General features: G+C 41.0%; 2 protein-coding genes across 2 annotated transcripts; both read right to left on the bottom strand.

The window, feature by feature from the left end:
* Positions 1-2,286: 2,286 nt before the first annotated feature.
* LOC141592884 (putative sesquiterpene synthase) lies at positions 2,287-40,963 on the bottom strand. The gene is made up of 7 exons (XM_074413766.1): positions 40,831-40,963; positions 39,842-40,112; positions 11,016-11,385; positions 10,360-10,572; positions 9,700-9,838; positions 8,641-8,895; positions 2,287-2,870 (listed from the first exon to the last, which is right to left on the bottom strand). The coding sequence occupies exons 1-7, from the start codon at positions 40,927-40,929 to the stop codon at positions 2,571-2,573; spliced, it is 1,647 nt and encodes a 548-aa protein (XP_074269867.1). The 5' UTR covers positions 40,930-40,963; the 3' UTR covers positions 2,287-2,570.
* Positions 40,964-52,224: 11,261 nt separating this feature from the next.
* On the bottom strand, positions 52,225-55,583 carry LOC141590675 (uncharacterized). The gene is made up of 4 exons (XM_074411244.1): positions 54,371-55,583; positions 54,156-54,274; positions 53,876-54,013; positions 52,225-53,535 (listed from the first exon to the last, which is right to left on the bottom strand). The coding sequence occupies exons 1-4, from the start codon at positions 55,581-55,583 to the stop codon at positions 52,225-52,227; spliced, it is 2,781 nt and encodes a 926-aa protein (XP_074267345.1).
* Between the last annotated feature and the right edge of the window lie 16,506 nt (positions 55,584-72,089).

Here is a 72,089-nt window from a genome sequence, read left to right on the forward strand (position 1 = left end):
TCTACTGGTCCTCCTTCAGCTGCAAATTTTGCTGGTAATGTTCATTCTACTTCTTTTAATGTTTTTCTAAATACATGGATTCTTGATATTGGTGCTAGTGATCACATGTGTTCTAATAAGGCTTTATTTTCTGATATTAGACACCTAGAGAAACCTTATAGCATATCTTTACCTAATGGCCAAATAGTATATATCAACACCATAGGTTCAGTACCTGTTGCCCCTGGTTTCTCATTGCAGAATGTGTTATATGTGCCTTTTTTTCAGATCAATCTTCTGTCCATTAGCAAACTAAATAAGCAACTTAATAGCACTGTTAGTTTTACCCTTGACCCGTGTTATTTGCAGGACTCTTCCAAGAGGCTCTTGGTCCTTGGTAAAAACTATAATGATCTTTATCTGCTGCAACCTAATATTCATCTTACTGAGACACATAGCAATTCTCATTCTGCTGAGATCACTAATACTGCTTCTGAGCAGGCCTCTAATAAATATAGTTTTAATTCTGCAATTTCATCTGTTTCTAGTGATGTTTGGCATCATAGGTTAGGACATCTTCCTTTGTACAAAATAAAGCAACTGCAAATTTGTAAAGTGAATGACAATCAGTGTGATTTTGCTTCTTGTTCTATATGTGCCAAAGTAAGGCAGCATAAATTGTCTTTTCAGTTGAGTGAATCTATTTCTTTTGCACCATTTGAATTAATTCACATAGACCCGTGGGGTCCTTACCATACTCAAACTTACAATGGTTACAAGTATTTTCTCACCATTGTTGATGATTTTAGTAGGTGTACTTGGACTCATCTCTTGTCTCGTAAAAATAATGCTTTTGTCTTTATCAAAACTTTTATTGCAATGGTTGATACACAGTTACGCAAGAAGATCAAAATTATAAGGTCTGATAATGCTTTTGAATTAGGTACAACTCACATTTTGTCTCAATTTCTCCTTGACAATGGTATTGTACATCAAACTACTTGCTTTCATACTCCTCAACAAAATGGAGTAGTAGAGAGAAAACATAAACACCTGTTGGAAACAACAGGGGCTTTAGAGTTCCAATCAAACTTGCCTACCAAATATTGGGGTGAATATATTCTAACTGCCACTTACATAATCAATAGGTTACCAACTAGAATTTTGCAAGGCTTGTCTCCTTTTCAAGTCTTATTTGGTAAAGCTCCCACCTTAAATCACATAAGAAGTTTTGGTTGTCTTGTATATGCTTCAACAACCAAACCTTATAGGGATAAATTTGCACCAAGAGCCGTTTCTTGCATATTTCTAGGTTATCCTTATGGTAAAAAGGCATATAAACTGCTAAACATGGAGACTAAATCCATCATTTATTCTCGAGATGTTATCTTTCATGAACATATTTTTCCTTATGTTGAGCATTCTGAGGCTAGTTATATTCCTGTACTCGTTACTAATTATGCTGCTAGTCCAAATTTCTACATACCAACGACAACCCCAAACACTGATAATTCTGTTCAGGAAAATCACCCCTCTTTATCTTCTTTCGACTTTAATTTCATGAATATATATAAGGGCTTTGCCTCCAATACTTGTACGAAGCCCAAAAAATGAACAAAGAAAAGGCATCATTGACAAGTCAACAAGCCCATATCACTAGCCCATGAGAAATTCATTTTTATTTTGTCCTCTTTAACCCACCTTGACTCACTTCTTTCACTTGAATTTTGATCTATATGGTACCTTTAAATGTTTTTTTTTTTTGGTTCAAATGAGTGCACTATGTCGTAGTTAAGAATCGAATCTCCAATTTTACTATTGAAATGAGAGAGCTTTTACCATTTACACAAATTCTTGTTTGTGACGGCACATATCCGTCACTCTTGAGTGACGGATATCATTTTAGCTCACAAAGTACCCACTTTTTCTCTCTCTGCAACACTATTCATGTGGTCCCCTTTCTCCACTAACCCATTTTGTTACCATTTTATCTCACAAAATATCCGCCACAAATGGTAACCCGTCACAAGGGAGACCAATTGTACCATTTAAGTTAACTATTGTTCTTTTGGTCGGTGCCTTTAAATGCAAGACATCAAAAAGTGGTACCACATTTCCGAAAAGTAATGTGAAATAACATTATTTAAAACTAATCGACTATCATGCTAGTAAATCCTAAACTAAGTTAAATATTCTAAATCCAGTTATTAATTCAATCAAATAAGAGATAAAATGCGAGTCAAAACTCGGTAAAATATATTGCTATCACCCTCCACCACTGAAAATTATATCATCACCGTTTCCTTCGTCACGAAAGATAAATTCTCCATTGGAATGTTTGATTGACCTCTACTAGTTTTTTCGATTCACATACAACACAATACCAATTAGAAAGAAGATAAAAATAGTTTTAACACTTATAATACAACATAATTACCTTAAGATCCAATAACAAACAGTGGGAAAATAAATCACACAACATAAATAAAAAACTCGAGTAATAATATAAGGTACACTAGAAAAAAATTGCGAAAATCTCAACCAATAGGGAGGATGAGGGCCCCGCTAACCCCCTCTAGCTCCACCACTGATTACATAGGGACAGGATCAATAAGGACGGAAGCAATCTTTTGTTGTATGGTTTTGTTAACAAGAGTGTATCCTTCGGTTCTTCCTTTGTACATAACATCAGGAACACGAGTCTGGTTCAGAATTATATCCAATAATGGTTTTGGTATCGCATATGGTTTAAGCATTCCTTCATTTACGTCCTTCCATGCATCCTTTACTTTCTCTTCTAATTCTTCATAAACTTGAACTTCATTTGATATACCATGTTGCTTCATGTAACATTCGACAGCAGATGCAACATGTTCTCTGTCTTGCTCATACTACAATTTATTTTGTGGATCGAATAGTAAGAAATGGTATTATATATTAATGATCAAGAATATCAAATACATACGGATTATCTATCGTCTAATTAATTTTGCATTTTTGGTATATAACACTTACAAATAATGTAACTAAGTGTCCATATATAATTTGCTCTCTATATATTTGAAAGACTCCATTAAGTGTGAACGCCATTGATGAGTAAGGTTGAAGTTTGTTGAAGTTTGTTATGGAATATTCTAGAGATTAGAAGGAGAAAATATGAGAGAGAAAGCGAGGTAAATAAAGTTCAGTTATATTGAAATGAATGAATCAATAATTTACAAGAGTCATACTTATTTATACTGATACAATAATAGAATGAATCTAGCCAGGTTTCTTAACCAGGTACATGGCGTATTCCAACATCCCCCCTCAAGTTGGAGGGTGAGTTGAACACACCCAACTTGTTGAGTAAGCCATGATGTGAACCACCACTGAGGGACTTGGTGAGGAGATCAGCTGGTTGCTCAAGAGTAGGCACATAGGATAGTGAGATTAGACCATTCAACAAGCATTCCCGTACAAAATGACAATCGATATCAATGTGTTTAGTACGCTCATGGAATACCGGATTCTTGGCAATGTGGATAGCAGCTTGACTATCACATTTGACAGGAACGGGTGTAATATTAGGAACATCAAATTCTGCCAATAAGCGCGTCAACCAGGCCAACTCAGCTGTAACCCTGCGCAAAGACCTATATTCTGCTTCAGCAGAAGAAAGAGAAATGGTCTGTTGCTTTTTTGATTTCCAAGAAATAAGACTACCACCAAGAAGGATGACGTAACCACTAACTGATCTCCTGGATTGTGGGCAGGCAGCCCAGTCTGCATCACAAAAAGCCTGAAGACTAAAATCTGCAGAGTCATTCAATAGTATGCCCTGTGATGGAGCACCAGAGAGGTACCTTAGCAGATGAATAGCAGCATCCCAATAAGCATCAGTGGGTGTAGATAGGAACTGACTTAGGTGTTGTATAGCAAAGCAAATGTCTGGTCGTGTATGTGTCATAAAGTTCAGCTTGCCTACCAGCCTCCTATAAGGAGTGGGGTCAGAAAGAGCCACTCCTGAATCAGATGATAATTTGATTGAAGACTGCAAAGGTGTTGTCACAGGTGTGGTAGTAAAACATGCAAACTCAGCGAACAACTCTCTCAAATATTTTTGTTGGACAATTGCCATGCCACCAGATACACGAGTAAACTCCAGGCCTAGAAAATAATGCAGTGATCACAGGTCCTTAATTTTAAAGGTCTGATGCAGAAAAGATTTCAGACACTCTATTTCTTCAGAGTTATCCCCAGTAATCAGTATATCATCCACATAGATGGCAACATAAACTCTTGAGCAGCCTAAGGTCTTGTAAAATAGTGAATAATCATTCAGGGATTGAAGATAACCTCTTGACTTTAGGGCAGAACTAAGCTTAGCATACCACTGTCTTGAAGCTTGTTTTAATCCATAAAGAGATTTCTGAAGCTTACAGACTAGCATGGAATCTTGAATATGCAAGCCAGGTGGGGGCTTCATGTAAACATCTTCATCCAAATCCCCGTGTAGGAAAGCATTATTAACATCAAGTTGAGATAGAATCCACCCTTTTTTAAGTGCTACAACCACTAGACTTCTAATGGTAGTCATTTTCACAACAGGAGAGAAGGTCTCTGTGTAATCTATCCCTTCTTTCTGAGTAAAACCTTTCACAACCAACCTGGCCTTATAGCGTTCTATAGACCCATCAGCTTTATGTTTCACCTTGAACACCCATTTGCAGCTGATTGACTTCTTTCCAGGTGGGAGGGGCACAAGAGTCCAAGTATCATTGGCCTCAAGTGCAGAAAACTCTGCTGATATTGCTTGCTGCCACTCAGGGAACTTCACTGCCTGTTCATAAGACTGTTGATCCTGCACATGGAGCAAGGCATGTGTGCTAGGGGTAGGGGACTGACTAATAGTGCAGCAGACAGAGTCAATAGAAGTGGGAGAAAGAGGGACACACAAAGATGTAAGGGTATGAGCACAAGCAAAATTAGAATGACAGTTAGTTGTAGACTTGGAAAGGGGACAGTGAAAATCTTTGAAATGGGAAGGAAAAGAAGTGGCTCTGGTGGAATGTCTAAGAGGAGCAGGGATGGAAGTAGTTGTAGAATTAGGCATATGAGAGGTCAAGTCATTATTGTTGTTGGGAATAGAAGTGTTGGTAACAGGAGTAGTAGTGTGGTTAATATGGGAAGGAGAAGGTAAAATGTCAGGGATATTATGTGAGGGATCAGGTATGGGAATGAAGTGAGAGTAGGTATCTGGTACATAAGGGAAGATGGTTTCATGGAAGACAACATCTCTTGAGGTAAAGATGGATTTAGTTTCTAGATTTAGCAATTTGTAAGCTTTCTTGCCAAATGGATAGCCTAAGAACAAAGAGGGAGTTGCTCTAGGATCAAGTTTCCCTCTTTTTGGCTTGGGAGTAGTAGCATAACACAAGCAGCCAAAAGCTCTCATGTGGGCAAGGTCTGGTTGTTTGTGAAAAAGAAGTTCATAAGGGGATCTGTTTTGTAGTATTTTTGTGGGAGTTCTATTGATTATGTAAGTAGCTGTGAGGATGCAATCACCCCAATATTTCTTGGGAAGGTTAGACTGGAAAATTAAGGCTCTTGCAGTTTCTAGTAAGTGTTTATGTTTACTTTCTACCACCCCATTTTGTTGTGGTGTGTGAAAGCAAGAAGTTTGATGAATGATACCATGAGATGAAAAGAAGTCTTTGGTGATGTGGCTAGAACCTAATTCCAGGGCATTATCAGACCTTATAATCTGGACAGTGTGATTAAATTGAGTTTTGGCAAAGGCTATGAAGTTTTTAATGTAATCAAAAGCACTACTCTTGCAAGACAACAGATAAACCCATGTAGTTCTAGTGTAGTCATCTACAATTGTGAGAAAGTATTTGTGGCCACTGTAAGTTTGAATGGGATAAGGGCCCCAGAGGTCTACATGAAGCAATTGAAAAGCATTGTGGGATTGAATGTGACTATCAGGAAAAGAAAAACGATGTTGTCTTGCTTTAGCACAGATAATACAAGACAAAATTTGATTCTTATTATTGTCAGAAAACTTGCAAAATTCATACTTTTGAAGCTTATACAGAGGTAAGTGACCTAGTCTAGAATGCCAAACATCAGCAGAATTAGACATTACAGCATTTGACATTACATTATTTAAGGTATTAGACGTAGGTATAGCGGTTTGTCCAGGACTTTGATGAAGAAGATATAAGCCCTTGTGCACATTACCAAGGACCATAGGCATCTTCATAGAAGAGCCCTGCAGAAAGCAAGTTGATGGTGAAAAATTAACAGTAGTATTTAATTGTTTAGATAGTTTAGATATGGAAAGAAGATTGAACTTAAAAGAAGGCACATAAAGTACATCCTTAAGAGTCAAATCAGAGGTTATGGGAACAGTGCCTATGGAATTAACAAAGGTGGTTTGACCAGTAGGTAAGGAAATGGAAAAGGGTTGGGGAATGGCTTTAAGGAAAGAAAACTGATTGATATTAGCACACATGTGATCACTTGCACCACTATCCAGAATCCAAGTTTCATGACAAGTAGAAAGACCAGAGTAAGAAGTATTACCAGCAAAGTTGGCTGTAGCATTGGAATCAGGCTGAGGATGAGCAGTAGCCGGTGTAATATTCATCATATTCTTCAGCTGCTGCATCATTATAGGTGAGACATCTCCAGCATTAAGGCTTGAATTAGAACCTGAGGCACCAACAGATTCTTGCTGCTGAGGTTGGAAACCGTGTTGACCAGAAGCCCAGTTACAAAAGTATCCTGAAGTATCATCATTCGGAACAGCATTAGCAAATTTTTTTCTGTTGTTGAATTCCAGTTTCTTGCAGTAACGAATTGTGTGGCCAGGCTTCTTGCAGTACTTGCAGAACTTGACAAGAAGTTCATCATCGTCCTTAGGTTGCTGGTGATTGTTTGTAGATGATGGATGGCTCTGCGAAGGTTGCTGCTTGTTATAAAACTGTTGTGGAGGAGGTTTGTTATAGTAGTGTTGAGGTTGTTTGTTGTATTGAGTACTTGGCCCTTTGTACTGAGAATTCTGAAAATTCTTGGCATAAAAAGCTGCGAATTCAGCATGAGTCTGAGCTTCATGTTGAATTTCTCTTTGTCTTTCCTCCTGCAACAGATTGTTGTAAACTGTAGCAAGAGAAGGAAGAGGAGTCTGAAGCAAGATCGTTCCCCTGACAGTAGTATAAGACGAATTCAGACCCATCAGGAACTGAACAGTACGCTGATCTTGCTGAAATTTATCACGCTTAGCAGCAGCACCACAGGAGCAGGTACAGGTACATCCATGATTCAATCCCATAGCATCTATTTCGTCCCAAATCAGCTTCATTTTCGTGAAATACGATGAAATACTGTCATTTCCTTGTCCATAATTTACTAATTTCTTCTGTATCCCATAAAGTTGCGCTCCATTACTCTGACCAAACCGATTCTCTAATTCTTTCCAGGCTGCTTGAGCAGTACTTGAATACAGTACAGATTGAGCAATCTCAGGGGACAAAGAGTTCAGAATCCAGGAGAAAACGATGTCGTTGCATTGCTTCCAGATGTTGTAATTAGCATGTGAAATAGCAGGTTTAGCAATCGTACCGTCGACAAGACCTAATTTGTTCTTTGCGGATAAAGCGATCTCCATTCCTCGTTTCCAGCCATTAAAACCAGTTCCGTCGAACAAATTTGTTACGATCTTCGTCGCGTTAGTATCATTAGTGGTAACTTGCAGCGGATTGTTAACAACTGTGTTTGAGTCTGTTGTATTAATCGTCATTATAAAAGAATTGAAGGAATTGTAGTTTTTGAAGAAATTTTGTGAATTTTTATGGATTTTTGAGGTAAAATTGTGAAAAACCCTAGAAATTGGGGGAAATTAAAAATCGAAAATCGAAAATCGAAAAGAGAAATTTGTGATAAGAAAACTCGCAGAATCAAACACGAAGTATGCAGAGACAGGATTAACCTGCTCTGATACCATGAAAGACTCCATTAAGTGTGAACGCCATTGATGAGTAAGGTTGAAGTTTGTTGAAGTTTGTTATGGAATATTCTAGAGATTAGAAGGAGAAAATATGAGAGAGAAAGCGAGGTAAATAAAGTTCAGTTATATTGAAATGAATGAATCAATAATTTACAAGAGTCATACTTATTTATACTGATACAATAATAGAATGAATCTAGCCAGGTTTCTTAACCAGGTACATGGCGTATTCCAACAATATTTGAGTTTATATTAGTGTGCCAGTGTCTCACATTAATAATTTAAAAACATTATTCTAAACTTTACGTAGGCACCCACATTAGTTATTTTTGGTTAAATCTTTGTAAGATTAACATTGCATTTATTAGATGAACAATATGTAAACATACCCGGCCAGATGATACTGAAATTCGATATTACCAGGTATTAGGGGTGGTACTATTTTATTTTCCTTAAATCTATATAAGATGCAGTGGGGGGGCTAGCAGGGGCCCTTGTCCCCCTGGCGCATGAGAATTTCGAATTTTTTAGTTAAAATTTTCGAAATTATTTTAGGTATATCTTATATCATTACCAATTCACCCCTCTAAAAATCTTCGTCTCCCTAAGTTTGAATTCTGGCTCTGATCTGCCACTGATAAGATGATGAGCAGTATGTAAACATTTACCTTATGTCCTCCAATGTCATTCATGAGCCTAAGGATAATGTCAGAAGATCTTATAATCTTGGGCATAGGGATTTGAGACACCCATTCAAAACTCTCTTGGGTTGCAATCTCACCCAGGCCAAGATATGCTGCAACAATTCCTGCAGTCTGAGCAATGGAGATGAGAGCAACTTCAATGTACTCATCATATGTAGGAATATACTTTGTTGCACACCATTTTGCTTCATCAAACCATGCTTGACAGTTTATCTTCATCTGACATGATTAAACCCTAAAGAATTAGCATACATATTATAAATACTTTCTCTGTCTCGGACTCTCGGTCAATACTTTACTCTTCTTTTATATTAAGGTAACGAGAGAGGAATGAGTTTATAATTATTAAAAAAAATTAGGGATATTCTACATGGTACCCCCTTAATTTTTCGACTTTCTATACGGTCTCTCTTCACTTTTTAAAACATATATGGTACCTCTAATTGTTGTCATTATCACTAAGTGTACCCAGTACCCCTAAACTTTATTTTTCGTCAATTAAACTCAGTTTTAGACGTTAAGTGATTACTTGGAATCTTGGATGCGTAACCAAGCTTGTCATTTATCATCTCATGATATAAAGACTATATTAGGCTCAATATCCTTCTTTGGACGTCATAATTTGGTAGGGGATCAATAAATTTTCCGTCAAAATTTTTTTAGCTCATATATATCAATAAATATTAGGATCAAGATGGATATTGAACCTAATAGAGTCCTTATGTCATGGGATAATAAATGACAAGCTTGGTTACGCGTCCAAGTCATCATTTAACGCCTAAAATTGAGTTTAATTGACGAAAAATAAAGTTTAGGGGTACACTTAGTGATAATGACAACAATTAAGGATATCATGTATGTTTTAAAAAGTGTATGGATACCATGTAGAAAGTATCCCGAAAAATTAAAAGTAACTTTAAACGTGAATGAAATGTAATGGTCTTCACCAACATCAATATGACGCACTTACTTTATCTTCTCCATATAATCTTAAATACAAACAATGATTTGAGGGACAAAAACCTGGACTTTCCAATAGTGTGAGCAAAATGATCTTCCTTGATTTGCCAAAATTTGTTCAACTTCATCAAATGTCTCAAGAAGTGCTTTATAACAATCGTTATAAAATTTGGGCAGTTGATTCACATAGCTATAATCCCACCTATAGATTTTAAAAAAGAATAATAATATTATTACACATTGGGTTAGTTGTCTGATAATTTAGAGCGTGAATATTCTACAATTGAATAAATAAACTGTATTAAAAATTATAAAATAGTAAAAAATTAAATAAAAATGGTACACTAATAAAATGGTCACTAATAATTAATTTCAAATAAAATAATTAAAATGTAACAATATGATTAAAATAAATGAAATAATTTTTCATATGACCAATGTGAGATCATAATCCTACACTCAATAATAGTCAATACTAGCTAGTGTATTTAGTAACAATTTTTTTTAGATATATCAGGTGTACCATGTTATCGTACATTCTAACCAATGAGAGCTTTCCTTTTTTATGCTCATTCGATTCTATTTAGCTATTTATATGAAAAATGCTTTCAAATTCAGTATTCTCATTGATTTGATGTACGATTATGTATTTACGTGATAACCCCATAATGCATGGAACTCCTAGTGATGATGGTACGTAAGGATGTGAGGAATAATACAAACCCATGAACAGCTTGGATGAGGAGTTGCCTATCTTGAATATTTCCATATGAATCATTAATATCATCAAGAGTTTGGACAACCATGAACAATCTTGTGAATATTTTTCTAGCAACTGAATATTGAGGTTCATAATAACATCCCAATGTCCAAAAGAAGCATTCTATTGATCTGTCTCTTGCATATGGCAGCTTTGCATGTAGCCCTTTCCACCACCTAATTTGCATATAAACAAAAATATAATTTAGTCCCTTCATATATAATACAGAGTAAATACTTTTGTAGGATAGCGATGAGGCGCCACCAAGTGGTATCCGAACTTGGTATCACCTTAATTTAAAAATATAAGTGAAAAGTGAAGTAAGTTTACTAAAATATCTCGGGTGGTACTGAATATGGTATCACTCGGTGGTATTATATCATTTTTCATAAATATAGTTGTCATTGTGTATATAATCAACATAGGTTTGGAAAAATACGTACCTAAAGCAAGAAAGTAAAAGCTAAAAAAAGGAGCAAACAAGAGGGTCTTGAGTATATTTTTATTTAAAACATATATTGAAATCAATCGGGGTTCAATGCGACATGATCTGATCCTAAATAACACGTAACAAAATGAAAATGAGTGAATAAAAGAACTAAAGAAAATATAGACTTACAGAACGAGGTCTCTCAATTCCATTTGGTGCAACGATTGGAGTAAATTGAAATCCAATTTAGCAAGTTGCAAAAGAGTTACATTGTGAGAAGGATTAAGTTGATAGAAAGAAATATATTGCTTCGATTCAACCCGAATGATACCTTTGTGGACGGGTTGATGGAGTGCATGTTCAACTTGTTGGGCCATGGGTGACCCGAATTTATGGGCCATTGATTTAAGAATGCTAGTTGTATGCATTAGGGCTTCTTCTAATATATCATCCTCATGTATCTCAACATGACAAGCTTCGTACATGCTTAGTATTCCTTCCAAATCATTCGATATGTCATCTTGTAAGCCTTTTTTGGACATAAATCTTTTGAAAACATCTGTTTAAATTACATAAAAGAAAAGAACTTTGTTAGGTTTGGCCATGCGGTAATCACCCGATTAATTTTCAGGATAAGTCGTATCGCATCAAAAACAAATTATAAATGACAGATTTTATTAGAATGAAGGTATGACCAACATATTTGAATTAGCAAAATTAGTTTTAAGTGTTTGGTAATTAGCAGATTATTAACAAATAGTTAGTTTTGTTTGTAAAATGGATTAAATTTTCCTATTTTAGAATATGTTAATCAATATGTTGGAGTAAGCAGTATGTTGTAAACACAGCATATCGACCTCAAATATGTTGTTTACCAAACACTAAAATTGGTGTATTGATTGATCAAACGTGTTAAAGCCTTCAATATGTTAAAAATCTACCAATATGTCGTTTACCAAACACCCTCATAGCCCCATCTATGTTCGACAGACACCCGTAAGATATTTGAGGCCGGAAAATTATGGTTTTAACTTTACTCACGAAAAAAAGAATTCCGTATATATATTTAATGAAGATGATAATAAAACTAATACTTTTTTTTTTTTTACAAGAAAGGTATATCTTTATATTCATCCTTGAGGGGGAAAAATAAAAATATAGGGATCTTATGAACAATATCCACTATAGACCATACTATACAACATGGTCCTAGTTGTGCACAAATTCTCATTATAGACGGACACTATCCGTCTATACGTATAGACGGATACCACTTCCCCTCACAAAATACCCATTTGCCATCAAGTGGGAAGCACATGGGGGGTGCCCCACCTTGTCCCCCCTACCCATTTTATTAGAGGTCTTTACCCGTCTGTTCGCCCCACCCGTCTATACCAAGACCTATTGCTAATTGTGTAAGCTATACAAGTATCCATATCTATGTATTTCCATCCAAAAATTACAGAGTATCATTTTTGCATATAATTGGTCTCTCTTAAAATGGTATATCCATCTTAATATTAGAACAGGTCAAATAACAACACACTTAACTAGATCGATACGACAATTATTTTATTACTCTCTCGAAAAACTCTACTTACTCTTAAGTCTTATCCCTTATGTTATACCAGAACTAGTTTTAATCCCGTGCAAAAATTGCACGGGGTTACTTATTAAACAATTGTTATTATTAAATTATGAATGAAGAAAATGTAGAAATATTGAAATTCAAATATACAAAATTATAAGTGAGAATATCAATCGACAATATTGAATATAGTAAAGACAATAACATTAACACAGTCGTTATTACATGAGACGGTTTTACACGGTGAGACGATTTCGTTGTATATAAAAACAACTTACTTATTAGTATTAGATAAATAGTTTATTTGTAGAAATAAACCGTCTCACAGGGTGATCCGTCTTACTCTATAATTCGTGTCAATCTAAATAGCTTGAATAACAAACTGTTGGCTCAAAATCTAAATATGATTAAAATAGGCTTAAACAATTTCAAACTAACCCATTAAAATCCCAGTACATATCGCCAAAGCCCCCACCTTCACCTAATAGTAGTAAATCAATAATGCTAACCTAACATACATCACACGCCTCTTTCTCCCTCTCTCTCTCTCATCAAACACACCGTCACCACTCACCGTCATTATATCACTCCCTCAAACTCATTCTCTCACTTATGTCTCAACTTTTCTCTCATAAATCTCATGGATTCATAGTCCCTATAATTTCTCTCTATAATCCTCATTCTTTAAACAATATATCATCTCCTTACTCGATAATGTTTACCTAATTGTCAATCTCTCTCACTATCAGCTATGTTGGTTTCATTTTTTGTTCATGTTTCTGTGATTTTTTTCTATTCAATTTCTCATAGATCTGATGGTTATTTTTCTAAAAGTTGATTTTTTATTTTTTTTATAAATTATAAAACTATTAGTGAATATCATAGATCTAATGAGTATTGTTTTTTTAATAAAATTACTTAATATAAGTAAGTATGTGTTTTTAAATAATATTCTTTTTACTTTTGTTCCGGATGTAATTCCAGAGCAAGTATCGTTACCACCCGTGGCTTGTAGAATAATGTCTTGAGTTGAACCCTTCTTGCCTTTATCGTTCCTCTCGGCCTCTCCTGCAACAATGAACGAACTGAGGGCTTGGCTTTGTGCCAAGCGTACTCACTCCGACGCTCAAGTCAGTAAACTTAAAGGATTAAGTTGTGTTACTTGGCTAGGTATGTATTGTAGAGAGATAAGGAAGATATTACCAGATGAATAGTGTATTTAGGTTAAGTTGTGGGATCCTTTCCTCAATGAAGGTTGAGGAGTATTTATAGGCCTTCACCTTTTGTCACGTAGTGGCCAAGTGGCTAGCGGTGGAAAGATCGATCTACCCCTCGGCCGAGGACCTATGGCGGGCGGCGGGCCATGTTGACTCACCGCCGAGGGGTCTTGGATATGAGTCGCGGGTATGTGTCCCGGTGGCGGGTTGTCACGCCGAGACCCGAGGCTAACAGCCGATGGGTCTGCATCGGCTAGGTTTGTCTAAGTCGTTGACTTGTCTTGTGGATGTCTTTGACCTTGTTCAATATGTTGACTTGGTCGCGGTGCGAATATGCCCCATCAATTTGCCCCCAGCGTAGTCTATGCCGTGGTATGGGCTAAGATGTACGTTTGAGCGTATATTCTGCGCAAGTAATTTGTAACAAATGTTCTGCATCGGCTTCTTCTGCGGCGGCTTCTTTTACCTCGGCCTGGTCTACCTTAGGCCGTACCATATCCCCCCTCCACATGGATGCGTAAAGGGTATCCGATGTGGAAAAGAAAATGACGCTGGCCGAGACCGGGGTTGAGAGTGCCGGTTGTTTTTGATTGCCCCGGCGCGCTACCTAGCTTGGTTGATCGAGTGGCGGCGGAGAACAGGATGCTTGGGAATTTGTTGAGGAAGGTGAATAGGCGGAGAGATATGAATGGGCGTGTTGAAGACGCTTGGTCACTGTTGCACCGATTGACGTCTAAGCTGTTGCAACGATTGACATCCGTGGTTGCATGTCCAACACGTGTGCCGCACGCCGATTGGACGATGCTTCATGGGCCGTTCGCTGATTGGTCCTTCTTTATGGGCTTTTCCCTATAAATAGGGCGATTATTAGTGAAATTGGCCACCAATTTCATTCTCCAAAATTTTCTTCTCTCTAAACTCTCAAGGGCTTCCTTGTCTTCTAATTTTCGAGTTGTTACTCCGTGAGTGTTTTTCTTCAAGGTAAACAGACAAATTTCTTCACTTTTTATTTTGTTAAATAATTATTGCTATTATGTCTTCTGCTGACGCCGGAACTAGCACTTCTGCGCCGGAGGGTTCCCCGTCGCGTCTTGATGGGGAGGGGATACTAGACGCCGTCCCGATAAGGTTTGGGGGCCCTAGGTCTCCTTCTCCCGTAGTCGATCCACCAATTTTGGAGGAAAGGGAGGATGAGGATGACGATGCTGATGAGGATGAGAGGACTCCTGATGGTGGGAGGCTGTCTATCCCGGATCATGGCGAGCCCTGCACGACTGGTCTTGACCGTGCTTGGTCCCATAAGTTCGCCAGTTGTTCCGGCGAGACATTTTTCGGAGGCCATTTCTTCCTCGGTGAGGGGTACAAGATCGTCATCCCTAAGAAGGGTCAGGTGGTCTGTTGCCCTCCACCGGGTCACACCGGCGTGTATATCAGGCACCTGGAGTATGGGCTGCGGTTTCCTCTGAATCAATATGTCATGGCCATCATCAAAGCTATGAACGTCGCTGTGGCCCAACTACATCCGCTGGCCATGAGGACGATAGTTGGCTTTGTGTGGCTCTGTCTTTTTAGGGGGGAGATCCCGACAGTCAACTTATTCCGCCGCCTTCATCATTTACGACCGTCAATTGCCGGTAAAGTGGGGTGGTACAGCGTGCAGACGGAGCCTGGCTATATCTCCGTGAACAAGCTTACTTCTTGCAAAGACTGGCAACGGCGATGGGTGTACGTTCAAGTGCCGGAGGACTACCCATTGCCTCGGTCTTTCTAGAGCCCTGTTTACTTGCGGTGTGAGACCCGGAAGAATACGAGAAATGTATCTTCCGGGGTAAGGTTAAGATGGACGCTTCGTTGGTCCCCCTTACCGCGGATGAGAAGCGGGCGATGCATTTGTTTGACGCTGAGAAAGGATGGCTGCCCCCAACTCAGATCATTCTTCAAGACGAGATGCTTTGCCGCGTTGGCCTCATACCGGCCCTCAACCAGGGTGAGTGGGGTCGGTGTGAGGCCCACCTTTGCTTGTTATATTCCTGTTTTTGGAGCCTTGTTTTACTTCTTCTATGTAACTTTTGTTTGATTTCTTGCGGATCGGTTTGGTCGGGATCATGCGAGAGGGACTTGGAGAGGTTAGGGCTTGACAAGGACGGGAAGGTCGTTGTCTGATCCTACGGCCGACTTGCGTGATCGTAGACCGTCTCCCAACGAGCTCATGGATAAGCGGTGAAGTCGGCCCGGATCCGTGGCGGCCCTGAGCAAGGGTTCTCGGGGCGTGCCAAAGAGAACAAAGAAGGCGTCCGTGTTGTTGGCGGCGTACGTGCGCCTCCTCTTCGACCCTCGTGGTTCGGGAGCTGTGGAGGTCATCGAAATCGTTGATGGGTCGGTGACCGTTGCTAAGGCCTTTTCTCCGAAGAAGAGATAAGATCCTCCGTCTGCTTCCATCGCCGGGGAGAAGATCGACTCGTACCGGCCCTCGAACCAAGAGGGTCCGGGCCGTACGGATCTAACTTGTGGTTCGGATTTAGCTGGTTCGTTGGACATCCCGGATGACCGGCTTTCTGATGTGTCAATGCATGGTGACATGGATGCTCTGTGTAAATTTTTGTAGATCCTCCTTCGGCGGCCGCCGTTCTCCGAACTGAACGGCAAGTAGGGAAGCGACACGAGAAGGCTATTGAGAAGCGGGTGACAAAATGTCATCGTTGACTCCTCGGTTCGAAAGATACCTCCCTCCGAGCTTGTGGCGGAGGGTGTGAAATTATATAAGAGGATGGCCAAGTGGACCCAACAAGCCGGCTCCTACATCTTGGAGCGGGAGAAGACCATGGGCCAAGGCTGCGCCGCCGATCGCAAAGCTTAAACTTGATCTCTCCCGCAAAGGGGGAAGCGCGAAGGCTAAACGGATCTCTTTGCCCCGGCGCGTGGAGGAAATTGAGAAGGCTGCTAAGGGCCGAGAGGGCCAAAGTGGAGGAAGGCGATGCCGCCACCGCCGGGGATGATGGGGGAGCGGGACAAGTACAAGGATGCTTATGACGCCGTGGGCTGCCAAGGAGAAAAGTGGAAGGATCTGTTCCACAACCAGGCCGAGGCGCTCGGGGACGCGCAGTCGCCCTTGCTCAAAAGGAGAAGGATATTGAAATGCTTCAAGATGTTCTTCTCCCTAAAATGTGCGCCCAGATTCCGGACCAGGGTCGAGGAGGCGGCCGGGAGGCAATAAAAGACTCGTCCCCGAGGGCTCTTTCTCGTGGGATAAATTTGAACACTTCTAGACGAGATGGGCGTCTTTGCGGAGGAGGCGGCGCGAGAGAAGGCGGAGGCGGCGAAGGCGGCTCGGATAGGCGAGGCCAAGGCGGCCTATGATGCGAAAGTGAAGGAGGGTGAGAGGTCAAGTTGCTTGAAAATGTTCGGCCTTCCTCAAAGCCGGCCACCGAAGATCTTGGCTTTGCTGCGACGGAGGGGCGACAACGGGGATAGGGAGACGGGCGGTCGTCACCAGACTCACCCGGCGTCTCGGATAGCTTTAGCTGTTCGGGGGCCAATTATTGAGCCTTCTCTCCCTGCCATCCTTTTGGCGCTTCAAATCCCAAGTTTGTAAACTTTTGTTTTTTTGTTTCCTCGCTTTTTGTAAAGCTTTGGTAGGTAGAGTTTAGGCTATCCTTATGGGGACGGCCGTCGTTTGTACTCTCCTTGCAATCATCTTTAATAAAGTTTTATCTTTTTGGTCCTCGGCTTGGCCGGGACTCTGATCACGATCCTTTACTTGTCTTCTTGCGTTATTAATTGAGTGCCTTCGTTTTTACACTCGGCATGACCGGGGCAGTTTGAATGCATGTCTCAACCGTGTTTAACGTCTTTAGCGTTCGTAACTGTGTAGGCATATTGACCGCTAGATTGGCGTCTCAATTGCACTGAGTATACGTTTCTTTTTTAGCGTATCGACCGGCGTGTTCCCCGTCGCTCTCGGCGTTGGCCGAGGTAATCGGGGTTGCGGCCGATAGTGTTCGAATCGTGTAGGCATATTGACCGCTAGATTGGCGTCTCAATTGCACCGAGTATACGTTTCTTTTTTAGCGTATCGACCGGCGTGTTCCCGTCGCTCTCGGCTTTGGCGAGGTAATCGGGTTGCGGCCGATAGCGTTTAGAATCGTGTGTAGGCATATTGACCGCTAGATTGGCGTCTCAATTGCACTTTGAGTATACGTTTCTTTTTTTAGCGTATCGACCGCGTGTTCCCGTCGCTCTCGGCTTTGGCCGAGGTAATCGGGTTGCGGCCGATAGCGTTAAATAACTCAGTGTAGGCATATTGACCGCTAGATTGGCGTCTCAATTGCACTGAGTATACGTTTCTTTTTTAGCGTATCGACCGGCGTGTTCCCCGTCGCTCTCGGCTTTGGCCGAGGTAATCGGGGTTGCGGCTTCGATAGCGTTTCGTAACTGTGTAGGCATATTGACCGCTAGATTGGCGTCTCAATTGCACTGAGTATACGTTTCTTTTTTAGCGTATCGACCGGCGTGTTCCCCGTCGCTCTCGGCTTTGGCCGAGGTAATCGGGGTTGCGGCTTCGATAGCGTTCGTAACTGTGTAGGCATATTGACCGCTAGATTGGCGTCCTAATTGCACTGAGTATACGTTTCTTTTTTAGCGCATCGACCGGCGTGTTCCCCGTCGCTCTCGGCTTTGGCCGAGGTAATCGGGGTTACGGCTTCGATAGCAATTCTTCTCTTTGAGTTCCTGCCTGGTGGCAATTTGTGGAGGGGACAAACACTTTGATGGAAAACTTGGGCGATTTATTTGTTTGTTATGATCGTGCGTTGGGGTGTCCACAATGGGTTTGGACACCTCCGCCGCTATACAAAGTATTTTCTCAAGTTATCGGTGTTACAATGGCTCATCAAAGGCACACCTCCCATGTCTGTCAGCCGGTATGTACCCGGCCTCATTTCTTCGACCACTTTGTAGGGACCCTCCCAGTTGGCCGTCAGTTTACCATGAATATTTCCTTTGTTGGTGGCAGCCGACTTCCTTAGGACTAGGTCTTCCATTTTTAAGTCCCTTTTGTGGACTCTTCGGTTGTAGGCTCTCTTCATCCGGTTTTGATATACGGCTAAGTTGAGGCGTGCTGTATTTCGGCTTTCTACGACCAGGTCTAGGGAGGCTCTCAGGCCTTCCTCGTTTTCAACTGGGTTAAAGGTAGCCGTCCTGAATGTCGGTACCGTTGCTTCAATTGGTAGGACTGCTTCGGAACCGTAGACTAGGTGGAAGGGGGTGTACCCCGTTGCTTCTTTCTCCGTGGTCCGAAGGGACCACAGGACGCCGGGTAGTTCATCGGCCCACCTTCCCTTAAGGTCTTCAACTGTCTTCTTCAAACCGTTGAGGATTGTTTTGTTGGTCGCCTCCGCTTTGCCCGTTGCTCTGTGGGTGGCAGACGGAGGAGTACGCAAACTTGATGCCAAGTTCTTCTAACCAGTTCATTATCAGGTCGCTCCAAAACTCTCGGCCGTGGTCAAATACCATAACTTGGGGTAATCCGAAGCGAGTTATAACATTTTCCCATTACCTTTCGACGGCTGCTGTGGTCTTCGGCTTGTGCTATCGCTACGGCTTCAACCCATTTGGTGAAGTAGTCAACGGCGACGATTAAGAACTTCCTTCCTCCGGAGGCCGTTGGGAACGGCCCTAGCATGTCCATTCCCCACTGTGCGAAAGGAAGGGGACTAAGCACCGGTTGTAGGTCCCTGGAGGGAGCGTGTATTACCGGGGCATGCATCGACGATTCGTGCACTTCTTGGTCTTTGTTGTGGAATCTTGAAGCATGGTGGGCCGAGAGTAGCCAGCTCGGAGAGCTTTGTGGGCTAGTGTTCTTGCCCCCATGTGATGTCCACGATGCCTTCGTGAATCTCTGTCGATGCTCGATTCTGCGTCGGCTGGACCGACACACTTCAATAGTGGTCTTATTACGGATCTTCTGTACAGTTCTCCTTCGAACACCAAGTACCTGGCGGCGATCCTTTTTATTTTGGCCGATGGATTGCGGCCCTCCGGCAATTCACCTGTAAGTTTGTATTTCATTATCGGAGTCACCCACGTTGTCTCGGTCTCTATGTTACCCACCATGCCGACGGTCTCGGTGATGCTTTTCGCATTCCGATATCTACCGACGGTTCGGTGACATTCTTGATGGTTGAGCTGGCCAGTTTGGAAAGAGCGTCGGCCCGGTTGTTCTCGGATCTGGGAACGCAACAGATTTGGAAAGATTTCAACTTTGCTATGTCGGCTTTTACCCTCTCTAGGTATCTTACCATTCCGTCGTCCCGAGCCTCAAACTCCCCTCTGATTTGGATAGTAACCAACAGTGAGTCTGTCTTCAACACAATGTGTTCTGCTCCGGCAGCCCTAGCTAGCTCGACTCCGGTTATCACCGCCTCGTATTCGGATTCGTTGTTCGAGGCCGAGAAGGTGAATTTCAAGGCGTACTCAAACTCGTCCCGTTTGGGCTGATGATAAGGATGCCGGCTCTGAGTGTTCGTCGTGGAGGAGCCGTCGGTGTAGACCTCCCATATGCCTGGTTTGGCTCTTCCGATATGTGCATTCGGCCAGGAAATCTGCAAGTGCTTGCCCCTTTATCGAAGGCCTTGGTTTGTCTTGAATGCCGAAACCGAGAGCTCCACCGCCCACTTGATGAGCCTGCCGGATTGTTCAAATTTTTCCAAAGCTTTCTCCAACGGCTGATCGGTTAGGACCGTCACGGGGTGTGCGTCGAAGTAGGGTTTTAACTTCCTTGTGGCGACGACAACGGCGAAGGCTGCTTTTTCAATTAGTGGGTAATTTCTCTCGGCGGGCAACAGTGTATGGCTGACAAAGTAGATTGGGTGTTGCTGTTTGTCTTCTTCCCTGACGATCACAGCACTGACCGTGGCCGAGGTAACTGCTATGTATAGGTATAGCGTCTCCCCGATCGGCACAGACGAGTTGGGAGAGTCGAAGATGAGCTTTCAGTTGCTTGAAAGCCGTGCTCTGTTCCTCCCCCCAGCTGAAGTCTTTATTTCCTTTCAACACTTTGAAGAATGGGGTGCTCTTGTCGGCTGACCGAGAGATGAAACGGGCGAGAGCCGCCATTCTCCCGGTCAGCATCATAACCTCTTTTCGATTCCTTGGTTCCGGCAGGTCTAGGATTGCTCGGACTTTGTCTGGATTGGCATCTATGCCTCGCACCGACAAGTACACCCAGAATTTACCCGCCGGACACCGAAGTTGCATTTCATTGGGTTGAGCTTCATCTTGTATTTCCTTAGTGAACGAAATGTCTCGTGTAAATCGGCCAGATGCTCGCTGTCGGACTTGCTTTTTACAATAGCATCGTCGACGTAAGCCTCGATGTTTCGTCCTTTTTGGTTTTGGAACACTTTATCCACCAGCCTCGTGTACGTTGCTCCGGCGTTCTTCAAACCAAACGGCATCATTTTGTACATGTATGTGCCGTTGGCGGTGATAAATGCGCATTTAGGCATGTCTTCCTCGGCCATAAACACTTGGTGATACCCCGAGAAGGCGTCCGGCGAGCTCGGCATGGTGTAGCCCGCCGTGGCGTCGATTAAACTATCTATTCGAGGCAAGGGATAACAATCTTTGGGGCATGCTTTATTAAGGTTGGTAAAGTCTACACACATTCTCCATGCCCCCGATGACTTCTTCACCATTACAACGTTGGCTAACCACTCAGGATAAGTACAAGGCATGATGAAACCCGCCGCTAGTAATTTATCTACTTCGGCTTTTATGGCCTCGTCCTTCTCGGCCGAGGAGTTCCTCATTCTCTGTTTGACTGGGCGAGCGGTGGAGAGTACGTTCAGCTTGTGAACAATCACCTCCCGACTCACGCCTGGCATCTCGGCCGCTGAGTATGCGAAAACATCTTTATTCTTCCTCGGCGAGATCCGGGAGGTCGGCTCTGAATTTTGGTTCCGGTTGACACCGACGGTTACGGTGCGACCGGATCAATCTCTACCTCCTCGGTCTCTGCTCCCTCGACCATGCCGATGGTCCGATCGTTTCCGGATCTGGGGGTGTACTGTATCCGGAAGGATTTTAGTTCTGAAGCGACATCTCTCACCCTCACTAGATACCTTATCGTCTCGTAGTCCTGGGCTTCGCACTCTCCTCTGATCTGGTTGGTCACTAAGAGTGAATCTGTCTTCACCATGATACGCTCTGCCCCGGCGGTTTTAGCTAGCTCAACTCCGGTTATCACCGCCTCGTATTTGGATTCATTGTTTGAGGCCACTGAGGTAAGTTTCAAGGCGTGCTCAAACACGTCTCCGTTTGGGCTGATGATAACGATGTCGGCCTTCGAGCTATTCGTCGTGGAGGGGCCGTTAGCGTGAACCTCCCATAAACCGGGATCCTCCTCGTTCTTCGAGACGAGCTTACGCGCCTCCCCCTGGTCCGAGACATATATCAATGTCAGGGCCCGGATGGATATCACAGCGTCGATTTCGCTCAAAGTGACCCGACCTATGAGAACGTCGTGGCGGACGTGCCGTCGATGACTACGAATCGGACATAACATTCTTGGCTGCACCTCCCTCGCCGAACCTCACCGGCAATCGACCGACCCGAGGGGTACCCAGGCGGCCCCGAAAAGGCGTACAACGGGTTGGTGCAGGGGCTCAAATCTTCAATCCTCAGACCGAGGCTGAGAAAGCACTCTCTGTACATAACGTTCGTGTAGGCGCCTGTGTCAATCAGGCACTCCTTCACCAAGTGGTTGGCTATGTCCAGGCGGATTGTAAGTGGGTCGCTATGAAGAGCGATGACTCCCTCGTAGTCCTCCTGTCCGATGGTCATATCGGGGATGTTGGGAGTGGGGGTGGCTGTGTTGGGCACAAAGTTGATGGCCGATGAGGTTCATCCAGTGCCGTTTGTGCCCATGAGCGGACCCACCGTTCTCGTTGTCCCCGATGACGACATTGACTACTCCTACTCGCTCAGAAACGGACTTGCTATTTGATCCGCCGACATCTGGTTTTTGGCCTGCGCAACATATTTGCCGAGGCTCCCTTCCGGATCGGCTCTTCGATGGCATCCTTCAGATGTCGGCAATCGTTGGTTAAGTGTCCGGTGTGGCCGTGGTACTCACAGTACTGGCTCGTGTCACCGTCACTCCTCGGCCTAAGGGGTCTTTCCCATTTCTGGCCCTCGTTCTTGCTCAAAGCGAAGACCTCGGCGGCCGATACGACTAGGGGGTGTGATCATCGTACCGTTTTTTGTAGTACGTTCCCGAGCTCCCCGGCATCCGCCGAGCTTTGTTTCCGAGCGGACTTGTCGACCGTGACCTATTATTCTCACGGCGTCTTTCATCGGACCGTGACCCGTTGTTGTCACGGCGTCTTTCATCCGGGTTGTCCTCCCGGCGCTCTTCTTTTCGAGTGCTCGGCCTCGCTGGGCCTACCCAGGTCTTGTGATAGTCCTCTACCTTGATGGCTTGGTCGGCCAACTTTCGGCGGCGTCCAAGCCCGGCCTCCGCACTTGATGAGCTCATTTTTAAATCTCCCCTTGGGAGGCCCTTCATCGATCACGCGAAGGCGCCATTCGGGATTGATTTCCCGAATCTGTTGGACCTTTCCGTCGAACCTCTTCACATAGCTTCGTAGAGACTCGCCTCCCTCCTGTTAGATAGTTAGGAGGTCCGATGTCTCCACGGCCCTTCTCTTGTTGCAAGAGTCTTTGGGCTAGAAAGGCGTCCCTTAGGTCGGCGTAATAGTATACCGAGCCGTCGGGAAGCCCCTTGTACCAACTTTGAGCCATTCCATGCGAGTTGTTGGGAAAACTCGGCACCGAGACCTCATCGGGCCGATCCCATACCGACATGTAAGACTCGAAAGCATCGGCGTGGTCGGTTGGATCGCTATCTCCCTTGTATGATAGAGGTGGCAACTTGAGCTTAGTTGGCACCTGGACTTCTAGGACGTAGGCGGCGAGGGGTGTCGACCACGTGTCGAACGACACGCGGCGATCGGCTCCTCGCATTCCTAATCCGGCTCCTCTCCTCGTAGCGGGAAGGACTCCTTCTTCGACTTGGACTTCTCCTCCAACTCTTTTGAGTCGGACTCCTCTGGCTCCTTTGGGGTAAGCCTCGTTCGTGCTGCGGGGACACTGTCCTCCCATGAGTGCGGGAAGGACTTAGGTCTACCGCGCCCACTTTGGGCTCCCCCGGCGACTTGACTGGGTCAGCTTCTCCTAGTGCTCCGTTCAAATTTCTCGGAGTCACGTTTTGGGCCCCGGGTCTCTGGACGGTTTCCGCCGCTCTTGTCGGCGTGACGGTGTGAGCGGGCGTATTACTGATTAGGTCCAGGAGCATTTTCAGTTTTGCTACGTCAACCACATGTCCCATGATGGTGACCTGGTTGGCTGGCAGCGGCGTGTCGGGTATTATTGGCATCCCGAACTCTGGTTGGGTTACTCCGCCGGTGGAGGGCTGCACGACTCCAGAGTTGTTGAAAGTATCATCTTGGTAGAATGTGGTTTCGTCGGTCACGACTGCGTCTTGTTGTTTCGACATTTTCTTAGCTTTTTGGGAGGGTTTTTGTTTGTTTTTTTTTTTTTTTTTTTTTTTTTTTTGTTTGGGAATGAATGTGACTAGCTTCTAGTGTCTTTCCCCACAGACGGCGCCAATTGTTCCGGGTGTAATTCCAGAGCAAGTATCGTTACCACCCGTGGCTTGTAGAATAATGTCTTGAGTTGAACCCTTCTTGCCTTTATCGTTCCTCTCGGCCTCTCCTGCAACAATGAACGAACTGAGGGCTTGGCTTTGTGCCAAGCGTACTCACTCCGACGCTCAAGTCAGTAAACTTAAAGGATTAAGTTGTGTTACTTGGCTAGGTATGTATTGTAGAGAGATAAGGAAGATATTACCAGATGAATAGTGTATTTAGGTTAAGTTGTGGGATCCTTTCCTCAATGAAGGTTGAGGAGTATTTATAGGCCTTCACCTTTTGTCACGTAGTGGCCAAGTGGCCAAGTGGCTAGCAGGTGGAAAGACTGATCTACCCCTCGGCCGAGGGACCTATGGCAGGCCGGCGGGCCATGTTGACTCACCGCCGAGGGGTCTTGGATATGAGTACGCGGGTATGTGTCCCGGCTGGCAGGTTGTCACGCCGAGACCCAGGCTAACAGGCCGATGGGCTGCATCAGCTAGGCTGTCTAAGTCGTTGACTTGCTGTGGATGTCTTTGACCTTGTTCAATATGTTGACTTGGTCAGCGGTGCAGAATATGCCCCATCAACTTTATTTCGTTGCCTATATTATGTTTAAATTATTATTTTTTCATTTATTTAAAACTTATTTTCGTTAATTTTAAAAAATCCCATATTTTGAATGTAATCTTCCCCTTTTTTGAAGTTTCTTTATTTTCTTTTTTTGACAAAACAATAGAGTATTTCTAAGAACGGAAATCAAATCTATTAAATTTAAATGACTTGGGTATTTTCTGAAGAATATTTATCAATTAAATTCCTAAATCTTTTTTTTTATGGTTTAATGGCATATTTTTCCTATACTGAATTACAAGATTTTTGAAGAGAATTTTTTGAAATAAATTGTTAAATTTAGTTTTCGGATTTTTTTTGAAGATTTTAAAACAATTTCTTCAAAAAACATAAGTAATTTTTAAATGTTAAATATTTGTAATCACTTTCTTGAGATCATTTAAAAGAATTAGATTATATTAATTGTTCCGGGTGTAATTCCAGAGCAAGTATCGTTACCACCCGTGGCTTGTAGAATAATGTCTTGAGTTGAACCCTTCTTGCCTTTATCGTTCCTCTCGGCCTCTCCTGCAACAATGAACGAACTGAGGGCTTGGCTTTGTGCCAAGCGTACTCACTCCGACGCTCAAGTCAGTAAACTTAAAGGATTAAGTTGTGTTACTTGGCTAGGTATGTATTGTAGAGAGATAAGGAAGATATTACCAGATGAATAGTGTATTTAGGTTAAGTTGTGGGATCCTTTCCTCAATGAAGGTTGAGGAGTATTTATAGGCCTTCACCTTTTGTCACGTAGTGGCCAAGTGGCCAAGTGGCTAGCAGGTGGAAAGACTGATCTACCCCTCGGCCGAGGGACCTATGGCAGGCCGGCGGGCCATGTTGACTCACCGCCGAGGGGTCTTGGATATGAGTACGCGGGTATGTGTCCCGGCTGGCAGGTTGTCACGCCGAGACCCGGGCTAACAGGCCGATGGGCTGCATCGGCTAGGCTGTCTAAGTCGTTGACTTGCTGTGGATGTCTTTGACCTTGTTCAATATGTTGACTTGGTCAGCGGTGCAGAATATGCCCCATCAATTTGCCCCCAGCGTAGTCTATGCCGTGGTATGGGCTCCGATGTACGTTTGAGCGTATATTCTGCGCAAGTAATTTGTAACAAATGTTCTGCATCGGCTTCTTCAGCGGCGGCTTCTTTTACCTCGGCCTGGTCTACCTTAGGCCGTACCATATCCCCCCTCCACATGGATGCGTAAAGGGTATCCGATGTGGAAAAGAAAGTGACGCTGGCCGAGACCAGGGTTGAGAGTGCTTGGTTGTTTTTTATTGCCCCGGCGGCGCTACCTAGCTTGGTTGATCGAGTGGCCGGCGGAGAACAGATGCTTGGGAATTTGTTGAGGAAGGTGAATAGGCGGAGAGATATGAATGGGCGTGTTGAAGACGCTTGGTCACTGTTGCATTGATTGACGTCTAACTGTTGCAACGATTGACATCCGTGGTTGCATGTCCAACACGTGTCTCGCACGCTGATTGGACGATGCTTCATGGGTCAAGTTCATGATTGGTCCTTCTTTATGAGCTTTTCCCTATAAATAGGGCGTTATTCATGAAATTGGCCACCAATTTCATTCTCCAAAATTTTTCTTCTCTCTAAACTCTCAAGGGCTTCCTTGTCTTCTAATTTTCGAGTTGTTACTCTCGTGAGTGTTTTTCTTCAAGGTAAACAGACAAATTTCTTCACTTTTTATTTTGTTAAATAATTATTGCTATTATGTCTTCTGCTGACGCCGGAACTAGCACTTCTGCGCCGGAGGGTTCCCCGTCGCGTCTTGATGGGGAGGGGATACTAGACGCCGTCCCGATAAGGTTTGGGGGCCCTAGGTCTCCTTCTCCCGTAGTCGATCCACCAATTTTGGAGGAAAGGGAGGATGAGGATGACGATCTTGATGAGGATGAGAGGACTCGATGGTGGGAGGTCAGTCTATCCCGGATCATGGCGAGCCCCGCACGACCGGTCTTGACCGTGCTTGGTCCCATAAGTTCGCCATTGTTCCTACGAGACATTTTTCGGAGGCCATTTCTTCCTCGGTGAGGGGTACAAGATCGTCATCCCTAAGAAGGGTCGGGTGGTCTGTTGCCCTCCACCGGTCACACCGGCGTGTATATCGGGCACCGGAGTATGGGCTGCGGTTTCCTCTGAATCAATATGTCATGGCCATCATCAAAGCTATGAACGTCGCGTGGCCCAACTACATCCGCCGCCATGAGGACGATAGTTGGCTTTGTGTGGCTCTGTCTTTTTATGGGGGAGATCCCGACAGTCAACTTATTCCGCCGCCTTCATCATTTACGACCGTCAATTGCTTCGGTAAAGTGGGGTGGTACAGCGTGCGACGAGCTGGCTATATCTCCGTGAACAAGCTTACTTCTTGCAAAGACCGCAACGGCGATGGGTGTACGTTCAAGTGCCGGAGGACTACCCATTGCCTCGGTCTTTCTAGAGCCCTGTTTACTTGCGGTGTGAGACCCGGGAAGAATACGAGAAATGTATCTCCCGGGGTAAGGTTAAGATGGACGCTTCGTTGGTCCCCCTTACCGCGGATGAGAAGCGGGCGATGCATTTGTTTGACGCTGAGAAAGGATGGCTGCCCCCAACTCAGATCATTCTTCAAGACGAGATGCTTTGCCGCGTTGGCCTCATACCGGCCCTCAACCAGGGTGAGTGGGGTCGGTGTGAGGCCCACCTTTGCTTGTTATATTCCTGTTTTTGGAGCCTTGTTTTACTTCTTCTATGTAACTTTTGTTTGATTTCTTGCAGATCGGTTTGGTCAGGATCTGTCTGAGAGGGACTTGGAGAGGTTAGGGCTTGACAAGGACGGGAAGGTCGTCAGACAAAGATCCTACGGCCGACTTGCGTGATCGTAGACCGTCTCCCAACGAGCTCATGGATAAGCAAAATTTGTCGCCGGATCCGGCGGCGCCTGAGCAAGGGTTCTCGGGGGCGTGCCAAAGAGAACAAAGAAGGCAGCGTCCAGGTTGGCGGCGGCGTCTGTGCCAGCTCCCTCTTCGACCCTCGTGGTTCAGGAGCCTGTGGAGGTCATCGAAATCGTTGATGGGTCGGTGACCGTTGCTAAGGCCTTTTCTCCGAAGAAGAGATAAGATCCTCCGTCTGCTTCCATCGCTGCCGGGGAGAAGACTGACTCAGCCGGCCCTCGAACCAAGAGGGTCCAGACTGGTACGGATCTAACTTGTGGTTCGGATTTAGCCGGTTCGTTGGACATCCCAGATGACCGGCTTTCTGATGTGTCAATGCATGGTGACATGGATGCTCTGTGTAAATTTTTTGTAGATCCTCCTTCGGCAGCCGCCGTTCTCACTGAACGGCAAGTAGGGAAGCAGCCTGAGAAGGCTATTGAGAAGGCGGGTGACAGAAATGTCATCGTTGACTCCTCGGTTCAGAAGATACCTCCCTCCGAGCTTGTGGCAGAGGGTGTGAAATTATATAAGAGGATGGCCAAGTGGACCCAACAAGCCGGCTCCTACATCTTGGAGCGGAAGACCATGGGCCAAGCTGCGCCGCCGATCGCAAAGCTTAAACTTGATCTCTCTCGCCGCAAAGGGGGAAGCCGCGAAGGCTAAATCGGATCTCTTTTTTGCCACCTTGGCGCGTGGAGGAAATTGAGAAGCTGCTAAGGGCCGAGAGGGCCAAAGTGGAGGAAGCTGATGCCGCCACTGCCAGGATGATGGGGGAGCGGGACAAGTACAAGGATGCTTATGACGCCGTGGCTGCCAAGGGAGAAAAGTGGAAGGATCTGTTCCACAACCAGGCCGAGGCGCTCAGGGACGCGCAGGCTGCTCTTGCTCAAAAGGAGAAGGATATTGAAATGCTTCAAGATGTTCTTCTCCCTAAAATGTGCGCCCAGTTCCGGGACCAGGTCGAGGAGGCGGCCAGGGAGGCAATAAAAAGACTCGTCCCCGAGGGCTCTTTCCCGTGGGATAAATTTGAACACTTACGGACGAGATGGGCGTCTTTGCGGAGAGGGCGAGCTGCAGAGAAGGCGGAGGCAGCGAAGGCGGCTCAGATAGCTGAGGCCAAGGCGGCCTATGATGCGAAAGTGAAGGAGGGTGAGAGGCTGAAGTTGCTTGAAAATGTTCAGCCTTCCTCAAAGCCGGCCACCGAAGATGCTGCTGCTACTGACGGAGGGCAGCAACAGGCATAGGGAGACGGGCGATCGTCACCAGACTCACCCGGCGTCTCGGATAGCTTTAGCTGTTCGGGGGTCAATTATTGAGCCTTCTCTCCCTGCCATCCTTTTGGCGCTTCAAATCCCAAGTCTGTAACCTTTTGTTTTTTTGTTTCCTCGCTTTTTGTAAAGCTTTGGTAGGTAGAGTTTAGGCTATCCTTATGGGGACGGCCGTCGTTTGTACTCTCCTTGCAATCATCTTTAATAAAGTTTTATCTTTTTGGTCCTCGGCTTGGCCGGGACTCTGATCACGATCCTTTACTTGTCTTCTTGCGTTATTAATTGAGTGCCTTCGTTTTTACACTCGGCATGACCGGGGCAGTTTGAATGCATGTCTCAACCGTGTTTAACGTCTTTAGCGTTCGTAACTGTGTAGGCATATTGACCGCTAGATTGGCGTCTCAATTGCACTGAGTATACGTTTCTTTTTTAGCGTATCGACCGCTTGTTCCCGTCGCTCTCGGCTTTGGCCGAGGTAATCGGGTTGCGGCTTCGATAGCGTTTAGAATCGTGTGTAGGCATATTGACCGCTAGATTGGCGTCTCAATTGCACCGAGTATACGTTTCTTTTTTAGCGTATCGATCGGCGTGTTCCCGTCGCTCTCGGCTTTGGCCGAGGTAATCGGGGTTGCGGCCGATAGCGTTAAATCGTGTAGGCATATTGACCGCTAGATTGGCGTCTCAATTGCACTGAGTATACATTTCTTTTTTAGCGTATCGACCGGCGTGTTCCCCGTCGCTCTCGGCTTTGGCCGAGGTAATCGGGGTTACGGCTTCGATAGCGTTTAGAATCGTGTAGGCATATTGACCGCTAGATTGGCGTCTCAATTGCACCGAGTATACGTTTCTTTTTTAGCGTATCGACCGGCGTGTTCCCCGTCGCTCTCGGCTTTGGCCGAGGTAATCGGGGTTGCGGCTTCGATAGCGTTCGTAACTGTGTAGGCATATTGACCGCTAGATTGGCGTCTCAATTGCACTGAGTATACGTTTCTTTTTAGCGTATCGACCGGCGTGTTCCCCGTCGCTCTCGGCTTTGGCCGAGGTAATCGGGGTTGCGGCTTCGATAGCGTTCGTAACTGTGTAGGCATATTGACCGCTAGATTGGCGTCTCAATTGCACTGAGTATACGTTTCTTTTTTAGCGTATCGACCGGCGTGTTCCCCGTCGCTCTCGGCTTTGGCCAAGGTAATCGGGGTTGCGGCTTCGATAGCGTTCGTAACTGTGTAGGCATATTGACCGCTAGATTGGCGTCTCAATTGCACTGAGTATACGTTTCTTTTTTAGCGTATCGACCGGCGTGTTCCCCGTCGCTCTCGGCTTTGGCCGAGGTAATCGGGGTTGCGGCTTCGATAGCGTTAAATCGCAGGCATATTGACCGCTAGATTGGCGTCTCAATTGCACCGAGTATACGTTTCTTTTTTAGCGCATCGACCGTCGTGTTCCCGTCGCTCTCGGCTTTGGCCGAGGTAATCGGGGTTGCGGCTTCGATAGCAATTCTTCTCTTTGAGTTCCTGCCTGGTGGCAATTTGTGGAGGGGACAAACACTTTGATGGAAAACTTGGGCGATTTATTTGTTTGTTATGATCGTGCGTTGGGGTGTCCACAATGGGTTTGGACACCTCCGCCGCTATACAAAGTATTTTCTCAAGTTATCGGTGTTCCAATGGCTCATCAAAGGCACACCTCCCATGTCTGTCAGCCGGTATGTACCCGGCCTCATTTCTTCGACCACTTTGTAGGGACCCTCCCAGTTGGCCGTCAGTTTACCATGAATATTTCCTTTGTTGGTGGCAGCCGACTTCCTTAGGACTAGGTCTCCCATTTTTAAGTCCCTTTTGTGGACTCTTCGGTTGTAGGCTCTCTTCATCCGGTTTTGATATACGGCTAAGTTGAGGCGTGCTTTGTGTATTTCGGCTTTCTTCGACCAGTCTAGGGAAGCTCTCGGGCCTTCCTCGTTTTCAATCAAGGTTAAAGGTAGCCGTCCCGAATGTCGATGCATTGCTTCGATTGGTAGGATCGCTTGAACCGTAGACTAGGTGGAAGGGGGTGTACCCGTTGCTTCTTTCTCCGTGGTCCGAAGGGACCACGGACGCCGGTAGTTCATCGGCCCACCTTCCCTTAAGGTCTTCAACTGTCTTCTTCAAACCGTTGAGGATTGTTTTGTTGGTCGCCTCCGCCCGCCCGTTGCTCTCGTGGGTAGCAGACGGAGGAGTACGCAAACTTGATGCCAAGTTCTTCTAACCAGATTCATTATCGTCGCTCCAAAACTCTCACCGTGGTCAAATACCATAACTTGGGGTAATCCGGCGAGTTATAACATTTTCCCAGCATTACCTTTCGACGGCCGCTTTGTGGTCTTCGCTGGTATCGCTACGACTTCAACCCATTTGGTGAAGTAGTCAACGGTGACGATTAAGAACTTCCTTCCTCCGGAGGCCGTTGGGAACGGCCCTAGCATGTCCATTGCCCACTGTGCGAAAGGAAGGGGACTAAGCACCGGTTGTAGGTCCCTGGAGGGAGCGTGTATTACCGGGGCATGCATCTGACAGTTCGTGCACTTCTTGGTCTTTGTTGTGGAATCTTGAAGCATGGTGGGCCAGAAGTAGCCAGCTCGGAGAGCTTTGTGGGCTAGTGTTCTTGCCCCCATGTGATGTCCACAGATGCCTTCGTGAATCTCTGTCGATGATCGCCTGTCGTCGGTGGACCGACACACTTCAATAGTGGTCTTATTACGGATCTTCTGTACAGTTCTCCTTCGAACACCAAGTACCTGGCGGCGATCCTTTTTATTTTGGCCGATGGATTGCGGCCTGTAAGTTTGTATTTCATTATCGGAGTCATCCACGTTGTCTCGGTCTCTATGTTACCCACCATGCCGACGGTCTCAGTGATGCTTTTCGCATTCCTGATATCTACCAAAGACGGTTCGGTGACATTCTTGATGGTTGAGCTGGCGGTTTGGAAAGAGCGTCGGCCCGGTTGTTCTCGGATCTGGGAACGCAACAGATTTGGAAAGATTTCAACTTTGCTATGTCGGCTTTTACCCTCTCTAGGTATCTTACCATTCCGTCGTCCCGAGCCTCAAACTCCCCTCTGATTTGGATAGTAACCAACGGTGAGTCCGTCTTCAACACAATGTGTTCTGCTCCTGCGGCCCTAGCTAGCTCGACTCCGGTTATCACCGCCTCGTATTCGGATTCGTTGTTCGAGGCCGAGAAGGTGAATTTCAAGGCATACTCAAACTCGTCCCGTTTGGGCTGATGATAAGGATGCCGGCTCTGAGTTCGTCGTGGAGGAGCCGTCGGTGTAGACCTCCCATATGCCTGGTTTGGCTCTTTCGATATGTGCATTCGGCCAGAAATCGCAAGTGCTTGCCCCTTTATCGAAGGCCTTGGTTTGTCTTGAATGCCGAAACCAGAGCTCCACGCCCCTTGATGAGCTCTCGGATTGTTCGAATTTTTCCAAAGCTTTCTCCAACGGATGATCGGTTAGGACCGTCACGGGGTGTGCGTCGAAGTAGGGTTTTAACTTCCTTGTGGCGACGACAACGGCGAAGGCTGCTTTTTCAATTAGTGGGTAATTTCTCTCGGCGGCAACAGAGTGTATGGTCGACAAAGTAGATTGGGTGTTCTTGTTTGTCTTCTTCCCCGACGATCACAAAGATCGACCGTGGCCGAGGTAATCGCTATGTATAGGTATAGCGTCTCCCCCGAAGATCGGCCGACGAGTTGGGAGAGTCGAAGATGAGCTTTCGGTTGCTTGAAAGCCGTGCTCTTCCTCCCCCCACCAAGTCTTTATTTCCTTTCAACACTTTGAAGAATGGGGTGCTCTTGTCGGCTGACCGAGAGATGAAACGGCGAGAGCCGCCATTCTCCCGGCCAAGATCATAACCTCTTTTCGATTCCTTGGTTCCGGCAGGTCTAGGATTGCTCGGACTTTGTCCGGATTGGCATCTATGCCTCGCACCGACAAGTACACCCGTAAATTTACCCGCCTTGATACCGAAGTTGCATTTCATTGGGTTGAGCTTCATCTTGTATTTCCTTAGTGAACGAAATGTCTCGTGTAAATCGGCCGGATGCTCATTTGTCGGACTTGCTTTTTACAATAGCATCGTCGACGTAAGCCTCGATGTTTCGTCCTTTTTGGTTTTGGAACACTTTATCCACCAGCCTCGTGTACGTTGCTCCGGCGTTCTTCAAACCAAACGGCATCATTTTGTACATGTATGTGCCGTTGGCGGTGATAAATGCGCATTTAGGCATGTCTTCCTCGGCCATAAACACTTGGTGATACCCCGAGAAGGCGTCCAAAGGCTCAAGATGGTGTAGCCCGCCGTGGCGTCGATTAAACTATCTATTCGAGGCAAGGGATAACAATCTTTGGGGCATGCTTTATTAAGGTTGGTAAAGTCTACACACATTCTCCATGCCCCCGATGACTTCTTCACCATTACAACGTTGGCTAACCACTCAGGATAAGTACAAGGCATGATGAAACCCGCCGCTAGTAATTTATCTACTTCGGCTTTTATGGCCTCGTCCTTCTCGGCCGAGGAGTTCCTCATTCTCTGTTTGATCAAGGCGGCGGTTGAGAGTACGTTCACTTGTGAACAATCACCTCCCGACTCACGCCTGGCATCTCGGCCGCTGAGTATGCGAAAACATCTTTATTCTTCCTCAGCAGATCCAGGAGGCCGGCTCTGAATTTTGGTTCCAGGTTGACACCGACGGTTACGGTGCGACCCGGATCAATCTCTACCTCCTCGGTCTCTGCTCCCTCGACCATGCCGATGGTCCCAAATTCGTTTCCTGGATCTGGGGGTGTCTTTGATCCGGAAGGATTTTAGTTCTGAAGCGACATCTCTCACCCTCACTAGATACCTTATCGTCTCGTAGTCCTGGGCTTCGCACTCTCCTCTGATCTGGTTGGTCACTAAGAGTGAATCTGTCTTCACCATGATACGCTCTGCCCCGGCGGTTTTAGCTAGCTCAACTCCGGTTATCACCGCCTCGTATTTGGATTCATTGTTTGAGGCCACTGAGGTAAGTTTCAAGGCGTGCTCAAACACGTCTCCGTTTGGGCTGATGATAACGATGTCGGCCTTCGAGCTATTCGTCGTGGAGGGGCCGTTAGCGTGAACCTCCCATAAACCGGGATCCTCCTCGTTCTTCGAGACGAGCTTACGCGCCTCCCCCTGGTCCGAGACATATATCAATGTCAGGGCCCGGATGGATATCACAGCGTCGATTTCGCTCAAAGTGACCCGACCTATGAGAACGTCGTAGGCAGACGTGCCGTCGATGACTACGAATTCAGACATAACATTCTTGGCTGCACCTCCCTCGCCGAACCTCACCGGCAATCTGACCGACCCCGGGGTACCGGCACGGCCCCGGAAAAGGCGTACAACGGGTTGGTGCGGGGCTCAAATCTTCAATCCTCGCATCGAGGCCGAGAAAGCACTCTCTGTACATAACGTTCGTGTAGGCGCCCGTGTCAATCGGGCACTCCTTCACCAAGTGGTTGGCTATGTCCGGGGATCGTAAGTGGGTCGCTATGAAGAGCGATGACTCCCTCGTAGTCCTCCTGTCCGATGGTCATATCGGGGATGTTGGGAGTGGGGGTGGCTGTGTTGGGCACAAAGTTGATGGCCTGATGAGGTTCATCCAGGTGCCGTTTGTGCCCATGAGCGGACCCACCGCTCTCGTTGTCCCTGATGACGACATTGACTACTCCTACTCGCTCAGAAACGGACTTGCTATTTGATCCGCCGACATCTGGTTTTTGGCCTCTGGCAACATATTTGCCGAGGCTCCCCTTCCGGATCAGCTCTTCGATGGCATCCTTCAGGTGTCGGCAATCGTTGGTTAAGTGTCCGGTGTGGCCGTGGTACTCACAGTACTGGCTCGTGTCACCGTCACTCCTCGGCCTAGGGGTTCTTTCCCATTTCTGGCCCTCGTTCTTGCTCAAAGCGAAGACCTCGGCGGCCGATACGACTAGGGGGGGTGTGATCATCGTACCGTTTTTTGTAGTACGTTCCCGAGCTCCCCCCGGCATCCGCCGAGCTTTGTTTCCAGGCAGACTTGTCTGACCGTGACCTATTATTCTCACGGCGTCTTTCATCGAACCGTGACCCGTTGTTGTCACGGCGTCTTTCATCCGGGTTGTCCTCCCAGCGGCTCTTCTTTTCTGAGTGCTCGGCCTCGCTGGGGCCTACCCAGGTCTTGTGATAGTCCTCTACCTTGATGGCTTGGTCGGCCAACTTTCTGGCGGCGTCCAAGCCCAGGCCTCCGCACTTGATGAGCTCATTTTTTAAATCTCCCCTTGGGAGGCCCTTCATCAGTGCGAAGGCCGCCAATTCGGGATTGATTTCCCGAATCTGCTGGACCTTTCCGTCGAACCTCTTCACATAGCTTCGTAGAGACTCGCCTCCCTCCTGTTTGATAGTTAGGAGGTCCGATGTCTCCACGGCCCTTCTCTTGTTGCAAGAGTACTGGGCTAGAAAGGCGTCCCTTAGGTCGGCGTAATAGTATACCGAGCCGTCGGGAAGCCCCTTGTACCAACTTTGAGCCATTCCATGCAGAGTTGTTGGGAAAACTCGGCACTGACCTCATCGGGCCGCTCCCATACCGACATGTAAGACTCGAAAGCCTCGGCGTGGTCGGCTGGATCGCTATCTCCCTTGTATGATAGAGGTGGCAACTTGAGTTTAGTTGGCACCGGACTTCTAGGACGTAGGCGCCGAGGGGTGTCGACCACGTGTCGAACGACACGCGGCGATCGGCTCCTCGCATTCCTAATCCGGCTCCTCTCCTCGTAGCGGGAAGGACTCCTTCTTCGACTTGGACTTCTCCTCCAACTCGTTGAGTCGGACTCCTCCGCTCCTTTGGGGTAAGCCTCGTTCGTGCTGCGGGACACTTGTCCTCCCATGAGTGCGGGAAGGACTTAGGTCTACCGCGCCCACTTTGGGCTCCCCGCGACTTGACCGGGTCGGCTTCTCCTAGTGCTCCGTTCAAATTTCTCGGAGTCACGTTTTGGGCCCCGGTCTCCTGGACGGTTTCCGCCGCTCTTGTCGGGCGTGACAAAGGTGTGAGCGGGCGTATCGATTAGGTCCAGGAGCATTTTCAGGTTTGCTACGTCAACCACATGTCCCATGATGGTGACCTGGTTGGGCGGGCGGCGCGTGTCGGGTATTATTGGCATCCCGAACTCGGTTGGGTTACTCCGCCGGTGGAGGGCCGCACGACTCGAGTTGTTGAAAGTATCGTCTTGGTAGAATGCGGTTTCGTCGGTCACGACCGCGTCTTGTTGTTTCGACATTTTCTTAGCTTTTTGGGTGGGTTTTTGTTTTTTTTTTTTTTTTTTTTTTTTTTGGGAATGAGTGTGACTAGCTTCTAGTGTCTTTCCCCACAGAGACGGCGCAATTGTTCCTGGGTGTAATTCCGGAGCAAGTATCGTTACCACCCGTGGCTTGTAGAATAATGTCTTGAGTTGAACCCTTCTTGCCTTTATCGTTCCTCTCGGCCTCTCCTGCAACAATGAACGAACCGAGGGCTTGGCTTTGTGCCAAGCGTACTCACTCCGACGCTCAAGTCGGTAAAACTTAAAGGATTAAGTTGTGTTACTTGGCTAGGTATGTATTGTAGAGAGATAAGGAAGATATTACTGCAGGATGAATAGTGTATTTAGGTTAAGTTGTGGGATCCCTTCCTCAATGAAGGTTGAGGAGTATTTATAGGCTTTCACCTTTTGTCGCGTGGTGGCCAAGTGGCCAAGTGGCTAGCGGTGGAAAGATCGATCTACCCCTCGGTAGGGGGGACCTATGTGGCGTGGCGGCGGGCCATGTTGACTCACCGCCGAGGGTCTTGGATATGAGTACGCGGTATGTGTCATTCCCTACGGCAGTTGTCACGCCGAGACCCAGGCTAACAGCCGATGGGTCAGACGGCTAGGCTGTCTAAGTCGTTGACTTCTTTGTGGATGTCTTTGACCTTGTTGATATGTTGAGCAGTCAAGGTGATTAGAATATCTTTTTGTCATTAATTCAAATTAGATTAGCTTAGATTATACGGAGAATTAATACATTGATTTTATTATATAAAAAAACGTGCAAAATAAACTCAAAATCGTTTTCTTCGGAGTAATTTTTCAGATTTGAATTGGCTGGAGGAGATGAGAGAAGAGAGGGTAATTAAATGGTGTATAGAACATGGTGGGTCTTATATTGGCCAAATTTCTAAAAAAAATCAGTCAATGGAAAACCTTGAAAGAACCTAGTTTTTATACTAGGTAGATTTGTATTTGGCATCACGAACGTGTAGTAAAATCACACCTTTGAGAACAGTCAAGTTGTCAACAAAAACAAAGAACAATTAATTTTTGAGATAACCATTATGCCAAATGGTGAACCACACGTCCCACATTATCTAATTATCTAGGCCCCGATTCTCTGACATTTTGCCAAACAACGTGTGTTACGTGATTTTCATAGAGTGAACAAAAAAAAAAAAAAAAAAAAAAAAATTGTCCGAATGCTATTTTGCCACTTGATTAACTCCAAAATAGGCCAGATGAGCTGGTGTCTTTAATAGTGATTTAAAGGGCGTTGTCTCCGGGGATGGACCCACCTAATAGCAAGGGGTGACATCCGCTACCCCAAACATAAAAAAATTAGTTTAACAGACGGATTTTTATTACCCTAATTATTGCTGAATAGTAGTTAACTAAATTATCTTGTGTTCACTGGTAAATGCTGTGGTCTTCCACCCATTGCCCCGGGTTCGAATCCCTTCACATACATTAAAAAACTATTTTTTTTTGCTACCCCAAACATTAAATCTTGGATCCGCCCTGTGGATAAGATTTTTGTAGTTTTTAGTTAAATTTTTTGAATTATAATTACTCATTTATCTCCTCTAAAAATTTTTCGCCCTCCTAAGTTTAAATTCTGGCTCTGCCACTGCTTATCTCGCCCTTGTCCCCAGAGCCCTTTATAATTTGTAATGTGAACTTATCCTTTTATTTTATCTAAGAACCCCCCTTTTTAAAAAAAAAAATACGGTACTCGTATATGTTAGACAACCACATAATATAAGAGTTTTTTTTTGTCAAACACAACTTTTAAAAAATTTTTTGCCAAACACAACCTTTAAAAAATTTTTTTTTGTCAAATTAAACACGACATTTTGGCCAAAGTTTGAGCACTTGTACGTAATGGGGTGACTTTCAGTCGATGTTTGAAATAGCAAACGAGATCGATTTGAGGTGTTCTTGAACTTGTTGGAAAGGTGGGAGTATAGGCTTTATAGCGGTTGTCAACACGGCGGTCAAAGATGGCCTTATGTGGGATAAATTGGTGTGTAAAGTAAGGCTGGTCACATGGGGTTGATGTAAGTCAAAGTAGGATTTTTTCGTGGGTCAATTCACTCCCATTGAACCACCACTTGCAACCAACGACCACCACAAACCATACAACTACAACATACCCTGCACTCCCATCAACCTACATACCAAATTTCAATCCAAACAAAATATCATAACCCCCCAATTAAATAAAAGACCCTCGAAAACCCCTCTAACAACCCGATGTAAACCCAAAGTTCTAACCCTTTCTCTGACCAGCCTTACTTTATGCACCAATCTGTTAGAAAAGGTGGAGCATTATATTACCGTAAATAATATTACAACAATATACAATAATATAAAAGGCATAAATAAAAGAATAATAATATAAAATAGAGTAGAGAAGAAAGATGTAGCCTGGGTCGAATCGCGCTAGGCGCTTTACTAAGAGAGATAACGCCTCCACTGCACTGGTTACCAAATAGTGCGTTCCTCTCCCAAGATACGACAACCCGTTGGACTCCTTCGGTAGCAGCAAGAGGAGCCCCCGAACCGATGATCGCCCAATGCTCAATAATAATTATGGTTAAAAGTAAAGTAATTATCTTGACATTATTCATAAATATATTATTCATAAATATATAAGTGTATATATGATAATATTTAGGACCAAGAGTATGTACAATACTTTAGAAAAACTTATTTATGCATAATCAAAACCTATGCACAATGGATTTCAAAAAAAAAAAACCCCATGCACAATGAGCTAAATGACGGTTCTTTTTATAGCCCAAAAGATGAACTCTTGCCCGTTAGAAAGACGAGTGTTAAACATCATAAATATCATGCCATAATTCATATAGTAAATACATGTGTCTAAATAGTGTGTCTAAGCAATACCAAAACGTATGAATCATCAATACTCTCTCTTTACTCTACTTTAAACCAATTCTTAATTAGTCCATAATTCTACATAATAACATACTGGTAACTCATACTAATACTTGGTCAAACACTATTAAGACTTATAATTAAAATAAATCTTAAATCATAAATTTTCCAACACAATCAACCCCACATAAGGCCACCTTTGGCCACCGTGTTGACAACTCTTGGAAATCCTATACTCCCACCTTTCCAACGAGTCCAAGAACGCCTCAAACGGACCTCGTTTGCTATCTCAAATATATACTGAAAGTCCTCCAATTGCAAGCGGTCATGAACTTGTCAGAATCCGGCCAAAAAGTCGTGTTTGACAAAAAACAAATTATTAAAGGCTGTGTTTGACAAACTTTTTTTTTTAAAGGTGGTATTTGACAAAAATCCATATAATATAAGCTGATATAATTCTGAGTGAAGGAACCTTACCGCATGATACATTAAAACCATGTTGCCTAAAGATACGAAATCCCAAAGAGACGTGATGTAGATTATACTTGTCACATTCCTTGAGATATGTCATGTAGAATTGATCTAAAATTTCTTCAATATTTGTATCAAAGTGGTACGCCACCCCAAGACGTTCGATAGCATCGACAAGCTCCAATTGTTTTGTTGGCTCGTTAACTCTGGCCAAGAGCTCATTCTTCACCTCCTCTTTCAGTTTTCCCACTTCTTGCTCCATTTCTTGCTTAGTTGCCTACCAATTTCAAAATATTTAATTGGAATTAGCAATCGGATTTTATGTAAGATTTACGTCACACTATTAATTAAACAGGTACAAAATCTCATTTTAGACGGACACTATCCGTCTAAAGTCGTAGACGGGTCAAATATGTTACCACTTTCATAATAAGACAAACAACAAGTGAGATGGTAGGGGTTGTCTTATTATAAAAAGTGGTAACATATTTGACTCGTCTACATTTTTAGACGGATATACCCGTCTACAATGAGACAACTAACATGCCCATAATTTGGAAATCATCAACATATATATAGAAGGTTAGATATGAGTTTACTAAACAAATACGGATTAAAATTATTCCTTGTGTATTGTTATTCTTAATGGTGTTTTTAATGGACCAGTAAATCTCCTGAGATACCGTCTATCAGTACATTAATGAAAGACCGTCTCTCTTAAAAATTTGTGTTAAGGAAAATACAATCATTATTTTAGTTGTTTTAGTTGTTTTTTTTTATTTTTAATGGTGGATGAGGTTGGACAGTACTACCCTCTCATCAGGTAGATTATATATACAATGGCGGAAGAATTATGTACACTCTAAACTTAATTACGTAAAATTAAAACTGAAATTTGTATTTCGGAATTAAAATTTTCAAGGGACGAACTATAATACATTAATGTAAGCTATAAGAAAGCCGGAAAATTTAACTAAGAATTTCGAAATTTGCACCTCATCAAGGGGAGTGACATGAAGAAAATAATCACCCCAGCAACTCGGCTCAAAATCGACTGTGGCTTGAGAAACATTGCTTATTGTTTTAGAAGACATGTTTACGCGACTTTGCTTACTTTTGATGTTTATTATAAATGTTCGTTGAGTTGTTGGGCTTGTGTTACGGTTTATTTCTATTTATAGAAACTATTTTACAACGGTAAAGGAGCTTATGTGATAATTGTTATAACTCAAACACTATGCAAACCAAATTTGCTACGTCGAAGCTGATGAATTGTGAAGAAACCCAAAGTTCCACATGTGAGGGTTGTCCCACATTGATAAAAGAGGAGAAGAATTACCACTTTATAAGGCAAGGGGCTACTCCCTCTATCGCCAATTGGTTTTAGAGTGGAACCTCTTGGCCTAAGTTGTGACTCTTTCTCCTCCGTTCGGGTGCGGCCTGGCCAGTTGTTAAATTTAACATGGTATCGAGCCCATGGCTAAAGACCTGGTTTTCATGGGCCAAAGTTTGCCTCGGACGAGCAAAAATTGCTCAGTTGAATTTGTCCGTCCGAGTTAATCTTTGGCCATGTTTGTACCGGACGAGCAAAGTTGCTTCGATTGAATGAATTTGTCGGTCTGTGTGAAAAGTGGGCCTCACATGTGCGGGGGAGTGTGAAGAAACCCAAAGTTCCACATGTGAGGGTTGTCCCACATTGATAAAAGAGGAGAAGAATTACCACTTTATAAGGCAAGGGGCTACTCCCTCTATCGCCAATTGGTTTTAGAGTGGAACCCTCTTGGGCCTAAGTTGTGGACTCTTTCTCCTCCGTTCGGGTGCGGCCCAGGCCCGTTGTTAAATTTAACATGATGAATGTTGACAATTGCAAGCAACTGAACAACAATTTCGCCTTTGCATGTTTTATTGTGGTTAAAATATACCATGCATGCAAAGCAATACATTAATCTGTAAATGAGATGTAAGAGACTAAGAGCCATTTATTGGAGTGCTATATCGAGAAAAATATAGAGAGTTTGAGAGTAAGTGTGCTACTGTTCAAATAATTATGTTAGTATGATATTTAGTTGGAAAGGCATAAATCTCTGACTAAGTGTTACCCATTTAGAGTATTATTTCGGGTGGTCATAATAATATTTATAAGCTATTTATGGGAGTGCTACATTGAGAAAAATATAGAGAGTTTGAGAGTAAGTGTGTTATTGTTCAAATAATTATGTCGGTACGATATTCAATTGCAAAGGCATAAATCTCTGACTAAGTGTCACACATTTAGAGTATTATTTCGGAGGGTTTAAGTGTTTCTTCGGGTAGCTATAATAATATTTGTAATCTATTAACTAGTTTTGTGACCCGTGAAATTCACGGGATCTTTTGTTTTTTACTATGATATTTTTAGTGAATCAAATCATAACATTCTACAATATGATTTCATGTTTTAAGACTTCTATAAAATCAAGACAAATTAGTTTTTTTGTACAATAGTTTTATGTAAAATCAGAAACTAAAGTGTTATATAGTAAATACTTTTATCAAAACCATGTCATTATTTGACGTTCTTTTATGAGGGTTTTAAATTGTAAGTGGTGTTACTCAAATCCTTTTACGTGCTTTGTGATATGTCAAATAATATACGCAAATGGAAGCTGATTAAAATCAATTAATAATACAGGTATTCGCATAATCGAAAACTGAAGTAACTCAATGGAAGCTGATTAAAATCAATTAATAATACAGGTATTCGCATAATCACATTACATGAAACCATAATATTATCAAACAAAGATCGCCAAACATGCAACACCCTCACTAATTAGATATTAAAATTTTATCAACAAATCCGAAATTAATATAAAACACACGATTAGAATTGTTGTGACAAAAACTAACATTTCACAGCACCCATAATATTGTAGCTAGTACTATAATAAATTGCGGAACTAAGAATTTGAAAGGAGCAACTCGTAATAATTGGATCATTAAGTCCTTATACTCCATCCATTAAACAATATTAAGCAAAAATGTGCTTTGACATTTCTCCAAATTTTCCACCTTGGGGATTCAACCGTATACTTCAAAATAGGTAAACTAAGCATTCCACTCAATCATGTTTTCTATCAAAAGTCATTTTGAATAGGCATGTGTCTCATGTGTATAATTAAAGAAAATGAAAATTAAATTTAAGGTGTACAAAAGAATAATGTAGATGTAAATAAACTTTTTCGATTTCTCTCATCTTTATAGTTATTAATAATTGATAATTAATTCACCTCACTAATTTAACATCTAACTCCTTTCTTAAATGATAATTTTTGGGCTTTTCACTCCATTATTTATGCTACCTATTATCCATGTCAATAAGATTGAGATCCTCGCAAATTCAATTTCATTCTATGAGTGTTATTTTTCTAAGGAAAAATGATGATTAAAAAACAACACATATCAAAATAAAGCATACATTTGAAAGTTTTTGAAATACTAATTTTTTTTATGAACCTAAAAACAATTAGTCATTTACATTCATGTTGTCAATCTTATAATTAGTTTATAATATAGTATTGAGTCGAATGAATAGAGTATTTGTTTAAGTAATTCTAATATTTCTCTTCTTAGTCTTCTTTCTTCAATAAACCATCCCTACATAAAAAAAAATCACTTAGTCATTAATTTTTGTTATTAATTTAAGTTTCTCTTAAATAATGGAAGAAAGATGACATTGAGTCTAAAGATGTAAGTATATTTACCTTTGAATAGCACAACACCACAAATCTCAATATCCCTAAATAAGAAATAAACAACAAATATGCGAGGTTAAAAATGTGATGTACTTCATAACCAATGGAAAATAAAATAAATAAATGAATTCTTAATTTAAAATCTTAATACATTTACCTTGATGCTGATACAATGATAAAAAAAAAAAGTTAGTGACATATACAATTCTTTTCGCGATAGCGGTACAAAAATATTTACTTAAATGTTGTCTCACAAATGTTGTCTTCCGTCAAAAACTTATAGTCAATCTTGTAGTTAGTTTATAATATAGTATTGAGTGGAATGAAGGGAGTAGTTGTTTAAGCAATTCTAATATTTTCTTTCTCCATATAGTATTTTTTTCTCCAATGAACCATCTCTAAGGGAAAAAAAAGGACAAAATCCATCGAGTAATTAATAAGAAATAAAATGGTGAAATTTGATTTACGTGATATTAATCTTATCGTTATTAATTTAAATTTTTATTTAAATAATAATAGAAAAAGGGCATTGAGCCATAAAGATGTAAGTATATACCTTCGAATAGCACAATACCACAAATCTTGATAGTTCCTACATAAGAAAGTTTTAAAAAGTGATGAGCAACCAATTGAACTTAAAAACAAATAAATGAATTATTATTTTAAAGGGTTATTTCATGAGAATAATCCATACTAAGGCTCATCTTCTCATATTAATCCAACGTATATTTTAACTGAGAAAAAACCGATCTTTGACATCATTTAACTTTGAGTGAACTCAGGCCATTATTTACCTCTTATTACCGGTTTCTCAACAGGTCATATTTTTTTTTTTCATGTTCTGTATATTTTCTTTTTTCCCATTTATTTCTTCATTCTTCATCCTCTCTTCTAATTCTTCATTCCTTCTTAATCATTATCTCTTATTCTTAGCTTTTCTTTCTAAATCTCTCTCAATTTTCTGGTTCCTCATTCTTTCCCTCTCTTTTAATCTCCTGCCACATTTCCCCAACTCTTTGCACAACATCATCATCATATGATTAACTTCTTGTTATCAGGCCAGGCAATAAACCCACAATTTTTTCCAAAATCAAGCCCGTATATAAAGCCATGTGATCTTCACCACCTCAGCCAACCATTAAACTTGAAACCATTTACAAGCCTTAAATACCCAAAAATTCAACTTCTAATATATGCAGCAAAATCGACATTAATAAACGCACAAATTCTTCCAAAATCAAGCCCAGAAATTCGATCCAAATTAAGCCCAAAATTCAAAAGCAAATCCAAATTTTAATTTGATTTACATAATTTTTTTTGAAGAATCGGGATTTTAGATGAATTTTTAGGGTTTGAAATTTTGATTTTTCAGAGTTTATTTGGTTGGACCAAAAACCAATTGAGAAATTGCGAGACAAAGTGACAATGGACGTGTCGAATTTGGTAATAAAAATTGAAAAAAAATTGAAACTTAAATGTTTGAAAGCGGTTTTAGCATTAGAGGAGAAGTGACGGCGCTAATAAGAACTCCAGGTCAAAGACGGCGGTGCTATCTGGCAGCTCCTCGACACCATCGCTACGTTCAACGCTGACGCCAGAGAGTGTCTCCTTTCTTTAACGCCCTCTCTTCTCTTACTCTTCAACCGAGCAGTAATCCCTGATGTCGGAGCAGCACTGGTTTTGAAAAGTTGTCAGAGTTCAGCGGAGGTATGGTGGTGTTTTGACGGTGTTGATTTTGGAGGTTGTTGAGTAGTGGTGATGGGGGAATGGAATTGTGATGGTGATCAGGAAATTACATGCTTGAAACCATTTACAAGGCATAGATACCCAGAAAACATGTTGGGTGAAATAAGGTTTGTGAAAATGAGGAAGTTTTACAGGTTATTAGAATTAATATTCAAGAGAAACCGGTTGTCAAGGTTGCCCTTCCACCAGTTTACTAAAAGTTAAATAAGGTTAAAGATTGGTTTTTTCTCGATTAAACTGTAGTTTGGATTAATATGGGAAGAGTAGCCTTAGTATGGATTATTCTCATGAAATAACCCTATTTTAAAACCTTAATACAATTACCAAACCTTAATACATTTACCTACCACAAATCTTGATAGTTCCTACATAAGAAAGTTTTAAAACGTGATGAGCATTTCATAACCAATGGAACTTAAAAATAAATTATTAATTTAAAACCTTAATACATTTACCTTACCTTAATACACTTACCTTTATGTTGATATACTGATAAGATTTAAAAAAGACTATTTACATATACAACTACGATTTTATTGGCGATGAGGGCAAAAAAATATTGGCGTAAAATTCGGCTCACAAATGTTGTCTTACATCGAACATTTATATCCAATTGAGGATGCATGTTATGACTTTTGGGTGTCTTTTTATTATTATCATCAAATTTAATATATATAATAGTTATGTAGTAAGGTTTTAGGACTTTTGAGCATTCTTTTTCATAATTAGCAAATTTAATATAAACATAAATATGGAGCAAGGAGAAATGAAATGTTAAAGGTTTGCTTTAATTTTTATTTTATTTTTTATTTTTTTGTTGACAAAAGCCACCTTGTTTAATGTTAAATATGTTATTATTTACTCTTAATATCAACAAAATATTTATTTTTTAATAAATGGAGTAAATTAGAATTATGTGATATTTATTTGTTGCTGAAAATATTCTATCAATAAACGTCGAAATTTAAAATTTAATATGAATTTTGATTTTAATTGTTGTTTAATCTATGTACAAACTTAAAAGTCCAAAGTATAATATTTGTAATGCTATTTGCATTTAATATTTCTTTCTTTTTTTCTTTTTTACTTTTAAAATTAGAAATAATGATGTAAACTTTGGTGTAAATTTTAATTATAAATTATGAAATTTTGATGTAAATTTGAAAGGGATATATAAATTTTGGAAAAAAAATATATTTAAATTAATGTCATATAATAATAAGTTGATTTATATCACATTAACTCGCCATGTCATATTAAAATTTGACATGTCATGTGTAGTAAGTGACGTGGCTTTTTGGTAGTGTAAGGTGGCATTTATGACGTGGCATTGATTTATATCACATTAACTCGCCATGTCATATTAAAATTTGACATGTCATGTGTAGTAAGTGACGTGGCTTTTTGGTAGTGTAAGGTGGCATTTATGACGTGGCATTTTAAGTTCCCCTTTTAATAGTATTGTATAGATGAGTCCTAGAAAACTTATTGTATTCTTATTATTTCGCATATAGCGGAAATTTTAAGCGGCATAAGGGTCCCGTGGTTTTAACACTTTATTCAAAGGATTTTATAAATTATATTACATACAAGACTTATATCTTAGTGATATAATAATATTTGTATTTTGTTTTACAACAGCAATTTATATCTTTGTGATATAATAGTTATCGTAATTTTGTTTTACGAAAAGATTTATATCTTCATGATATACTTGTACATGTAAATTCGTTTTACATAAGAAATTCCGTTATATCTTAGTGATATATAACAACATCTAAATTAAAGTTTTTACATGTGAGATGAGAAAGAAATGAATACATATTAGTTGTGTATCAACAACTCATTAAAATATCATATGTGTTATGATCAAGTTTTTTATTAATTTTAACGATGACAAATTTAGGGCTGAGCATCGGTCCAAGACCGGACCAAACCAAAGACCGAAAATAAAAATTTAGTGGACCGAAGACCGGACCTAAAACTTTCGGTCTTGGACTGGACCGAACCCGAAATATTTGGTCCGGTCCGGTCCGGTCTTGGACCAAAATGGACTTAAAACTAGTTTTTTCACTATTTCGTATACGATAACTACATTTTAATTCCGCTAAATAAAATGCATTTAAATAATTAGATTACTCTTTTTATGAAAATTATTGACAAGACTAATTTATAATGTCTTTTGAAGATAAAATATTAATTTGATTCAATATTTTAATTATTAGTTTTTAAAAACATGAAAATTGGTCCATTCGGTCGGACTTAATTAACTGGTCTTGGATCGGACCCAACCGAAGACCAAAACATGAAAAAATGAGGACCGAAGACCAGACCAAAATAATTCAGTCTGGGTTTGGTCCAGACCAAATAGTCCGGCCCGGTCCGTTTTTCCAGTCCGGACCTAAATTTGCTCACCCTAGTTAAATTTGTATTCAATTACCTTTTATAAATTACTTCTTGTATAAAAAAAAAAAATGATTTCAACTAAACTGTCAATCGTCTTCGAGATAAAAATGTCAAACTTTCTCCTGAAAATATCAAGTTCAGTACAATTGGTCTCCCTTGTGACGAGTTACCATTTGTGGCGGATATTTTGTGAGAAAATGGTAACAAAATGGGTTAGTGGAGAAAGGGGACCACATGAATAGTGTTGCAGATAGAGAAAAAGTGGGTACATTGTGAGGTAAAATGGTATCCGTCACAAGCTTGTGACGGATATGTCATGTCTTCAATGAGAATTTGTGAGTTCAGTAAGGTTTTTTTTGGCAGCTATTCATATATAAAGTTCAAAAAGTTACATTTGTTGGATACTTGGATCTATCCGTATGTAAACTTGTTTAGATGAATACGTAACTACGTAAGGAAATTGGAAAAGGGTAAGTTTGCTGCGGTGGGGATCCTCTATCCTATTTGGTGTCCCATTATATGTCCCATTCCGCTTACCTTTTAACACATCATCAAATTAACACATTTATTTCAATATTTTATTTTATAACAAGTGATGTATCAAAAGTTAGGTGAAATAGGGCATAAAAGTAGGACAGAAAATCCCTACTCCTCACGCATACATATATAACGTGTGGAGAGAACCCTAATTTTATGTTGGAAAATGAGATAGCAGATTTAGGGAGACGAGGTGCCCACAGCCTAAATCCAGAAATACAAAAGACAAAAGTACGTACGTCGAATTTGCTTCTCAATCGACAATATGCAAGCACCGAAAAAGGGTAAAAAAAAATTGGATTGTCCACCAATGACAACAGTGTATAATTTCCCTCACCGCGGTTGCTCCCACGGAAAGCTAATTAAACAGCTGGCCAAATAGCTTGCTCCATTCCCATAGGTAGGGATCGAACTCCTGCCTCATTGTTACCATACAACGATAATAATAGTAATAAAACATATACTATATAAGATAAAACGATGTTCCAATTATAGAGGAATAGGGTTAATGAGGATTGAAGCAACCTTTTGTTGAATAGTTTCGTTAACAAAAGTGTATCCTTGGGTTCTTCCTTTGTAAACGACATCAGGTACACGAGCAAAGAAGAGAATCCGCTCTAATAAAGCCTTTGGAATTGCATACGGTTTAAGCATACGTACCTTCATTGATATCTTTCCAAGCATCCTTCACTTGATTTTCTAACTTTTCATAAACTTGTACTTCCTCTGAAATACCGTGTTGCCTCATGTAGCATTCTATGGAAGAGGCAACTGGTGAAATTTACTTACTCTTCATTAAATTGGTGATTGCATGAGATTAACTAAAATTCTAATCTTTATAATGTTGAACATCCAAGATTCAATCTTTATGTATAATCTGCATTAACAGTGAATAATATATCTTTTCTAAAGTACGATCCAACCCCGTAATTCATCCTAGCAACTTGTTACTTGAGAGTTTAAAACATAACTTTGATATGTCGAAGGTGGGCTTCCCTTATTATTGAATTAAACCTTAATCCTTGCATTCGTTATTATTCAGTTTTATGTGCATTTCATTTAGTCAATTAGATCCTTAGACAAAACAACCTTCACTTTTATTAGGCTTAGCTAAACTCTTAGATTAAAATCGACTAGTAATCCGTTGCTCCTTGTACGTGGAATTCGACACCCTAAGTGCAACCGTGACTACGGTGCACATGCGGTTTAAAACATCTCAACAATTTCAACCAATATAAGAGGCAAGTAAGTCAAAACAATTCTATTTCAAAAACAATAATACGAAGTCGGGCACCAATACTAATAATCTTATCTTTATAAATACCAAAACATTTAAAGCAACCTCATGCATCCACCTCATCATACACAAGTTTATTTTTTAATTTTTTTCCCTAAAAGACCGTGATGGTGGACCCCATTACTTCACATATGTTGTTTATTCTTTGCTCACCTTAGTTTTTATAAACAAAAAATTTGTACGATTATGAAATTATGTAATACAAATTAAAATAATATACAGTCAAAAGTTTAATTACAACAATTGGCAAAATAAATATAATTACAACAAATTACAACAATTGGTTAAAGTAAATAATATTACAACAATTAATAAAAATCACATTTTTATTAATAAACATTATTAAATATGAAATACTAAATACAACTATCAATTTACTAATAAATAAAAATATTAAAGATAGACAATTCAGTTTAACAAAAATATATCAAAATTGGACATACTAACTATCAATTTACTAATAAATAAAAATATTAAAGATAAACAATTCAGTTCAACTCTGATAATTATAGTTGATTCGAGCCAACAAACAAGACGGGTGATTGGTGACATAATATAAACACGATCATTAAACAACACAGTTTAAATGACAGTATGATGTTTAAGAAGTGAGTTATCCATTTAGAGTACAAGACGTATTAATAATAATAAGAGGTACATCAGAAATTAGTGGTTTAAATGTGTCTATTTTATTCTTTGAAAAAAGTAATCGAAGCACCCTATAATCAATTAAATATATAAATTATAAACATGCCATTTATAACATCACAAATTCTCATTATAGATGGGGATATCCCTATACAGCTATAAACGGGCCAAACATGACATATATAACGTACATTACATATATTTTTAAAAAATTTTATAATAACAATGTTTTAAAAGCAATTCCGCGCAAAATTGCGCGGGTTAAAAACTAGTTATACAAAAGTTTGAAACATATAACTACAAAAAGAGTAACCCAATAAAGCATAATATATAATAAGACCCATTATAATGGGATAGGGTGGATGAGGATTGAAGCAATCTTTTGTTGTATAGTTTCGTTCACAAAAGTGTATCCGTCAGTTCTTCCTTTATAGATGATACCAGGTACACGAGCATTGAAGATAATTCGCTCCAATAAAGGCTTCGGGATTGCATATGGTTTAAGCATACCCTCGTTTATATCTGTAAAATCTTGTAACTGTATGAATATGAATGTGTGATTGTATGATTATGAATATGAATGTGTAACAATATTAACTGAATAATTCTGTTTTGTATATTATGATTATGTGTAAATTACAATAAGCTCTCTTGGTATTTATAGGGAGAGCTATAACTGATTTTGGCTAACTAATCCTTAACAACCATAGTCTGAGTAACTACGGTTAGTTGGAGAAGTTAGTTAATTCTAACTAACTGTATTATACCTAATATACCCCCCTCAAGATAGGTATTATTCAAGGACAGACCTAGCTTGCGTAGGAAAAAATGATGTTGTTCTGCACCTAGAGCTTTTGTCATAATGTCAGCAACCTGAACTCCAGTTCTGACATGCCTGGTAGAAAGAAAACCTTCATCTTGTTTCTCCCTTACGTAATGACAGTCAATACTTAAGTGCTTTGTGCGCTCATGGAAGACTGGATTCTCAGATATGTGGAGAGCTGCTTTATTATCACAGAATAAAGGGATTGGCTTGGGTACCTTTATCCTTAGATCAAGTAACAATCTATCTAGCCACACAAGCTCAGAGGTAGTAAAAGAGAGACATCTATACTCTGATTCAGCCGAACTTTTGCTAATAGTCGGCTGTTTTTTAGTTTTCCAATATATTAAAGAGTCTCCTAAGAAGATGCAATAACCACTGAGGGACCTGCTAGTAAACTGGCACTGACCCCAATCAGCATCATTGTATGCTGTTACTGCAGCAGCAGCCTGTGACTTGTAATACAACCCTGCATTAACTGTCCTTTTTAAATACTTTACCACATGTAATGCTGCCTGGAAATGGGGCACTCGTGGTGAACTCACAAACTGGCTAAGATGCTGAACTGTGTAGGACAGATCAGGTCTAGACAGATTCAAGTAAAGCAGCCTGCCTATTAATCTTCTATACTTCTCAGGATCATCCAAGAGTGCACCTGAATCTGTAGATAACTTTAGACCCCTTTGTAATGGAAAAGCTGCAGCATTACAATCCTCCATCTGAAGATCCTTGAGAATGTCCAAAATATACTTTCGTTGGTTAATCATAATGCCAGTTTTGTTTCTTGAGATCTCTAATCCCAAAAAATACCTCATAAGACCCAAATCCTTTATAGAAAATGTCTCATCCAACCCTTTATAGAAAATGTCTCATCCAACCCTTTCTTGACAGCATTTATCTCTGATAATGATGTCCCAGTTAACAAAATGTCATCAACATAGACTAACAAAACTGTAAAGGCCTCAACATCAGGATTGTACTTGGTAAATAATGAATAGTCTTGTTTTGATGGTTGATATCCCAATTTTATTAAATATTTTGTCAGTTCCTTGTTCCATTTCCTTGAAGCTTGCTTCAAACCATACAAGGATTTTCTCAGTCTGCATACTAGGCCTTCATCAGCAGAATATCCTTCAGGAACCCTCATGTAGACTTCTTCATCTAAATGCCCATGAAAGAAGGCATTATTAACATCTAACTAATATAATGGCCAATCTTGCATTGCTGCAACAGCTAAAAGTGTTCTGACTGTTGTTAGTTTTGCAACAGGAGAGAAAGTATGTGTGAAGTCCTTGTCTTTAACTTGGTTAAAGCCCTTGGCAACCAACCTGGCTTTAAACCTCTCAACTGTACCATCTTGCTTATACTTGATCCTATAAACCCACTTGGATCCAATAGGCTTCTTATCCTTAGGTAACTTAACTAAATCCCAAGTCTGGTTACTTTCCAAGGCTTGTAACTCAGCATCCATAGCCTTAACCCATCTTGGATCCTTTTGTGCCTCAGAATATTTATATGGTTCTTGCTCCTTGAATACAGTTGCCAAAGAAGCAACATACTCAGGATCAAACTCATATAACTGATCCAACACAGCAGCTTGCAATGCTACTGACTGTCCAGGAATTTTCTTACCACAGACAAAACTCTTCAGTCTGGAACTCAGCTGCCTTGGACGAGCAGACCTTCTGATCACTTCTTCTTGTGCTAAAATATCATCTTCAGAACCAGCAGAACTAGAACCAGTGTTGACTGGTATGCCAGCAGTAAGAGAGGGTCCTTCTGGACTCTCACTTTCTTCATTCCCAATAGGACTAGCCTCCTCTTTATTATTATGAGTAGACCCTTCACTAGTGCCAACAGTAGGTACAATTATATGTGATGAAGTGACTGGATTGACCAGTTCACTTGGTGTGATATTTAAATTCTCAGTTGTTGAAGAAGTGAAATAGAATTCTTGTTCCTTAAAAATAACATCCCTACTAACAAACACTTTATGCAATAGTACATCATACAACCTGTATCCGTTTTGATTATGGGGATAGCCTATAAACAAACATTTTCTAGCCTTGTTCCCAAATTTATCAGAGAAATTAGGAGGCATAGTAGCATAACAAACACAACCAAATACTCTTAGATTATCATATGAAGGTTTTTGGTCAAATAAAAGTTCAAATGGTGTGTTATTGTTAATGACAGATGAAGGCATGAGATTGATTAAATAAGTGGCAGTAAGTAAACAATCTCCCCAAAACTTAATAGGCATATTGGCTTGAATTTTAAGTGCTCTGGCAGTTTCAAGAAGATGTCTATGTTTTCTCTCCACTCTGCCATTTTGCTGAGGTGTTCCAACAATGCTGGTTTGATGTAAAATACCCTTAGACTTGAAAATAGTGGAACAATACTTTTGCAGAAATTCAGTCCCATTGTCTGATCTTACTGTTCTTATTGTTTTATTAAATTGTGTTTGAACATAAGCAAAAAAATCTCTAAGCAAACCAGGAACTTGATCCTTATTTTGAAACAAAATTGTCCAAGTGTTTCTTGAGTAATCATCAAGAATGGTTAAAAAAATATTTTGCACCAGTCATTGATGGGACTTTATAAGGCCCCCAAACATCAATATGTATAAGATCAAAACAAGAAGCAGCTCTTTTATAACATAATTGAAATGGCAACCTATGATGCTTTGCTAAAACACAAGTTTCACAAGAGAAATCAGAATTTATTCCAGCTTGTATATCAGGTATATACTTAAAACGTTTTACAGACATATGACCCATTCTAGTATGAAACAGATTGAAATTTTTATGTCTTACAGAGGCATTGGCTAAGACTAAACTATTTATTACAGAATGAATCTTGGAATCAACAGCTTGTTTAACAAGATTAACAATTTTGGTTTGAAAACAAGATCTGGCATCAAACTGAATCCTATATAGATCACCAACTCTTCTTCCCTTAGCAATGATAGTTTTATTTGAATGGTCCTGAAAGAGACAATCATGTGCATTGAATATAACAGACAAAGAGTTATGGTCAATCAATTTGCTAACAGACATTAAATTTTGCTTGAAATCAGGCAAAAAGAACACATTGTGCGTGCAGGCTTAACAAGTCATTCAATTTTACAGTACCAGACTTGTGTACTAATTTAATTGACCCATCTGGCAGACCTACTTTGATTGGAACAACAAAAACATTTATGTCAGTCAAAATATCTAAATTATATGTCATATGATCAGACGCACCTGTATCAACAATCCAATCAACAGAAGATAATGATGTATTGGCAGCATTTACAGAAGAAGGAGAGATGATACCTGCAAACTAAGATGAGGAAAGACCAGATTGAGAAGAAGAAATATCAGACTGCTGCTGTCCTGAAATTCTCTGCATAACTTGACTAATCTCAGTAGATATGATGCCATCAAGAACATCGGAAGAAACCACAGAATTGTCAGCACTGGTGGCAGCAGCAGCAGTAGCTAACACAGAATTGTCAAGTGGTGAATCATGAGAACCAGTGTCAGCTACATTAGCAGTCCTCTGATATGGACCTCCAGCAGCAGTACCAGCTTTCTGTGTAGCAACCTTAGACTTCCCCTTATTCTTATCACCAGGAAAACCCTTAATGACAAAACAATTAGCAGGATTATGGCCATACTTATTGCAGTGAGAACATTTGTTCAACCCAAAGCAAGTTTCCCTTGTATGCCCTTTCTTCTCACAGTGATCACAGTGTTTTACAGCAGCAGCAGAAATGTTTGGCTGAGATTGAGTCTTTTTGTTATCAGGATATTTGTAAGTGGCATAAGCATTAACTTCTGTTAAACTGCTAATGACATCAGGGATTTGTTTTTGTCTCTCTATTTTCTGGAGCAAACCTAAGGCCCTGTTAATGGAAGGCAAAGGCTCCATTGATAGAATCTGAGACCTAATTGTATCATAACCTCCATTCAATCCCATCAAGAATTGGACCAGTTTTGCTGTATTTTCTCTCTCGATGAATTTCTTGACCAAAGAACAAAAACACTCATCAATTTTACCACAAGTACAAGAAGGAATAGGATTCAAACCATCTAAAGTTTCCCATAGATTTTTCATTTTGCCATAGTAATCCACCAAAGAAGAATTATCTTGAACGACAACATCTAATTCCTTTTTAAGCTGATAAATCTCTAAAGCACTTGCCTGCCCATATCTCTCCAATAATTCTGACCAAAGTTCTTGTGCAGAATTCACATACTTCATATTATCCTTGATAGACTTAACCAAAGAACTTAAAATCCAACTTTTCACCATAAAATCACATCTAACCCACTGATTGTGTTTCTTGTTAGTTTTAGCAGGTTTTGGAAAAGACCCATCAACAAAACAGTCCTTGTTTTTGGAAACCAAAGCCATAAAGGCATCCCTCCTCCATCCCAAAAAGTCGTGTCCATCAAACAAAGAAGTGACTAAGCTATAGGTAGGTTGTTCTGATTGTGCTAAAAACAACGGATCATCATAATACTCATAAGAGGATGGGGTGGGATTGACAGTTTCAGAAACAGGCATATTATAAATCTTTGATAGAACGTAAAGCAGATGATTATTGTAGCGGAAGCGTAAAGAATTTGAACAAAAAAGAGACGAAATACAATCGAGGATACCTACGAAGCTTGAGAGAAAAGATGATCACCCAAGAACAGATGAATATCCCCAATCGAAAAAACCCAGAAAAAGCATTACCTCTGATACCATGTAAAATCTTGTAACTGTATGAATATGAATGTGTGATTGTATGATTATGAATATGAATGTGTAACAATATTAACTGAATAATTCTGTTTTGTATATTATGATTATGTGTAAATTACAATAAGCTCTCTTGGTATTTATAGGGAGAGCTATAACTGATTTTGGTTAACTAATCCTTACCAACCATAGTCTGACTAACTACGGTTAGTTGGAGAATTTAGTTGATAAGTAGCATTTTAGTCGTATTTTACCCATACTTTTACTCTTATTCAACTCAATTTTGCGTGCTTAATTGTCTAATAAGCTCATTTAATTACTAAGTTATACTAGTAATTAGTCGTATTCGTTACATTTAATATTTAGTCGTATTGTTATTATAATATTAGTATTGTTACTATTATTTTGTTAATATATTAATTTAATGTGTAGGTGAGGCGGAATATTAAAGAGGAAATTCAAGTTGGAATAAAACGAGACGGAAATTGGAGAGCAAAGCGGGTTGAGACGAGTCTTATTATAATAAGAGAATGCAAAGTCAACTTTTGACCCTCAAACTACCCACCATTAGGGATGGCAACAGAATCCAGATCCTGCCAAGATCCTGAGATCCAGATCCTACGGAACGGATATGGATCGCGATATTTAAGATCCAGTGGATAAGGATATGGATATGAATCGTATGGTCGAGATCCAGATCTTACCCTTAGATCCATTTTTATTTCATTTTCTTAAAAAATAAGTTCAGCTAAACAAATAGTAAAATTATATGCTTTGTTCTTTTATTTTATTTCATAAATCAAACCATGATTTTTTCTGATTAACATTTTTTGGTTAAAAAAAGATACTTTTTTAGTGTTATTGTAATTTCATAAGACTTTATTTTTATGTTTTTAGAACTTTAGCTTTATTATTAGTATCTAATAAAGAAAAATAGTATGTTACGTCGTAGTAAAATACAAAAAATAATATTTTCGTATTTTAAGAGGGGCTTTTCTTTTATTATCAAAAGGATATGGATATATCCTGATCCAATCCAGATCATGCGGATCCGGATATGGATATGGGAATTTCAGATCCTGTAAATATGGATCGGATCTGGATCTTATAGGATCCTATCAAGATCCTACCCATTGCCATCCCTACCCACCATCATCACTGATCCCCTCTGCTCACCTGCAACAAACACGAAACTACCACCCCTGCATCACCATTTTTATCGCCTTCTCCCTTTCATTCCCGTCATCACAGCAGCAACAATAACCCGTCACCAACATCAACAACAATCACCAGCAACAATTCCCATCGACATTATCCTCACCAACAAACCTTAATCACCATTAAACCCGAACCCGACATCACCAACACCAATTACATCCTCTGCACATCGTCATTCATACATCCATCACCATTTCCGCCATTTCCATTCACCATCATTCATCATCACCACTGATCCCCTACGCTCTAAGCAGCGATTCCGCACCAATCCCGAATTCAGCTAAAAACCCGAGCCCAAATCAGTCCATAACTCAATTCAACCACAGGTCGCCAATCAACCACAGTCTAGTTCACCACCAGTAGCCGACAACCACGAGCACCCTCACCTCTGACCCAAAACCACCAAACCACCTTCATCCCGCCCAGGGGCGAACCTAGGATTAAAAGTTTGGGGTAGCGAAATAGTAAGCGTACAATTTTTCAGTAAAAATGGAAGTCACGAAAAAATGTGTCCAACCTAAAAAATTCAAATACCGACGCACAATTAACAACCAAATGAACGGTCGACACTAAATTATTAACTTAAAATTCTCATTTTAACACAACTTTACCTTTATTTTATTTTCGACTTATAATTTTTTTTTCTTTATTATATAGCTTTCTCATAAAAAAAACGTGTAATCATAAATCCGTAATATCTAAAGTTTTCACATTATAATTCGAGAACTTATCTTCATTTTACACGATTTAGAAAAATTTAACCATTAATGTCCGTCATTTGAAAGCTTAACGAAATTTACTTCAGGGAGGAAAAAGGAAAAAAGATAATGGCATTATGACTACAGCAGGAATCGAACTCTAGACTATTAATAAGAATACCAACTGCTTCTACCACTGAGCCACACAAGTTTCAACACTTAATTCATGCCTTATATTTTACTTATCCTTTTACTATCAGACTTGGGGTAGCAAATTGCAAACGCGTAAACTGAATTGTTTTTCAATGGGGTAGCGGCTGCTACCCCTTGCTACCTACTGGGTTCGCCCCTGATCCCGCCTTCAACCTGCATCAACCACGACTCCAATTAGCAGCACCAGCAACAACCGCGACTAACCATCAGCTCCTCCGTCACCACAACAATCAGTCGCCATCGAATTCATCAATATTGAACTCGGAATCGAAACCGAGTCAATTGGATACAATTGAAGACAAGTGCACTCCTAGCCGGGTCACCGGCTGCCTCCCAACCGGCTCCCAACATCAATTTGCACTCCCGGCCGGCTACCCGTCTGCCGCCCCCTCATCCCGGCTGGGAATACAATTGATTTCACTCCAATTTCCAGGAACTTCCCAGCCGGTGTCAAGCCCGACCGCCGGTGGACCGGCTGGGCGTAACAAGTCTGCGTTTTGTCCGTTGTGTTTCCCCTTCCCTTTTTTTTTCTTTTCTTTGTTTTTGATTGTTTTGTTCCCTTTTTTGGTTGTTTTGTCGTGAGGGAGGAGATTTGGGGGATTATTGTTAGTATTATTATTATAATTATTATTATTATAATAATTAGTAGTAATTAGTAGGAGTATAGTATATAAAGAAACCTTATATTACACCACCTCTACACCTTACACACATTACACTACCTTAGAAATTAGACTAGAAAATTAGTCTCTCCATTTGTAATAAGAACCCTAATTTTCCTCTCTTATTATTTTATCATGAATCCAAGTTGTAATCTTTCTTCACTATTAATTTAATCCTTCTCTAGTTTATGCAAAATACACAATTACTCAATAGTTTACATTTAGTAGTAGAAATTGGGTTGTAAGAAGATTGAAAGTTCCTCCTTCCTTATTTCTCAATCCAAATTCCTTTCTTGCTATTGAGTTGGTATTATTTCTCTTCCTAACTTCCATTTGTTTACATTTGCTTTTCTTTTAAGTTTCTTTTAAGTTTTGTTTAATTGTTTATGTTAGGATTCCAATCTTGTTGTTTACCTCTTTTGTTTATCTTTTCTTTGTTCACCATTGTTATTCACACCCAAAGATTGAGTCTTTGATTTTCTTGAGTTAAAGATTGAATCTTTGAGTTGCTTGTGTTAAAGGTTGTGTCTTTTAGTTTAATCCTCATCATTTATTAGATTAAATTGTCTTTCTTCATAATTTGTGTTGGATTATTGCATGATTAGTAGTAGAACTTATTCTCCACCATGTTTATGCTTAAAGATTCCATCTTTGTTATTTTTCTTGCTTTTAGAAACATGATTAATGAGTAGTCTTCCACTAGGACTCGGTTTGACCCAACATGAGTAACTTCACTAATTGAATCTCATAAAGGCTAATTATTTGGGGAAATTGGTGAGGGTAGTTTAGAGGAATGATATGGTTTATGGATTGATTTTGGGTAGTGTCGATTTGTGACCCTTGTCCACCAACGAGAGTTGGTTAGGTTGTAAATTGGATACCCGGGATTTGACCCTATTGCTAACCAAGGTTGAGACCGAAAGGGAGAACCAAGGGAGGGTACCTCTAGACCAGCGTTTGAAATCGACCTCCGAGAGGAGGAGTGGGATGACCCGGATTACGATGAGTACTTAATGACCTTGACCAAGTTCTTGATCTCCTTGTAAATGTGCACGTTTTTGGGGTTGTTGGGTGTTGAGTTAGGGATCCCGACCTTCGAACCCGAGAGGGGGGTTGGTGGGTAGTGCTAGTGTCCTATTTCGAACCCGAGAGGGGGGTCTTAGGCGAATTAGAGCCATCTCCTCCTCACCTTGTTACCCTTATGATTAGCCTAGGGAATCGTGATGTGGAATTACGAATTGTTGGTGAAAATAGGGTCCTAGGCTTTTAATTCCTTGAATTACATCATTTTCATTTTCTTGCTTATTTTCCATAATTAGTTCAATTGCATTTTAGTTTATTTAGTTTAGTTGATTAGCAAAATATCAATCTATTTCATGATCCGCGTAGCTAGCTTATAATCTAAGACAAAATTAGTATTCAATCCTTGATCTCCTTGTGGTTCGACCTCGACTACCCTTACTAGTTGAGTTAAATTGTTTGATCGGGTACGACGACCTCTACCCCGCTATCAAAATGGCGCCGTTGCCGGGGAGATCAACGGATTGATATTAGTTTAGTTTTAGATTTGTTAGACTACGTTTATTGTTGTTATTTTTGAAAATGTTGTTCTATCTTGGTTTTCCTCAATATGAAAATGAAGAGTTTTGGGCTTATATTGATAGACTTGTGCAATTTCTTGACTCACTAGACGAGCATGATTTTAGTGAGGAAGAATTGCGTCTTACAATTGAGAAGGGCATGAATAGTCAAGTTAAATCTTTTCTTGATTCCTTATGTGATGGTGATTTATCTTCGAAGTCAGATGATGAAGCATATAATCTTTTTGATTGGTTGAACCGTGAAAGCCGAAAGCCTAATTTTTCTTTGTTGAGTATTGAGGAGAATACTATTGTGGATGTTGGTAAGAGTGTTGAGGATGTTGGTGATGAGTTTGTGTGTGTTAGTGAGGGTGTTGTGGAGATTGAGGAAAGTGAGGATGTCTTAGAGGAGAGGCTTGAGATTGAGGTGGAAAGACCTTTTGAGCAAGTTGAGGTTAAGACCCCTTTTTTTGAGGACGAGCCTTACACCCCTTTCGAGGATATACACACTACTTCCCCTACTCCCTTAACCACACCCACTAATGAGGAGGATGCTCTCTTTGAAGATTATGAGAGTAAGAGTGATGAAGAGAGCATTGTGTTTGAAAACTTAGAAGTTAAGTGGGATGACGAGTTTCTTGAGGAGGAGATTGTGAGCTTTGATAGTGAGAGGGGTTGTGAGGTGCATCTTCTTGATGAGCCTATTTATGAGAAATTTGAGGCACCTTTTTGCGGTGAGGATGAGTACCTTATACCCACCGATGACATTGACCTCATTTCTTATGCCCCCTTACTTAAAATTATGTATGTTGAAGAGGAGTATGATGCTCCTTTACTTGATAAAGCTTGCAATGGTGAGTGGTTTGAAATCCCCCTCCCTTTTAAATTGGATAATTGTGATGTCTTCCATTCCATTTTTGAGAAATTTGTATTTGATATGGATGAGTGGCATGATGAAGTAAGGGACAATGAGATTAATCAAGTCTCATATGTTGTTGATTGTCCCTTGCTTGTTGATTTTGATCATTCTCCTCCAACGAAGGAGAAAATATTTTATGAAATTAAGTTTGAAAATGATAAGGAGAATGATCAAAACCAAGAAATTTGGAAGAAGAGCTTCTTTGACAAGATGAAGGCGATGGATGGCCTTGCCCATAGGATGTGGGATCCCGGTTAGTTGTTTGGATCACTTGTAGGTTTGGCGGTTTCCTTAAAACCGCGCTTCTTGGGAGGCAACCTAAGTTTTATTTTATGCTCTTTTTCTTTTTGATAAATTTTTCTAAAACCCCAAAACATGTTCTTTTCTTTGAAAAAAATAAAAATTGAAAAACCAAAAATATGCATTTAATTTCAATTTCCTCTACACATTTGTTTCTTTTGAAACATAGTAAATAAATAAGTGTGGGGAGGAAATTTTATATTTCAAAAATCTTCAAAAACATGTATTTCATTTCCGAATCTCTTCCACACATTTATTTCCATAGGAAATCATGTAAATAAATAAGTGTGGGGAGGAAATTCTATTATTTAAAAATACAAAAAAACATGTCTTTTATTTTTCCTATTTCTTCCCTACATTTCGTTCCATCGAGGACGATGTAAATTTTAAGTGTGGGGAGGAAAATATCCATCTTGTGTATATTGTTTATATTCGTACATATATTTACTTGTAAATTTGAGAAAATTTCAAAAAAATGCATAAAAAATTTAAAAATTTCAAAAATATTGCATTGTTTAAATTATATATATTGCATTTGTCCTAACCATTTTGATAGGCAACACATGAATCATCGGAGAAGACTCTTGGTAAAATTCTTCCGATTCTTTCTCCTTTATCCTTCCTTTTCCTTTTGTATATATTTGCATGGAGGAGGATGGGATATGTGATGTGGGTGTTCCCTTTGGGAACCGTTTTGGATATGCTTGTGTTGTTGGTGTGCTGTTAGGACTAGATATTGTATGCATTTAGATTAGACATGTATATATGTGTTCCATCTTGCATTCACATAGCTTGTTCATATGTTTAGTTGCATTTCATACACGTTGCATCTTGTTTGTAAATAGTGGCATAGAGGGTCTAAATGTGGAGGGCATATGTTGCCAATGATGATAATTTGTTTTGCCCATGTCATTTCCCTCTTGATAGCTCGTGCCTTTTGATGACACATGTTAGGGTTTTTGCTTGCAAAAACCCGGAAGTCTAGCTTAACAACCAAGTTGCGACCACCTTGTGAGACCGTATTAGGCCCGAGACTTTACCTAGGCTCGACATAGCTACTAAAATGTGAGGATAGAGCCTCGCTCCATATGGCCGGTCCATCAAACCAGTCCCGTTTAGGTCATGAGAGTAGTTCTCCTTACGTGGTATGTCATGTCAAAACGCATAAGTATGGAGCTTGTTCCTTGATTCCGTAGAAGTGTTGGTGTGCATATTGAGACGATTTTTTTCAAATAAAGTAACCTCACTATAGCCAAATAAGCTTACTTTTCACCCATTTGATCATCTTTCCCTTTTGTTTACCCAATTTGTGCCTAAGCCTTGTCATTTCGTTTGCCAATAAAATAACTACATTCCATAAACATCTCACCTTTGTTGAGTAGTTCGTCTTTGTAGTTGTTTTGAGGAGTATAATTGGGAAGGAAATGTGATTTTTGTTGAGGTGAACTGTCCTAAATATCACAAAAGTGAAATAAAGCTTGATAGTTGGCCAATTTTTGCACTACTAGGAGGGTTACAAGTGAATGAAAAAGAAAAAAATGAAGAAGAAAAAAAAAAAGAGAAAAAGAGAAAAAAATGAAATGAAAAACAAAAAGAAAAGAATGTCGTGTTTGTATCTAATAAAGGGTTGACGAATTTGCAATTGAGTCTTGTTTTGAAAAGAATGAAATGAATGGTTAGAAATGGCGATCTTTGCCAATTTTTGCGGACGGATTCTTTCGCATTTGCTATGGTTTAGTGAATTGGTTAGATGTGACGACTACTCAACCGATAGCCTCACATGTCTTAAAACGGTGCTTGCACCAACCCCTTTTCATCGAACCCGAACCCCATTACAACCCGATTGTCTCTTGCATGTGCACCATTTGACATTTCTCTTGCGGATATTGGATGGAGTACCATATTAGATTGCGGGCATGCTTCGCAAGTCGAGTTAGGAGAGTGATTTTGGTTACTTTTTGTCACAAAAATCACCCCGTTCTTTCATTTGAGTGACTAGTGAAACACGTGAGAGTCGGGCTTTGGTCTCCTTTTGGTCAAAGGTTTGATATGGAGTCGAATCTTGCGTATGTTGTGTCATTGTTGGGAGTATAGCTACATACTTCCCCTTTCCCGCCTAGAATTTGTTTTTAGGCATTCTGTAGATATCTCATTTCTGCACCTCCCGCAAACCACCCAGTGATGATTGGGCCGCATGTTTGGTACGCGGAACGATTTGTGACAGTTCGTAAGTTTATCGTCAAGTGATTGCTCAAACATTAATGTCTACCTCTTAGTTGTCATCTACGTGCCGACACGGTCGTTTTGACAGTAATTAGAGTACATTTGGAGTCCGGGCCTAAAACCGTCTTCATTTTCTGATAACCGCTAAATCCCGAGTCAGAATGTTCTGGAATGTTCCGGATATTTCTATTCCATATTTTATAAATATTTCACAATCTTTTAATCTTTGGTAAACAATTTCCCTTAATATTCATACAAAATATTAAGGAAAACCAAATTATCCCGTCATTCCATAATCCAAACACGGAAATCTTTCTTCCGCAGGAGGAAACCACCTGGGAACAGACGCAGTAGGTGATGCGCCTCTTCCAAGAGACGCAGTGCTTGCTGCGCCTCTTCCCAGGTCCTTTTCTGCGTATTTCTCGTATCTTTTTCATATCTTTTCGAGATTCACTTCCAAACTCTCTCCGAAAACCCTACTCCTTCACGTGATTAGTATAAATAGGAGCCTTCACTCCTCATATTTCTCATGCGAGTGTCCGCCCTTCTCTTCTCCCTTTGCATTCTAGACCTTTGTTCTTACTTTTTGGCGTCTACGTGCTTGAACATTCGACCACGTAAACTCGGATCCTTCTGAGTACCAGCCTCGTTTGCATGACCAACCAATTTGACCAACTACACATCAATCAACTTAATTAATCTATTCGTTTTCCTCTTACGAGGGCACTTTCATTACATTTGCGTCGAGCATCACTAATCGTAAACTTAGTTCATCTCGTTTCGTCAAACATGTAAGTCTGAGGGTGTATATTCTCTTTTATTATTGTATTTTATCTTATTGTACCAATTAATGTAAGGTTTATGTCGAAAATATCATTAAAATCGATTTCTAAAACCATGCTTTAAAACCCTTTTTACGGATTAACAGAAGGTGACCGTCGAGAAAGGACACAGCAACTGCTGCGCCTCTTCGAAGGAGCGCAGCACCTGCTGCGCCTCTCCGTGAGGCTGCCGCAGTTCCTGCTTCCTTTCTTCTTCCTTCGTCCTCTGTAATTCCGTCTTCCTTTTTATTTGTTATTTGTTTGTTCGTTAATTCTTCGACTTAATAGCATAATAATTCGCATGTATATTGTTCATCATCTTAAGCACGTTTAATTCATCATTTAATTCCGACTTAGATCCCAAGTAATTCATATTTGCGGGTTTTCGTCATTAAACTCAAATCCGGGTTGTAGAAATTCAATTCATTCGTATTGAGTTTTTGAATTCGAGCCTTTGATATATTTCCATCTGTTTATTGTCATGTTTGTCATTAATTCGTCATTAATTAGTCATGTTTAACCTATTTCGTTCACCCATGTCATTAATCAATCTTTCGTTCATGTAAATAATTCGTTTGCATCCGTCTCATCCATGTTTTATTGTTTTTATGACTCATTCGCATGTAATTAATCCATTAAATCACTTTCATCCGAGTCAATTATCATAATTAATCATTAAATTCATCAATTAATCTTAACGATTTGCAGTTCCGGCTTCACAGCCAGAACTCACCCTTGGAACAGACGCAGCGTCTGCTGCACCTCTTCCAAAGGGCGCAGTCCTGCTGCGCCTGTTCCAGGGTGATTTCTGCCTCTGAACTCTCTTTCTGCCTTGACGTAATTAATTAGCTTACGTATAATTAACTACTATCCGTATTATCACCTTTAATGTTTGTTCGTTAATTTATTCTTTTATTCTTTTTCTCAAATTATCCGTTTTAAAGGTATTTTCGACATAAATCACCAAACCCATTGTAATTATTGTAATTTTCATTATTGTAATTTTCCTTTATTGTATTATCATTGTATTTTGTATCATTTGTATGTTTTCACATGTAATTGACCTTAAATCCTACTTTGACATTAATTGTATGATAAATTAATTGTTCACCAACTTAGTCTAATCTTCACATGCTAGGATCAAAACTTGGATGTTGTATTGCATGCATATAATCGACGATATATCGAGTACGAATAACTTCCCTAATCATTAGTAGAGGCCGCTATCGAGGCGGGCGGGATTAGGTGTTCGATCAAAAGAGATTCCTAATACGTACCCTCACCCCTTACTCCAGATCTCTGTGAACATCCGTGTTCATTGGCATCCACGAGAGTCATTCTAGACATAGAATGCTAAGGGTAATGATTGCTTAGTGTTCATGTCTCTACTTTGTGTCTTGACATGACACGAGGTATTCGAACGGTTCCAATTTCCCATAAAAATTGGTGGCGACTCCACAAAATGCAAACGCTTGTTCTCTTCCTCCCAAGCACACCCGTGGGCCCATTGTCCACACATTCCGTGTTGTCAATGTTGGTTACTTGAGCTAGAATTAGGGAGTCGACACCTTGGTAAGACCCGGAGACGACATCCTCCACCAATGACTCTCTTTATTCAATTTTTGAAAGAAAAACGGCCGCTTAGATGAGGGAAGCGGTTCGACTTTTTGTGATGCATCTTATATGTTGATTCGTGCTTAAATGTTGGATGTGTCAAAATCTTCCGCAAGCCCCCACATGCCTTGCATCGGAATGCATACCTCATTGTGTTTCGTTGTGAGTTGAAGGGACGGAGAAGGCCCGTTAATTGCCTTTCATCGGATGTTATTAGTTTAGCTAGTCTCTTATATTAAGGGTCTCGGTTTAGTTTGATTGAGCTTACTCAAGGACGAGTAAGATTTAAGTGTGGGGAGATTTGATAAGTGGTAATTTCATGCCGTTTTACCCATACTTTTGTCTTATACTTAACTCGATTTTGTGTGCTTTAAATGTTAAATAGCTCATTTAATTTACTAATTTATAATAATTAGTCATCTTAGCTATATTTAATAATTAATGGGATTCTTGTATAATATTAGTATTAATATTTCTGTATTATTATAATTTTTAGTGAGGCGGAATAATAAGACGGAGAGGAAGGCAAAACGGGTTGAATAATCAGGTGAAGCAAATAAAGCAACATAGACCAAGTCAAAGTCAGCTTTTGACTTCAACAAGCAGTGTTCAATTGTTCATATCCGAAATCCGTTTTACCAGTTCACCTGCCATCTCCATTCATTCATCATCTTCATTACCATTTACGCCATTACCATCATCAACCCAGTTCACCTCTTCCTCCATCATCAATTCCCAACTTGAAATTAAAACCCGTGTTGAAGTCACCATCAACTCAGCATTCATCTTCACCATTTTCACCCACCATTCCAATTCATCATAAATCAAAACACCATTAACAACCCACCATCACCATTGACGCAAGCTTGGATACGAACTCGAACATTGCTGCCCAGATTCGAGCTCATATCAACAACCATCATCCCCATCACGACTTTCACCATCGCCAGCTGCTCGGCCCGTCATCACAGCAGCAACAATCAAGACCTGCTTCGACAACCACCAACACTAAAACAGATCATTTGCATCATTGCACTCCTAGCCGGCCTACCGTCTGCCGCCTACCCGTCTCGCAACATCAACTGCTCTCCCAGACGGGTACCCGGCTGCCTCCTACCCAACCGGCTGGGAATACGCAAATAATTGACTTTATTTTCCAGAGAACTCCCAGCCGGCCTTGTCACCGGTGGCCGGCCAACCGGCTCGCAACACAAATCGCATCAAATCGCTTCCCTGACGGTACCCGTCACGCCCCTCAACCGCTCACACACCCATCAATTTCACCCTTTGTTTCAGAATACTCCCAGCCGGTGCCATCATCACGTGGTGGACCGGGACCGGCTGGGCTTCCCTTTGCTTGGATTTTCGTCCCTTGCTTTCCTTTCTCGCCTTTTTTATGTTTTTACAATTGTTGGAGTTTTGTATCGTGTCATTAGTTTAGGTGAAGAGTGGTGTCTTTTAGTTAGTTTATAATTTTTATTATTATTATTATTATTATTATTAGAATTAGAATTATTATATTATTAATTTTATTAGATTAGTATAAAAGGATAACCTCATTAGAACATTACAACACTACCATTAGATTAGAATTAGACTAGTTAGTTCATTTTCCTCTCTCAATATTTGTAGAACCCTAAATATTTCCCTCTCAATATTTCTTCAATTAAATTTATAATCATTCCTTAATTAGTTTAATCAATCTCTTGTTTATCTAGTTTTTCATTCCATCAATTCAAGTTCCCATGTTATTGGTATAATTCTTTACTCTTATTTCTCTCTTTAATTTCAATTGTTTACATTTGCCTTCTTTTAAGTTTTGTTTAATTGTTTATGTTTGAATTCTCCTCTTTTGTTGTTAGATTGTTATTATCTCTCTCTTGTTCATCTTTTCTTTGTTCACCATTGTTATTTACACCCAAAGATTGAGTCTTTGATTTTTCCTTGTGCAAAGATTGAATCTTTGAGTTTCTCGAGTTAAAGTTTGTGTCTTTTAGTTTAATCCTCATCAATTCTTAGATTAAATTGTCTTTCTTCCTAATTTGTGTTGGATTATTGCATGATTAGTAGTAGAATTTATTCTTCCACCATGACTATGCTTAAAACATCCATCTTTGTTGTTTCTCTTGCCTTTAGAAACATGATTAGTGAGTAGTCTTCTACTAGGACTCGGTTTGACCCGACATGAGTAATTTCACTAATTGATTCTCATAAAGGCTAATTGTTGGGGGAAATTGGTGAGGGTAGTTTAGAGAAATGATTTGGTTTATGGATTGATTTTGGGTAATGTCAATTTGTAACCCTTGTCCACCAACGAGAGTTGGTTAGGTTGTAAATTGGGTACCCGGAAGTTGGTCTTATCACTAACCTAGGTTGAGACCGAAAGGGAGAATCAAGGGAGGGTACCTCTAGGCTAGCGTTTGAAATCGACCTCCGAGAGGAGGAGTGGGATGACCCGGAATACGATGGGGGCTTAGTGACCTTAGCCAACTACTAGGCTACCTCGGGAAAATGCATGTTTTCGGGGTAGTTGGGTGTTAAGTTAGGGATTCCGACCTTCGAACCCGAGAGGGGGGTTGGTGGGTAGAGCTAGTGTCCTATTATGAGCCCGAGAGGGAGTTAGTAGGCGAATTAGAGCCATCTCCCCCTTGCTTGTCTACCGGAATGATTAACCTAGGGAATCGTGATGTGGAATTACGAATTGTTGGTGAAAATCGGGTCCTAGGCTTTTAATTCCTTGAATTACATCATTTTCATTTTCTTGCTTATTTTCCATAATTAGTTCAATTGCATTTTAGTTTATTTAGTTTAGTGGATTAGCAAAATATCAATCTATTTCATGATCCGCGTAGCTAGCTTATAATCTAAGACAAAACTAATACTCAAACTTGATCTCCTTGTGGTTCGACATCGACTACCCTTACTAGTTGAGTTAAATTGTTTGATCGGGTACGACGACCTCTACCCCGTTATCACTAGACCTATGACAACTTTGATGAGGAAAGAGAACAGGTTTCGTTGGGATGAGAGTTGTGAGACGGCGTTCCAAACATTAAAGGAGCGTTTGACCACAACTCCAATCTTAGCATTGCCTGAAGGGAGTGAGAAATTTGAAGTGTATACGGATGCTTCAAAGAATGGGTTGGGTTGTGTGTTGATGCAGAATGGGAAAGTGATTGCCTATGCTTCTAGGCAATTGAAACCTTATGAGGAGAATTATCCTACTCATGATCTGGAGTTGGGTGCAATTGTGTTTGCTCTTAAGATTTGGAGACATTACCTATATGGGGCGACCTTTAAGGTATTTTCATATCACAAGAGTCTAAAGTACATCTTCACTCAAAAGGAGTTGAACATAAGACAGAGGAGGTGGATGGAGTTGATTGGCGATTATGACATGGATATTATCTACCATGAAGGGAAAGCCAATGTGGTTGCTGATGCTTTGAGCAGGAAGAGTGTGCATTCTTTGTGCACAACTATAACTTGGATGAGATTGAGAGATGAGGTTGGGAAGTTTGGGATACATATGATCCAGAAAGGGGATGCCATGAGAGATTTGACAGTGCAGCCTGATCTTTATGATGATATTCGCGGTAAACAGGTGTTGGATCTCAAGATTGTGGAGTTGAGAGCTGGAGTAGAGAAAGGGACAGTGTCTAGATTCTCTAATCATACAGATGGTAGTCTGAGGTTTGATGGGAGGTGGTGTGTCCCTAATGATGAGGAGCTGAAAAAGATGATCATGACAGAGGCTCATTGCACACCATACTCGGTACATCCAGGTGGTGACAAGTTATATAAAGATTTGAAGAAGACTTTCTGGTGGCCTGGGATGAAGAAAGAAACAGCTGAGTTTGTGGCCCGTTGTTTGACATGTCAGAGAGTAAAAGGGGAGCAGCGACGACCACAAGGTAAGATTCAGTCTCTTGAGGTACCTGAGTGGAAGTGGGAGTCAATTTCTATGGATTTTATCGTGGGTTTACCGAAGAGTCAATAGGGTAACAACATGATATGGGTTATAGTGGACCGGTTGACCAAGTCAGCTCATTTTGTGCCAATGAAAGATACATGGACTAAGGCACAGTTAGCCATGGCTTATCGGAAGAATGTGCTGAGATTGCATGGGGTGCCTAAAGATATAGTATGTGACAGAGATTCGAGATTTATCTCACGGTTTTGGAAAGAGTTGCAGGAGTCTTTGGGAACTACCTTGAAGATGAGTACAGCATTTCATCCTGCGACAGATGGTCAAACAGAGAGGACAATTAAGACTCTAGAGGATATGTTACGAGATTGTGTGATGGATTTTGGTGGTAGCTGGGAACAGAGGTTAGATTTGATTGAGTTTTCTTACAACAACAGCTATCACACCAGTATTGGCATGGCGCCATTTGAGGCTTTATATGGGAGGAGATGTAGGAGTCCGATTTGTTGGGACAACAGTGCTGAGGCAGTGGTTTTAGGACCAGAGATGGTACATGAGATGGTAGAACAGATTAAGTTGATCAGAAAGAGGTTGAGAGCGGCCCAGGACCGACAAAAGAGTTATGCAGATCTACATCGACGGGATATAGAGTTTCAGGTTAGGGACAAGGTTCTTTTGAAAGTGTCTCCTATGCGTGGGGTCATGATATTTGGTAAGAAATGGAAGCTGAGTCAGAAGTTCATAGGACCATATGAGATCTTAGACCGTGTGGGTGAGGTTGCTTATCGGTTGGCTTTACCGTCTGCTTTGGATAGGGTACATAATGTGTTTCATGTGTCTCAGCTACGGAATTATGTGAGTGATCCGTCACATGTGTTAGAGGTAGAGAATATAGAGCTAGATGAGTCCTTGTCTTATCTTGAGGTGCCTAAACGGATTCTTGACCGGAAGGTTAGGAAGACTAGACATGGTGAGACAGTCTTGCTTAAGATTCTTTGGTCTAATCATGAGGTCGAGGAGGCTACATGGGAGGCGGAAGAGGCCATGAGAGAGCGCTACCCGTCTCTTTTTGATCAGGTATATATAGTTACGAGGACGTAACCTTGTTTCTTTTAGGGGGGTAGAAGATGGTCGTGAAGAGTTTTTACATCTTTTTATGTTGATTTTGATATAGTTAGTGGTTTTTTGAGTCGGGTTGCGTTTGGTTTGGTGAGTGTGTTTTGGAGTTTTATGTTGAGTTTTGTTTTTGTTGTTGTGTCGGGAGAGTGTTAGTGTGTTTTTGTTTTGTTGTGGTTTGAAATTCGGGGACGAAGTTCTTTTTAAGGAGGGAAGACTGTAATACTCCGGTTTTATGAGCCTGTGGGTACTCTATCGAGTGGGGCTTACTCTGTCGAGTAAGTAAGTTTGGTATACGAAATAGTAGTCTGCCTGTAGGGTACTCGATCGAGTAGCCTTGGTACTCGATCGAGTAAGTGGCACTCGATCGAGTACGAGACTTACTCGATCGAGTAAGTTGGTTATCGGGGGTTATTTGACGGGTTTTGTTAATAAGGCGGATTAATATATAATACTTTTCGTCATCTTCTTTAAACACTTTTACAAAACCTAATTCACTGATTAAGAGAGATTTCAAGTTACGTCGCTTTGTTCTTCCGCTTTATTGGCAAATCTCGGAGCTAGATAAGTCGGATTCCTTTGTTCTTTATACCTTTGTAATCCTTGCGTCAAGGGTAAGTTCTACGTACCATTTTTATAGCATTTGACTGATGTTGGTTAAACCCTAATTTGGGAATTGGGGGTTTTATGTTTATAATTTTGTGGTAGTGATTGTATGAATATGTGTATATGAGGAGGGTTCGTAGAAGAAAGGTTTTGAGATAGCTGCTAGATCGTCTGAGTTGTGATTGCATTCCAGGTAGGGTTTCCCTACTCAGTATTAGTTACATGATTGTGTGGTGATTGTTGTTGTGACGATTGATTAAGTATATTGTTGGTTGTGTTGGATAGTTATTGATTTCATATTGTTGATTGGATTGTATCTGTCTGTGATCTTCGGGGTGCGTCCCTGGCTGAGTGGAGTCACTTACGGGAGTGGTTTCACGCCCTTGATTCGCCTTCTGTGGAACCCGCCACAGAAGGGATGTGCACAT

This window comes from Silene latifolia, chromosome 7 (genome assembly GCF_048544455.1).
Source record: "Silene latifolia isolate original U9 population chromosome 7, ASM4854445v1, whole genome shotgun sequence".
Taxonomy (NCBI): domain Eukaryota; kingdom Viridiplantae; phylum Streptophyta; class Magnoliopsida; order Caryophyllales; family Caryophyllaceae; genus Silene; species Silene latifolia.

Excerpts from the sequence above, each read along its gene's own strand:
- LOC141592884 (XM_074413766.1), bottom strand. The coding sequence starts at position 40,929 with ATGTCTTCTAAAACAATAAGCAATGTTTCTCAAGCCACAGTCGATTTT. Across the intron at positions 10,573-11,015 it reads GAATTGAGAGACCTCGTTCT|GTGGTGGAAAGGGCTACATG; the intron begins GTAAGTCTATAT and ends TATGCAAATTAG. Across the intron at positions 9,839-10,359 it reads CTCATCCAAGCTGTTCATGG|GTGGGATTATAGCTATGTGA; the intron begins GTTTGTATTATT and ends TAAAATCTATAG.
- LOC141590675 (XM_074411244.1), bottom strand. The coding sequence starts at position 55,583 with ATGCCTGTTTCTGAAACTGTCAATCCCACCCCATCCTCTTATGAGTAT. Across the intron at positions 54,275-54,370 it reads TATTTCTTCTTCTCAATCTG|GTGCGTCTGATCATATGACA; the intron begins GTCTTTCCTCAT and ends TTGTTGATACAG. Across the intron at positions 54,014-54,155 it reads TAGTACACAAGTCTGGTACT|GACCATTCAAATAAAACTAT; the intron begins GTAAAATTGAAT and ends TGTCTCTTTCAG.